General features: G+C 39.6%; 6 protein-coding genes across 6 annotated transcripts; 2 read left to right on the top strand and 4 right to left on the bottom strand.

Moving 5' to 3' along the window:
- Positions 1 to 8,115: 8,115 nt before the first annotated feature.
- Positions 8,116 to 9,063, top strand: LOC112848578 (olfactory receptor 1N2-like). Its single transcript, XM_025912332.2, has one exon. The coding sequence runs from the start codon at positions 8,116 to 8,118 to the stop codon at positions 9,061 to 9,063; it is 948 nt and encodes a 315-aa protein (XP_025768117.2).
- A 5,170-nt stretch (positions 9,064 to 14,233) lies between these two features.
- LOC147575042 (olfactory receptor 1G1-like) lies at positions 14,234 to 15,178 on the bottom strand. The gene has a single exon (XM_086684710.1). It carries the CDS (start codon positions 15,176 to 15,178, stop codon positions 14,234 to 14,236), a length of 945 nt encoding a protein of 314 aa, XP_086540836.1.
- A 14,247-nt stretch (positions 15,179 to 29,425) lies between these two features.
- On the bottom strand, positions 29,426 to 30,392 carry LOC112850646 (olfactory receptor 1N2-like). Its single transcript, XM_025914195.1, is given in 2 exon segments — positions 29,426 to 29,534; positions 29,536 to 30,392. Coding segments are annotated over 2 exon segments (966 nt in total).
- A 21,671-nt stretch (positions 30,393 to 52,063) lies between these two features.
- LOC112851110 (olfactory receptor 1N1) lies at positions 52,064 to 53,027 on the top strand. The gene is given in 4 exon segments (XM_025914651.2): positions 52,064 to 52,391; positions 52,394 to 52,560; positions 52,562 to 52,912; positions 52,914 to 53,027. Coding segments are annotated over 4 exon segments (933 nt in total). The 5' UTR covers positions 52,064 to 52,090.
- A 6,910-nt stretch (positions 53,028 to 59,937) lies between these two features.
- Positions 59,938 to 60,879, bottom strand: LOC112870254 (olfactory receptor 1J4). The gene has a single exon (XM_025933416.2). The coding sequence runs from the start codon at positions 60,877 to 60,879 to the stop codon at positions 59,938 to 59,940; it is 942 nt and encodes a 313-aa protein (XP_025789201.2).
- A 5,567-nt stretch (positions 60,880 to 66,446) lies between these two features.
- On the bottom strand, positions 66,447 to 67,388 carry LOC147575041 (olfactory receptor 1J2). The gene has a single exon (XM_086684709.1). It carries the CDS (start codon positions 67,386 to 67,388, stop codon positions 66,447 to 66,449), a length of 942 nt encoding a protein of 313 aa, XP_086540835.1.
- Positions 67,389 to 72,089: the final 4,701 nt, after the last annotated feature.

The raw sequence follows: 72,089 nt of genomic DNA, 5'->3' as shown, positions 1-72,089 counted from the left end.
TAGAAGCTTAGACTGAGAATTTGGCATGGGCAATGAGGAACTACTAAATTTACAGTAAGCATTTTAATCAAGACATAATATGGGGCTATTCTGGATAGTTGGCGTTAGTATTTTAAAGGAAAGACCAGGAGAAAAACAAGGTTTAGGTTCAGAGATGTGGACCATCAGATATATAGGAGCTGGGTTGTGTTATTGTGAAGGTTTCTTTAAGATCATTTTGATAGGCTACAACATGGCCAGGCAGTTGAGAGGGTGCCTTATGGCATACCCAACAATTCATATCCTTTAAAATATGGCTATTTGCTCAGTAAGGTTTACATAGCAATTATTTTATAACGCATCCTTCAGTGCTGGTTGTATATCAGAGATGGGGGCTAGAAGTGCAGACATCTGGGAAGGAGCAGAAAATGCAAGGATGGAAGGGGAAGGGAGTAGCGTGTGATGGTTGGGGTTGAACTGGGAAAGAAAGGATATGAAAAGCAGGAGAGTGTTTTGAGGGTGAAGGGAACATTGGATAGGAGATTTACAAGGGACATGAGAACTGGATGAGTCCAGTGGGGAGATCAAGGTCACCATCACAGGTAAGCCCAGCTGTATGTCTGATGCCATCATCAGGAATGAGTCCAGTTGTGGGTCTGATGTCACCCGATGGTCCTTCAGGCTGTCATGGTGTTGGTTGAGGGTGAGGTCATGGATATCACTGGGTTTACAATAATCTTGGGCTGACGTTAGAACTTCAAGGCATAAAACCTTGTTGGTTGGGGATTCACAGAAATGTATAAATATAGTTGAAAGATGATCCAGAATGATCAATGATCAATGATCCAGAAAAGATGCTACTGTATTGGCATGATTTGGAGATAAAATAATTCCAGAGAGACTTGTTGCATGCATTCTTACATTAGGCGTCCATTGCCCTTTCAATAATGGCCTGGCATGTATTTTGAGAAACGAGATATGGGCATAGTTTAGAAGCCTTCGGGACCACTTTTTGTAATTATTTGTGCCACAGGACATGTTGTTGCCACCGAGGCATGGAAAGCAGCAGTGGCAGTGGTATATAAGGATCTGGTGAGATATCCTGACTGTTCTTGGGAATGCAGACCTCATACACCATACAATGGCTGTTGTTTGTTTCTCTCTCTCTCTCTCTCTCTCTCTCCCTGTCTTTAAAAATGATGGCTCATTCATGAGCAACCACCCAATGGGCTTGTATCTAGAATTACCTGAGTTATTTCATCTTCCCTTTCTGTCTGATCACGTCATTTGAAATGTTAGATTAATTGTTTTATTTTCACTCCGCTTTGCTTTGTTCATTCCTGCTTATTTATTTGAGAAATTGAAAGATAACACAGTAAAAACTATACAAATAGGTGTGCTCATCTTCTCAACTTTCCCACCTCATTCCCACCCACCCATTGTAGCTAACCAAACTCATTAGTTTGTTATTTTTAGTAAACATTTTATTGTGGAATAATCTTAGATACTAGAAAAGTTACAGAAGTAGTACAGAGACTTCCTATGTGCTTTTCCCAGCTTCTCCTGTTGTTAATATCTAACACATCCATGGTACATCAGCACAACTAAGACATTAACATTGATAAATTTCCCAGTTTTTCCATTAATGCCCTTTTTTTTGTTCTAGGATCCAATTCAGGATAGCACGTTGAATTTAGATGCATCATCTTTTTTTTGAAATTTATTTATTGTTTAATTTACATCCAAGTTAGTTAGATATGGTACAACAATGATTTCAGGAGTAGATTCCTTAATGCCCCTTGTAGACCATCCCCCTCCCACAATCCCTCCAGAAACGCTGTTTTTTCTCTATATTTAAGAGTCTTTTATGTCTTGTCCCCCCCCCGTTTTTATATTATTTTTGCTTCCCTTCCCTTATGTTCATCTGTTTTGTATCTTGAATTCCTCATATAAGTGAAGTCATATGATATTTGTCATATTCATGTATCAGTTCTAACAGTTTTTTGGTGGAATCTTTTGGGTTTTCCGTATAGAGTATCATGTCATCTGTGAAGAGTGAAAGTTTGACTTCCTCCTGGCTGATTTGGATGCCTTTTATTTCTTTGTGTTGTCTGATTGCTGAGGACTTCCGATACTATGTTGAGTAACAGTGGTGAGAGTGGACATCCCTGTCATGTTCCTGACCTTAGGGGGAAAGCTCTCAGTTTTTCCCCATTGAGAATGATATTAGCAGTGGGTCTTTCATATATGCTTTTATGATCTTGAGATCTGATCCTTCTATCCCTACCTTCTTGAGGGTTCTATCAAGAAAGATGCTGTATTTTGTCAAATGCTTTCTCTGCGTCTATTGAGAGGATCATGTGGTTCTTGTCCTTTCTTTTAACTGATGTGACGAAATCACATGGATTGTTTTGTGGATATTGAACCAGCCCTGCATCCCAAATATAAATCCCACTTGGTCGTGGTGAATAATTTTTTTTAATGTATTGTTGGATCCGGTTGGCTAGTATCTTGTTGAGGATTTTTGCATCCATGTTCATCAGGGAAATTGGTTTATAGTTCTCCTTTTAAGTGGGGTCTTTGTCTGGTTTTGGAATCAAGATAACATTGGCTTCATAGAAAGAGTTTGGAAGTTTTCCTTCCATATCTATATTTTGGAACAGCTTCAAAAGAATAGGTGTTAACTCTTCCTTTAAATGTGTAGTAGAATTCCCCTGTAAAGTTATCTGCCCCTGGACTTTTGTTTTTTTGGGAGATTTTTGATTACTAATTTGATTTCTTTACTGGTTATGGGTCTGTTCAAATTTTCTATTTCTTCCTGTTTCAGTTTTGGTAGTGTATATGTTTCTAGGAATTTGTGCATTTCTTCCAGATTGCCCATTTTATTGGCATATAACTGCTCATAATATTCTCTTCTTATTGTTTGTATTTCTGCAGTGTTGGTTGTGATCTCTCCTCTTTCATTCTTGATTTTATTTATTTGGGTCCTTTCCTTTTTCTTGTTGATCAAACTGGGTAGGTGTTTATCAATTTTATTAATTTTTTCAGAGAACCAGCTCCTAGTTTCGTTGACCTATTCTGTTTTTTTGTTTGGTTTGGTTTGGTTTTGATAGCATTGATTTATGCTCTAATTGTTATTATTTTCTGTCTTCTGCTGGTTTGGGATTTTATTTGCTGTTCTTTTTCCAGCTCTTTGAGGTATAATGTTATGTTGTGTATCTGAGACCTTTCTTCCTTCTTTAGGAAGGCCTGGATTGCTATATGCTTCCCTCTTATGACTGCCTTTGCTGTGTCCCAGAGGTTTAGACCCATCATCTTTTTTTTTTTTTCAATGTTTATTTATTTTTGGGACAGAGAGAGACAGAGCATGAACGGGGGAGGGGCAGAGAGAGAGGGAGACACAGAATCGGAAACAGGCTCCAGGCTCTGAGCCATCAGCCCAGAGCCCGACGCGGGGCTCGAACTCCCGGACCGCGAGATCGTGACCTGGCTGAAGTCGGACGCTTAACCGACTGCGCCACCCAGGCGCCCCGTAGACCCATCATCTTTTAAATACTTTCTATATTTGAAGAAATGCCCACATCTGCTAGAATCAGCTTCTCTGATTTGTAACTAAAAGCCTGATGGACAAGGAAAGAGTAGGAAGGTTAGGAGAGGTTCCTCAGTCATCATTGAGTCAAGAGATTAGGGAACCTACTGAAAAGAATGGGGTGGGGAGTCAATTTCAAACTCATTTATTTCTGATTTATTATTCTTGTAGTTCTTTATGTTCAAATGAGCAGATATGTATGTACATTTTATTATTTCCTCTTCGTTTTATTTTAATTATAGCTGAAATATACACATAAAATGGTTACCATTTTTATTATTTTAAAGTATACCATTTAGTGATGTTATGTACATTCATTATGTTATGCAGCCATCATGACTGTCTGGTTCCAGAACTTTTTCATCCCCCCAAACAGAAACCATGTGCTCATTAAGAAGTCATTCCCCATTCCCTCCTCTCCACAGTCTATGACAACCATTAATCTTCTTCCATCACCATAGATTTGCTTATTCAGGATATTTAATATAAGCAGAATCATACGATATGTGGCCTTCTGTGTCTGCCTTATTTCACCAGGCATGATATTTTCAAGGTTCATCTATGTTGTATAGCATGAATCAGTACTTCATTCCCTTATGTGGCCATATAATATGCCACTGTACATATATACTACATTTTGTTTATCCATTTATCTGTTGGTGGACATTGAGATTATTTCCACAGTATGACCACTGTGAATGGAGTTGCTACATTTTTGTACAAATATTTGTTCTATTATCTGTTTTAAATTATTTTGGATATATACCTAGAAGTGGAACTGATAGATCATATGGTAATTCTCTGTTTAAGTCATTGAGGAAGAACCAAACTATTTTCCGCAGTGACCACTCCAGTTGCATCCCACCAGCAATATACGAGGGTCCCAGTTTCTCCACGTCCCTTTCAACACTTGTCACCTTCCATTAAAAAAAATTGTGGCCATCCTAGTGGTTATGAAATGATGATTTTGATTTGTATTTTCATAGTGGTTTCTGATCTGCGTTTTTCTAAACACTAATGATGTTGAGCATCTTTTCATGTGTTAATTGGCCAGTTGAATGTCTTCTTTGCAAAATATCTATTCAAGTCTTTTGGCCATTTTTTAATTGGGGTAGTTTGTCTTGTAGTTCTGTCAAATTTTGCTTGGCTACTGTTTGTATGGAATATCTATTTCCATTCTTTTATTTTCCCTTGTGTCATTGGATTTAAAGTTAGTTTCATAGACAGTATACAGATGGATCATGCTTTATTTTAAGTCTAAATTGCCAGCCTCTACCTTTTAATTCAAGATTGTAGTCCATTTACACTTATAATAGTTACTGGTAAGGAAGAACTCACTTCTACCATTTTACAGTTTGGTTTGTATATGCTTTATATATTTTTTTATTCCTAAAATTTCCATTACTGCCTTTCTTTGTGTTTAATTTTTTTAGTGTTATCTTTTTTATTTTCCTTTAATTTCTTTTTTCTGTATATAGCATTCATTTTCTTAGTAGTTACCTTGAAGATTACAATTATCATCTTAAACTCAATCTAGTTTGAATTGGTATCAATAGCATACAAAAATTCTGGTCTTATATATCTTTATCCTCCCCCTTTATATTGTTATCTTCACAAATGACATCTTTATACATCATGTGCCCATTGACATAGATTTATAGTTATTGTTGTATGAATCTGTTTTTTAGTCATATAGAAAACTAAAAGAAGAGTTGCAAAAAAGTTCAAGAATACTTGCTTTTATATTTACCTATGTAGTTGCGTTTACCAGTGGCCTTTATGTCTTTATATGGTGGTGAGTTACCATCTAGGATCTTTCTTTCTTTTTTCCTTTCTTCTTCCCCCTTCCTCCCTTTCTCCTCTCCTTCCTTCCTTCTGATCTGCCTTTTCCTAATGACTAATGAGCATTTTTTCCTGTGTTAATTGGCCATTTGGATGTTATCTTTGGAAAATATCTCTTCTTTTCTTCTTTCCTTCCTTCCTTCCTCTTTCTTTCTCTTTCTTTCTTTCTTTCTTTCTTTCTTTCTTTCTTTCTTTCTTTCTCTCATTCATTTGTTCATCCATTCATTCTATCTTTCTATCTTTGTTTTCTAAATACTCTTTATTTTGGGGGGATTATTTTATTTTATTTTTTGAGTCATTTAAAATTTTATTTTCATTTTGTTTTTATTTAAATTCCAAATAGTAAACATATAATGTAATATTAGCTTCAGTTGTACAGTTTAGTGATTCAACACTTCCATACAAAACCCAGTACTTGTCACCTATTTAAACCATCCCTTCCCCACCTTTCCCCCCATGATCATTTGTTTTGTGTCTTAAGTTCCACATATGAGTGAAATCATATGATGTTTTTCTTGATCATTTTATTTCAGCCTGGAGGACTCCTTTTAGCATTTCTTATAGGGAAGATCTATCTGAACAAATTCCCTATTTTTTTTATTTGAAAATATTTAAATTTCTCCTCCACTTTTTTTTTTTTTTTGCCAGATATAGAAGTCTTGGTTGATAATTTTTTTTCTTTCAGCACTTTAGATATATTATTTCAGTGCTTTCTGGTCTCCATAATTTCTATGAGAAATCAACTGTTAATTTTATCAAGGATTGATTTTACATACTGGTTAGCTTCTCTCTTTCCACTTTTAAGATTTTCTCTTTGTCTTTGTATTTCAACAGTTTGATTATAATGTGTCTCAATGTGGCTTTCTCTGAGTTTATCCAACTGAAGATTATTGAACTTCTTAGATGTGTAGATTTATGACTTTTATCATATCTGGGATGTTTTTGAACTTTATTTCTTGAAATATTCTTTATTCCTTTTTCTCTGTCTTCTGTACTTGAACTCCCAATATTCATATGTCAGCATGCTTGCTGGTGTCTTATAGGTCTTTTAGGGTCTGCTTATTTATTTTTCACTCTTTCTCTTTCTGATCCTCAGACTGGATGATTTCATGTGATCTATCTTCAAGTTTGCTGATTCTTTCTTCTGCTTGCTTTACTCTGATCTTGAACCCCTCTCATAAATTGATCACTTTGATTCCTGTGCTTTCCAGCTTTATCATTTCTGTTTGGTTTCTTTTTAAACTCTCATCATTCTTTAGACATTCTCTATTTGTTGAGCTATTGCTTCCCGCATCCCTTTAGCTCTTTGAGTATATTGCTTTAAAGGCAGTTCATTTAAAATCTTTGTCTAGAAACTCCAAAGTCTGCACTTAACTGAGGGACAGTTTCTGTTCATTTCTTTCTTCCCTTGAATCAGCAATACATCTTTGTTTCTTTGCATTCCTGAACCTTTTTGCTAAAAACCGGATATTTTGAATATTGTGGTATTGTAACTCTGGAAATTAAAATTTCCTCTTTCTCTGGGATTTGTTATTGTTATTTTCTGTGGGTATATGTGCATGAAGAATAGGGATCCACACATATCCCTGGGGACAAAGCTTATCACATGCAAAACCATCTATGTGCTGTGCATTCCCTCTGCCCACACTCCTTGGTGAGTGTTGGCCTAGGGAGATGAAGCATGAAGGTAGAGCAATTACTTCATATTTGTCCCTGGGGATCAGCCTGGAAAATCCTACTCCTGGGACCCATAACCTAGAAATACTTCTGTGACAGCATGCACAAGGCTCATCCCACCTCCACTGCTGTAGTCTAGGTTGCTGCTCTCTGGCTGGCCCAACATACCCAACAGCCCTGGGGCCTCTGATTTATCATTTGCTATGGCTAAGAAGAGCCTGCATGCCTAAATCAAGGTCCTGTGACACCAAAAGGGAGAACACAGGTGCAGGGAGTTTTATCTCTGATGGTGAATTCTGTCTGAGCTAGATAAATGAGGTGAATGCTCCAAAAAAAAAAAGGCAGTTATGTTTTTCCCTCTGAGATCCACAAAAGATCCCAGGTGGAGCCCCTGCCTCCTGTTTCTGCCAGTCCTGAGATGGGCAGTAGAAACTACTCCCTTAGAGAGAGTCCCCTATGTCTGCCTCCTGCAGAGGAAGAGTTTAAGTAAAGGTAGCCTTGATTCAGGGTGTTTAAGGGCACCAGAAATGGCTTCAGGCCCCCCATGCTGTATTTACTACCTTCTTTGTGATATTATGCAAGTGACTTAATTTCACTGAATTTCAAAAACTCATTTGTGAAGTATATGTAATAAAATATATGGGTTTTCAATTAGATGCCACATTGTGTAGTGCTTACAGTTCAAAGTGTCAGCTCTTACTGCTTGCAAATTAGATGGGCTTAGGACATGGAAGCCAGGGTATTTGGATCTTAGTGAACATGTAGCATTGATGGAAGTATCCTGAAACTCATCTTTCCACCTTTCTTTTGCATTTTAATCTCTCTGCCTGCTTGCCCTCCTTTCTTGGGTGGATTGAGGAGTAAGGAATGATGTGCAGACCTTGGAGGGAAGGCCCAGGAACTTGGAGTAAAGACATATGTGAATTGGGTGAGGGTCTTTCTTTTAGAGAAGGATAGAAGCACCAACTTTTTTTTTTTTTTAACACTTTTTGACTTATCTCTTCTCTTCCTCCAGGAAGAGTAGTGGCATGGACAGAATCAACCAGTCCAGTGTCACTGAGTTTCTTCTGTTGGGTCTTTCCGAGAGGCCAGAGCAGCAGCCTCTCCTATTTGGCATCTTCATGGGCATGTACCTGGTCACTGTCATGGGAAACCTGCTCATCATCCTGGCCATTGGCTTTGACTCACACCTCCACACCCCCATGTATTTCTTCCTGGCCAACCTCTCTTTTGCTGATGCCTGCTTTTCTTCCACTACAGTCCCCAAGATGTTGGTGAACATCCAGACACATAGTCACACCATACCGTATGAAGGGTGTTTGGCCCAGATGCATTTCTTCATGATGTTTGGAGCACTGGATGACTTCCTCTTGGGGGTGATGGCCTATGACCGCTATGTGGCCATCTGCAGGCCTCTTCACTACTCCAAGCTCATGAGTCCTCTTGTCTGTGTGGTCCTTCTGGCAGCATGCTGGGTCCTCACCAACCTTGCTGCCCTCCTACATACCTTGCTTATGGCTAGACTTTCTTTCTGTGCAGGCAACAGCATCCATCACTTCTTCTGTGATGTGGTCCCTCTGCTGCAGCTGTCATGCTCAGACACCAGCATGAACCAGGTAGCCCTGTTCACTGTGGGCTCCATGATACTCACTGGTCCTCTCTCCTTGATCATTTTGTCATATGCATACATCATGTCCACCATCCTTGGAGTCTCATCTGCCCCTGGCAGGCAGAAGGCCTTCTCCACTTGTGGCTCCCATCTCACCATTGTCTTCTTGTTTTATGGCACAGCTATTGGTGTCTATCTGTTTCCCCCTTCATCACACTCTGGAGTTAAGGAAAGGATTGCAGCTGTATTTTACACTGTCGTGACTCCTATGTTGAACCCCTTCATATACAGCCTCAGGAACAATGATATGAAGACTGCACTCAGTAAGATTTTTGGAATTCATACATTCTCTTCTCAGGGAATTTGATCCTATATCCATATTTTGAAGTTATGCCCTGGAGAACCCATGTGTTTATGAAGCAATATCATCCCTTATCATATTTGCTTAGGTTTTAAAAAAATGACCCAGAATCATTCTCTTAAGCTTTAGATCTAACAATGTATGTGGTTAGTGTATTTCATAAAGAACTTGTCCTGTCCTATAAATGTGAATATTTCCCTGGTGTTTGTGTAGGGTGATGCTAAGCCACACAGGGGCAAGGTCAACTAGAACTTCTTTTGTTTGCTGTAATTCTAAGGTGTGAATCTTTTTTTAACCTACAATTCAACCAAATTCATTAATCTCCCATTTGCCAGATACTCTGTGAGGGAGAGGAGGTACTGATTCCATGCCTTTATGGAATTCATCTTAAAGAATTCCATATGGTATGTAGTTGCACATATATGCGATTAACTGTAACACAGGTCCAGTCATCATGATTTCTCCATAAAGCTTAATATCTATTTTATTCCATGTTCTTAACTCTCTAAATGTATTATGCCATTTAGTTCTCCAATTGTAATGATCTTGGGTTAAATACTATAATTATCACCTTTTACAGATTGAGACTATAGCTAGTAAGTGGGGAAAGAAGGATTGAAATTCATTTCTAGTCTGACTCTGGAGTCCAAACTGTTTCATGCTTTCGTATCCTGATTTCAATGCTAATGGTTGTGGCAAGAAACATGGTCACATTAAGCTAGAATGTGTATGTTGATACCTACCATATGCCAGGTACTGTGCTATGCACTATTGGTAAAATGTAAAAATAAATAAGATATTGTCCATATTGTCTATACATGGTAGAGTCATGTGTTCAAGTTAGTGTTAATCAAATCAGATGGTGATAGCTGCCATGACAAATGTTGGACCACAGAAGGAAGAAAAATAATCTGCACAACGGTGGTCAGGTAGTTTTACCCATCATATGACATTTTATTGAGCCTTAATGTGTGAGCTCACTTGAACTGGTGGAGAAAGAAAAGTGAAGATTCTACAGGGACAGGCTATTTAGAATAGAGGTCACGCAAGTTGTGGGAACCAAGCCAGCCCAACCTTGGTAATGTTTCGTAGTGGTATCTCTAAATATGGGTCTTGACTTTTCTTTCCCAGTTCTGTTTCCATAACATCTCTTGCTCACTTCTACTCTTTGTAGCTTTCTGTCATTGTCAGTGCTTTTGAATTCTAGCTGCAAATTAGTATTTCCTGGAGCCTTAGAACTCTCTAGAGAAGGGACCCTCATATTTTTTATAAAAACAAAACAACATGACACAAAACAAAACAAAACAGTTGATCCTAGTGCAACCGAATTTGCGAATACCATTGTGGAACATCCTTCATGGCAGCAAAAGGACAGATAAAATAAGGCATAAAAATACTTAGTTCATTATTTACCCTATCAAGGTAAAAATCATTGAGGTATCGAGCATATTGACAGCAGCAAGAAGTTCCTGAATACTTATCCCTGGTTGAATCCTTGTATACCTTATTCATTTTTTTTATTCTTTGCTGTAATTTGCTACCTTTCCATAAAAGTCCTTCTGGACCTGCTACATACTATGTATAGTTCTATCTCTGAATAATGTTTAGTTTACTTTGACACATGATTTTCAATTATACTAACAATATTATCAGAGTAAGGGATTCATCACTTCCAAAGAGGCTGTTTATATTCTTATCTTTGGCTTCTACTCTTGTGCAAAAATGATAAGCAAGTGGATGCTGTGCCCACTGGATTTTTCCTTGCCTCCCTTCCTTAGAGTCACTCCTGGGTGGGGTTGTCTATGACAGTGTACATTCCAGGCAGTATACATCCATCCATTTTCAGCTCATTACAATGTATTATGATTTTGTCCATGAACCAGGTTCAAGTGTTTTCCACCCCAGTGACTAATGATGTGTGTGGAGTGAAAAGAAACTGAAAAAAAGGTGGAGAACATGGGGATCTGTGCTGACCATCTCTTGTGCTTTCTGTGCTTGTGCTTTCTGGACCTGCTTGCCCCTAATCCCAAATAGAGCATTTCCCATGTATGATGGCTTGCTGCTGGACCCTTGCACCCTGTCTTAAGTCTTAAAACTGGGTGAGGGACTATGATTCTTTATTGTGAAAGCTACCATCAGTGTCTACATAGTTTTATTTATTTATTTATTTATTTATTTATTTATTTATTTATAATTTAAACAATACCCTCTTTGGCTTCCCCTCTACTTCAGCCCTAAAAACAGAGCCATTTATTAGCTACTTCAACAAATCCCTATAGGAGATCTGGCCTTGCCATGGATTTTGATATTTGGTATTTTCATTCATGTTACTTCTTATGGTTAAGTGCTGCCACCTGGACCTGTTGATACCAGGGAGCCAAGCTCCATGTTAGCATTTTCTATTCATTCTGTCCCAAGAGAAAGAGCCCCCAATCAACTTCTTAGTGATTCTGTTGTCCTCCTCACTAGTGTGTTCTTTCTTGCTTTAGTGAAAGGAGTATCTCCTGTCCTGTCTTGGGCACATAGTTGCCTGGTGTGTTCTCTGGTCTTATAAATACGTTCTAACATGGCCATATCTTTGAGATTCGGACCTCTCCCTCAGTACTTTAACAAGGTGTACTAGCATCTACATTCCATTTGCTGTAAGTGCCATCATGTCCAAGCCTATCAATGATCCCAACAGCCTGTGAGAACTTGTTCCAGGTGTTCCTGTCTCCTGGGTCATAAGAGAGTCCTCATGCATTGTGCACTTTGACCCCACCCAGGAAAATGTTTCATAACGTTCTTGTCCAGCCATTTGTATTCCTCCACTTATGAGTGGTATGTGTTGCTAAATCCTACTCCCCTTTTGATGAATCAAGTAAATGCTCCTGTAACTGGGACTGTTATTTCATGTTGGGGCTGTGCTGAAATCTGTTCCAAGTTATTAGTCTAGAGAAAATGAGAGAGGCAGACATTCTAAAGAAAGCAACTTCCATCTTGTATATCATCTTCTTCAAGCAGAGCTTTATCAATTACCAAGTGCTGCGTAACAAAGTCTCCCCAGACTTAGTGTTTAGAGCAACAACCATTTACTTTGTTTACATTTCTTTGGGTTAACACTTCAGATTTGGCTCAGCTGGGTAATACTTTTAGTGGTTTTGGGTAGGCTCACTAATGTGTCTGCAGTCAGCAGCCCATCAACTGGGCGAGGCAACTTCAGGAGATTGGCAGCTAGTCATAGTGAGTGAATTTCCGGTACAGGAAAAATAGCCTCCAGCTTTAAAAAGATATTGGAGATATGTCTCAGTAATAAGGCTATCTCATGGCTCTGGACCACCTTCTCCTTAAATGAGGTATGCTCCTGCAATTCTCTGCTACTACCCATGCATTCTAGTGATGCCAACTAGGGTTACAATACCAGCAGCAAATCCCTGACTTTTCCTGCTACCTGAAGTCTAGCCAGATATTGATATCACCATCCTTCTTGCCTTCTAGTGTTTGAAGATCAGTTGAATCATAAGCATACACTGACCAATGAACTAATGGCCAGAGACCATTTTAGGTGGCAGTACCCAGTCTGCATACATTGTAAAGTTGACTACATCAGGAAATGATTGGACATCCCAAGATTGGGAACATTACATCCCCATCTCAACTCGCCTACAGAGCTATAGCTTCTCATTTTCCTTTCTTTACATAAATTTATACCTTTCTGTATTCTGTTCCTCCTGCCTTGAAAAACTTCTCTTTTCTGTTTTGCAATGACATACCCGTACTTTAAGACCCATCACAAATGTTACATCCTCAGTGAAGTCCTCTAGATTCACCTATCCAGAGGGAGAAGAGAAAATTGCATTTGAGCTGTGTTTTAAGCAGAACTTGAAGATTGTAGCATATGTGTCAAGCACTGTGCTAAGCAGTTTACATGTGTTATCTTTTTAATTTCTCACAACAGCCTTAGATGATAGTTACTATAGTTACTATTACTACTCACTTGTTTATGTTTGGAAACTGAGACAGAGGGGCGTTGGTAACCATCTAGAAGACATACAAGCAGTGAATAGTGGAACTGATACATAAACCAGGTATTTCTGATTCTAGTGTAAGTCTTATTTTCACTTAAAAATTATTTTAAAAATCTGAATTTGTCAGTGGGATCTCAGAGTTCCAATTATGCATGGAAGAAATGGATGGAGTGCATTGAAGTTTCCAAAATTTCTCCTGTGGATTATTGAAAAATCTTTATCCCCTTGTGAGGATAAATCCTTAGCAGCATCCCTAAGGGAGATACAATAATAAAACTGATATATTTTAAAATAGATCTGAACATAGATTGTTGGCACTGTGCAGAAGAATAATGGCCCCATAAAAGAAACTCGGTGACAGCCCCACATAATGTGGTCCAAGTACCCTTCTCTCTGATCATGTGGCTTTATTCATAGATTATTTCAGAATATCTAACTAGAGACTTATGCTCCAGCAGGGGGTGTGCTCCCTTTGGCGAAGTGTCAGGATCTCTGAGAGTGTTCATTCTTCCATCCTAGTTTCTGATTTGCCTTGCCCCAACCTCAAGTCATTTGCTAGTATAGAGAGACGTTGTTGATTGGAACTGTGTATGTGAATGATGTGAGGGAAACAAGAAAAGAAAGCAAACTAGTAATTGAGAGAAATATGTGGATTTCATGTCCATTTAGGCATCATGTAACCATTAAGATATGCATTTTGGAATCAGATATCTGGGTTCAAATTCTGGCTCTGCCATATATTAGCTGTGTAACTTCAGATAAGTAATTTAACTTAACCCCCCCCCCCCCCCCACACACACACACTGTTTTTGAGCCTTTGTTTTCTTTTCTGTATAGTGCAAATATTTACCTCAAGGGAATATGTTGAATATTATTAAAAGTAATAAAAATCTAAGCATAAGACCCAGAATGAGAAAATTTACATATTTTTTCTCCTACTTCTTCCAGAAACACTGCATGATAGAGAATATATTTTAAAATATTTTTTATTTTAGTGTAGTTAACATGATAGAGAATATTTAATTACCTCCTTTTATGAGCAGGCAAACTGTGGCTCACTGAGGTTACTGAATTTGCCATAGGTTGAAAAATTAGCAAGAGGCTGATGCAGGATTTGGATAACTCTATAAGTTGATCTCCCCTGCATTCCCAGAATGACATCCTTGGCCTCACGGAGATCGCAGTGCCCTTCCGCTCAGGAGTCTCCCCAAGGCACTCTTCATGTCTTTGTTTCTCAGGCTATAGATGAATGGGTTCAGCATGGGGGTCACCACAGCATACATCACTGCTGCAACCCTGTCCTTGCTGGCTGAATCAGCAGAGGAGGGAATGAAGTACACCCCAATAGCAGACACATAGAACAAGCAAACCGCTGAGAGGTGAGAGCCACAGGTGGAGAAGGCCTTCCACTTCCCACTAGCTGATGGGACTCTCACAATAGCAGCCACAATGCGGATATAAGAGATGATAATTAGCAAGGGGATCAAGACGGTCAATGCCCCTCCCCAGTACATCAGCACACACTGGTTGGCGTAAGTATTGGAACAAGAGAGCTTCATCAGGGGGAGAAGTTCACAAAAGAAGTGGGGAATGATGTTGTCAGTGCAGAAGGATAACTGAGCCAGGAGACTGGTGTGGGTCAGAGAGTATGACTGAGTGAGGGTTAGGGACATGACCAACAGCCCAGTACAATATCTGGGAGTCATGACCAAGGTGTAGTGAAGGGGATGACAGATAGCCACAAGCCGGTCATATGCCATCACTGCCAGGAGGAAAACATCTAGACCGATGAACCATAGGAAGAAGTAGATCTGAGATAGGCATTCAGCATAGGTGATGGTATTCCTATGGGCCTGGATGTTCACCAGCATCCTGGGGACTGTGGTAGATGCTAAACACAGATCAGTGAGGGAGAAGTTGGCCAGGAAGAAGTACATGGGGGTGTGGAGGTGTGGATCAGAGACAATGGCCAACATGATGACAGTGTTCCCCAGCACAGTGAGCAGGTACATGCTCAGGAAAATGCCAAAGACGAGAGGCTGCTGTTCCTGCTGCTCACACAGGCCCAGGAGGAGGAATTCAGAAACACTCAATGTGTGATTTCCTGGTTTCATGTTGCTGGTGTAACTAAGGAGAAAATGGAGGATGACACTTCAGAAACTTTTCCTGCCCTGAGATTATCTAGGTGGAAACAAAGACATAAAGATGGAATCAGAATATTAATAGACATGCAGTACCTCACTGAAATCCAAAAGAGCTCTATGAGATAGTCATGGTTAGGCCCATTTTATTGATTAAGAAATTGAGTCACCTAGAAAAAGATGGAGGTTTAAAGTTTAAATCTGGTAATTCTGACTTTAGAGTCTGTGATCAAAGCAATCCTAAAATTTGTATGGAACCCAAAAGACCATAAGTAGACAAAACAATGTCAAAAAAGAAAACCAAAGCTGGAGGCATCACAATTCCAGACTTTAAGCTGTATTACAAAGCTGTAATCATCAAAGACAGTATGGTACTGACACACACACACACACACACACACACACACACACACACACACACACATAGATCAATGGAGAAGGACAGAGAACCCAGAATGGATCCATGAATATCTGGCCAACTAATATTTGACAAAGCAGGAAAGAGTATCCAATGGGAAAAAAGGCAGTCTTTTCAGCAGATGATGTTGGAAAAACTGGACAGTGACATGCAGAATAATGAAATTGGACCACTTATTTACACCATACACAAAAGTTAATTCAAAATGGATGAAAGACCTAAATATGAGAGAGGAAACCATCAAAATCCTATGGGAGAAAACAGATAGCAGCCTCTTTGATCTTGGCCACAGCAACTTCTTCCTTGACATGTCTCCAGAGGCAAGGGAAAAAAAGCAAAAATGAACTATCCTCATCAGGATAAAAAGCTTCTGCACAGTGAAGGAAAACAACAAAGCTAAAAGGCAACCAACAGAATGGGAGAAGATATTTGCAAATGACATATCCGATAAAGGGTCAATATCCAAAATCTATAAAGAACTAAGAGACTCTTAAATACAGAGAACAAATTGAGGGCAGATGGGTGAAGGAATGGGTCAAACAGGTGATGGATATTAAGGAGGGCACTTTTGGGAAGGTGCACTGGCTATCATATGTAAGAGATGAATCACTGGGTACTATTTCTGAAGCCAAGACTACACTGTATTTAACTAACTTGAATTTAAATTTAAAAATAATAAGAATAAAAATAAATAATAAAAATAAAAATATCATTGCTTCACTGGAAAAAAAAAGAACTTACCAAACTCAACACTCAAAAACCAAATAATCCACTTAAGAAATGGGCAGAAGACACGAATAGACCCTTTTCCAAAGAAGACATTCAGATGGCTAACAGACACGTGAAAAGATGCTCTACATTGCTCATCATCGGGGAAATGCAAATCAAAACCACAACGAGATACTACCTTGCACCTGTCAGAATGGCTAAAATTAACAACTCAGGAAAGGACAGATGTTGATGAGGATGTGGAGAAAGGGGAATCCTTTTGCACTGCTGGTGGGAATGCAAACTGGTGTGGCCACTCTAGAAAACAATATGGAGTTTCCTCAAAAAATTTAAAATAGAACTACACTACAACCCAGCAATTACACTGCCAGGAATGTATCCAAAGAATACAAAACTGCTGATTCAAAGGGGCACATGCACCCCAATGTTTGTAGCAGTGATATCAATAATAGCCAAATTATGGAAAGAGCCCAAAATGTCCATCGACTAATGAATGGATCCAGAAGATGTGGTATGTGTATATACAATGGAATACTACTAGACGATCAAAAAGAATGAAATCTTGCCATTTGCAACAACATGGATGGAACTATAGGGTATTATGCTTAGTAAAATAAGTCAGAGAAAGACAGATATCATATAATTTCACTCATATGTGGAATTTGAGGAACACAACAGATGAACATAGGTAAAGAGAAGGGAAAATAATGTAAAAACGGGGGGGGGGGCAAACCATAAGAGACTCAATACAGAGAGCAAACTGAGGGTTGCTGGAGGGGAGGTGGGTGATGGGCATTAAATGGGTGATGGGCATTAAGGAGAGCACTTTTCCAGATGAGCACTGAATGTCATATGTAAGAGATGAATCACTGAGTTCTGCTCCTAAAGCCAAGACAACACTGTACGTTAACTAACTTGAATTTAATTTATAAAAAAAAAAAAAAACACAAAAAAACCTCTTTACCAGTCTGCCTTTGATAAGGCACCCAGGACTGACTAATTTATTCATTCCACATTCAACAAGTACTTACTATGTGTCAGTCCCTGCTCTCAAGTACCAGAAAAACAATGGTAAGGAATCCAGCAGGGTTCCTGCCCTCTTGTAGTTAGTATTCTAGTCAGAGGAGCCATGTAACAAACACTTAAGTAAACAAGAAAATAGGTGTTGGGGCGCCTGGGTGGCTCAGTCGGTTTCAGCGTCATCTTCAGCTCAGGTCATGATCTCGCGGTTTGTGAGTGTGAGCCCCGCGTCAGGCTGTGTGCTGACAGCTCAGAACCTGGAGTCTGCTTAGGATTCTGTGTCTCCCGCTCTCTCTGTCCCTCCCCTGCTCATGCTCTGTCTCTCTCTGTCTCTCCATAATAAATAAATGTTAAAAATTAAAAAAAAAAAAAAGAAAATAGGTGTTAAAGTGAAAACAAAATGTAGCAATGACTAGCAGATCCCTTTAAATTTCATGGTCAACAAAAGACTCAAGGAGGAATGGATAAGAAAGGCCCGGCCAAGTGAAGAACTGGGGGAAGTGTACTTCCGATAAGAAACAATAAGTGCAAACGTGGGAGGAGCACATGTATTTGGGGAAGCAGGAGGAAGGCAAGTGGGGTCAAGTGTAGTGAGCAAAGGCGAGTGGCAGGAGAGGTGGGCACGATCAGGAATGACCAGAGAGTGCGGATTCTCAGAACCATCAGAGAGCCATGGGCATGGGGGGTGTTTAAGCAGCAGAAGCCATAATCTGACCTACAATATGGAAAAAGTATTCCACTGCTGTGGAGAAGATTGTAGGGGCCAGAATGCCAATGAGGAGGCCTGTAAGGAAACACATGAGGGACCCAGAAAAGTAGCTGGGGAAACAGAGTGAAGTGGACGGATTTGGGCTCCACTTTAGAAAGTTTAGGGGACTTTTCTCAAGGAACCACAAGTGATGGATCTGATGTGTAGCAAAAGGCTTTTCACTTCTCTGGCTGCACCTGTACCCTAGAAGTACAAATAGTAAAAGTATCTAAAATGAACAGAAAAGAATGAAGGTGATTTCTTTTACCCTCAGGAGCTATTTAAAAACTGTACAGCTAGAAGAATCAGAGAAATGATCTCTAAAATATTTCTTAAATTAGGCAGAATCCCTGTAATGTCCTGGAAACATCAGAAAACTAGGAGGGAGGTGCCAGAGATGTGGCTAACTCTGTTATTCCCAGAAGGGGAGAGAATGAAAAAGGCAAAGGCTTTCAGGGCCCGTTCAAAAATCATAGGTATAAAAGCTATTTATGATATGTTTACTGTGTGCCAATGACTTCTATCATTTAATCTATACCACCCATATACTAAAAAATATGTTTACCTTACATTTTCAGATCAGAGAGGCTAACTGACCAGCCTGAGATCATATAGCTAGTAAGAGGACAAGTCAATATTCAAACCAAGATCTCTTTTCTGCCAAACCTGGAAGTCAGTCCATTATACAACTCTGCTTCCTAAGATAGGAAGATCTTTACTTTCTCAAGGGCACTACAGATATTTGTCACCTTTGGGAGTACTTTGGGTTTTCCCACTACTTTGGGAGTGTAACCATGTGGAGTAGACTCATCCTTTAGAATGCCTCTACAGTGGGTCTAGGGAGCCGTGTTTGCAATATTACATCTTTTCAAATACCTACTGGTTGCCTACCTTATGCCAGAAATGCCTGTGGGCACTGGATATTTAAGGTTAATCAGAATAGGCACAGTCCCTGGCCTTGCAGGCTAATTGGAGAGACTGACAATAAATAATTAAACAAGTGAATATGTAGTTAGAAACTCTGATTAGTACTGAAAAGGAGAAGTGTGGTAATATCACTGAGAAAGTATAATTGGAGGACCTAATTTAGATAAGAGGTCAGGGAGAATTTCTTTAAGAAAGTTAAGTATAATTGGGGACCTGAACTAGTAATGAGCTCTATCAGGGGCAGAAGAAAGAACAGGAGGATAGTAAACCTCCTAGCACATGTGAAAGTCCAAAGGTGGTAAAGGGCCTGAGTGTGGGAGAACCCATGTGGCAGGAGAAGAGTGAGCAAGAAGAGTTACATAATACATGTCCCAGGCTCTCTGGCCACAGATGATGGAACCATGGAGTCCCCTGAATCAAGCGGAGTCAATCGAGTTGTCTTTTCAAAAACTTGGAGTTAGTGGTATAGAGTTTAGCCAGTTAGTTTGGGATCTGAAGACATAAATACACACAGAAATTGAAGTTCCTGTAGAATTAGGAAAAGAAGCAGCATCCTGGCCACCACACCGTAGGCAAACAAACCTTTGTTACAGTGGACCAGAAATGGAGATGGATCTGCAGAGGGAACATTGGAACAAACTTGGAGAAAAGAGCAGTCAGGAGGCATAGCATTTCAGAAAGACATAGAGTAGCTGCCTCCCGATTTTCTCGTGCAATTCATTCTCTAGAGTCTTTTTCCCCATAACAGGGGGCAGAATGACTCAGCGCTTAAGAGTATGGATCTGGGGGTAAAAAACTACCTGGGTCATCTCTTAGTTATGGGTAAATTACAAAACGTCTCAGTGATCACAATAGTATGAAGAATAAATGAGAATTGGCTTATCTGCGACACACTGTGCTAAAATGACTTTACTTACCTCACTGCGTTTTCACTATCTTATAAGATGAATTCTCTGTTTTTCAGATAAGGAAACTGAGGTGAAGGAATTTGTCCCAAATGAAGCAGCTGGTAAGTAGTAAAACCCAGACTTGAACTCTGGTCTGTCTGATTCATCAACTTACCCAAACGATCTCAACCAATCTCACACGTTATTGAACAGCGGGGTTCTGTGGCCAAAACACTTTCTCCTTGGACAATGCAAAGTCGCATCACAGCCCCATCTGGAGACTCAGCCTGTACCCCTTATGGAGTGGAAAGGAAATCTAGTGTGGTGGGTAACTGCAGGGTAGATTTGTGGAGTCTCAATTAATGGAACTGAGAGGGCCTGAGGGGGCCCATGGTGGGAATATTTATCAGATTTGGCGGCTCCAGCATTCTCATTAGTGGGAACAGAGGACTAATTATCTCTGAATCCCGAAGGGGAGAAGGTGCATCGCTGCTTTCAAGTGGGATTCCTGTTCTACCTGCACACCCTTAGAGAGTGTTCCCCCATCCATCTACTTGAGAGGCACTGCTCTGGGCTTGCTACTGTCACCCCAGTCACTGCAATCTGTAACACAGAAGGAAGCTTGGGTAAAAGGTGCAGGCATCTGTTTTTTCATCCCAACTTGAGATCGTCTTGGCCCAAGTATCATGGCCAGTATTCTGACCCTTCTGTGTCTTATTCTCCTCATAAAGTGCAACTAAGGTGTCTTTTGTAGAGCAGAAATTGATAAATTGAGAAATTGATAATGTAGACCAATTTTTCAGTTGCAATGATTTATTTCATTTACCATTTGTGAGCTACATCAACGTTTAGTGTGTATTTGGTTTATTCTGATTTTGTTGAGAATTCCACTATGTGATTATACTGCCATTTTTAATCAATTATAATGTAGATGGGCAATTAGGTTTTTTCTAGTTTGAGACTATTATGAATAGAGCTGCCATGGATATCTTGTAAATATCTTATAAATAAGCATATACATGCAGTTTGCTCGAGTATGTACATAGGAATGGAAATGCTGTGTCACGGGGCGTACATTTATAGGTAATACCTAATGGCACTCCAGGGGTTTATACTAATATAAACCTCCATTTCTAGCACAAGGTTTTAGTTGCTCTAGTAAGACCCAGATTGCTAGTCTTTTGAGTGTTAGCAGTGCTGATGGGTGTGTAATAGTACCTTATTGTGGTTTTAATTTGTATTTGATATTAACTTAATTTGAGCATCTTTTAACATTTTTTTAATGTTTATATTTGAGAGAGAGATACAGAGACAGAGAGTGAAGGGGGAGGGCAGAGAGAAGGAGACAAGAATCTGAAACAGTTCCAGGCTCTGAGCTGCCAGCACAGAGCCGAACGCAGGACTCAAACTCACAAACTGAGAAACCGTGACCTGAGCCAAAGTTGGACACTCAACCAACTGAGCCACCCAGGGGCCCCAAACACATTTTAATATGGGCATTTTTCATTTGTGTATCTTCTTGTGTGCAGTAGCTAGTTAAATCTTGTGCTTATTTTTATACTGCATTTTTTTCTTTTTTCTTATCATATTGAAGAACCTTTCATATATTCTGAATTTGACTTATCTGGTGAAGATAGATGGATATATGGATTGATAGATCGACTGATCGATCGATTGATCAATCGATAATCTCTGCGTTGCCTTTACATTATCCAAATGGTATAAATAATATATTTTGATGAATAACAAATCATAAATTTAATGTAGTTCAGTTAATCTATTTGTTCCTTTATGATGAGTACTTTTTGTGTTTTGTTGTAATCTGGCCAAATATATAGAGATACTCTCCATGTTATTTCCAAACAGCTTTATTTATTTTTTTTTTTACCTTTTATAGTTAGATCTATCATCCTTCCGGAAGTAATTTTTTTTATTACCATGAGTTATACTTCATCTTTCTTCTGTAGAGATATTCAGTTACTTTGGCACCATTTGTTGGATGGGCCATCCTTTCTTCACTGCATATCACTGTCACTCACTGCAGGATCACCTTTGCCCCATACATGTGTATACATGGATAGCCATGCATACAGATCCCTGTATGAAGTTTTCCTTTCTCTCAGGTAAGTACTTGCAAGTGGAATTGTTGGGTCAAGTGTATGTTTAAACTTTATGAGAAGCTGCCCAACCATTTCCCCACATGGCTCTGCACTCTGCATTACTACCAACAATGTATGAGAAAATTCTACTTTCTAACATCCTCAGTACCACGGGGTGTGGTGAGTCCTTTGAATTTTAGCCATTTTAGTGAGTTCATCGTAGTATCTTCTTGTGCCTTTCATTTCCTGTTATCTAAAGACTAACGATGTTGAGTTTCTTTACACAAGCTGATTTGCTATGTATCGCCTTTGGTGAAATATCTTTTCAAGTCTTTTGTGTGTGCTTTTTAAAAATAATTGGGTTGCTTGTCCTCTGTATGTATTCTGGATTCAAGTCGTTATTAGAAATATGTTCTGCAAATATTTTCTGCCAGTCTGAGGCTTGCGGGTTTTTAATTATATTTTGTAAAGAGTCTCTTTTAACGTTTATTTATTTTTGAGACAGAGAGAGACAGAGCATGAACGGGGGGGGGGGGGGGCAGAGAGAGAGGGAGACACAAAATCTGAAACAGGCTCCAGGCTCCGAGCTGTCAGCACAGAGCCCAACGCGGGGCTCGAACTCACAGACCGTGAGATCATGACCTGAGCCGAAGTCGGACACTTAACCGACCGAGCCACCCAGGCGCCCCTATAAAGAGTCTCTTTTAAAGAGCAAATACATTTTATTTTTAAGAAATCTACATTATAAATTTTTCTAGACTTCTGTGTCCCACCTAAGAAACTTTTGCCTACCCCATGTTTTGTTCAGTGTTTTCTTCTAAAGGTTTTATAGTTATAGTTCTTACACATTTGACCCATTTCAGGCTCCGTTTTGTATACGGTACAACATAAGAGTCTTTGTTCATTTAATATATATTGAAATACATATAAAGATAGGTAGGTAGGTAGATAAATACTGAATGATGCTGGCACAATTTGTGGAAACAATATCTTTTCTACATTGAGTTATGTTGGCACATTTGTAAAATATTAATTGATCATATACATATTGGTCTATTTCAGGATTATTCACTCTGTTCGTTGATCTATATTCCTATTTTCATGCAATTATTATTTTCATTGCTATGGATTTATAAAAAGTGTTGAAATTAGACAGAGTAAGTCTGCCAGGTTTCTCATTTTTAAATTGTTTTGGCTATTCTGATTTCTTTTTATTTCTATATAAAATTAAGCATTAGCTTCTAAAAGTAGTCTGCTTTAGTAGTCAATGTGCTTTAACCACATTGAATCCGTAGATCATTTTGGGAGGAAACCTGCCATCATAACAATACTGAGTCATTCAGTCCATGTGCATGGTACATCTCTATGTATTTGAGTCTGCTTTAATTCTACTCATGAACGTTTTGGAGTTTTTAATGTACTAGTATACACGTATTTTGTTAAGATCATCTGTATATATTTCTTAATTTTTGTACAGTTATAAACTGTGTTATTGTATCCCTAGCATTCAGTCCTTATTTCCCCTTTCTCCTAGCCCTTAGAAACCACCAACCTACCTTCTCTCTCTGGATTTTCCTATTCTGGACATTTCATATAAATGGACTGATATAATATGAAGCCCTTTTTGATTGGCTTGAATTTTGCTTAATATTTTCAAGATCTGTTCATTTTGCAGCATGAATTAGTACTTCATTCCTTTTTATTGCTGAATAATATTCCATTATATGGATCTACCACTTTTGTTTATCCACTCATCCGTTGATGGACATTTGAGTTGTTTGCACTTTTTGGCTGTTGTGAATAATGCTGCTATGAACACGAATGTACAAGTTTTTGTGTGGACATGTGTTTGGTTCTTTTGTATATATACTTCAGAGTGGGATTGCTGGATCATACAGCAAAGTTATGCTTAATTTCAGAGAAACTGAAAACTAGTTCCCAAAGTGCCTGTACAATTTCACCTTCCTACTGGCAGTTATCCCACCAGTTTATCCCACTAGTTTATCCCACCAGTTTATTCACATTCTCATCAACACTTGCTATTGTCTGTTATTGTTGTTGCTGTTGTTTTATTTTAGTCGTCTTAGTGGATGTAGAGTGAAATCTCTCTGTGGTTTTGAATTGTATTTCTCTAATGACTAATGATGTTGAGCATCTTTTCATATACTTTTATGACATACTTAAATCAGCACGCTCAGAGCATGGTCATTAGCTTGGCCATTGAAACATTTACCCCTTTTCTGAGAATTCCTTTTCCATAATTCTTGTGAGCGCTCTTGGCATTCTATGATCTTCAGCATTAATCTATATTCCCTGAAAGATCCAGACCATACTAAATATTTTAGTACTGTTGTTCCTCTGCCTTGACAATATGGGAACTTAAATTACTGTGAATCAGGCATATCAATTTAGGAAAAGAAAAAAGTTATCATTCAATGGTTTTATTAGTAAGTGTTTGAGAAATGATAAATTGGCACTCTCCATCCACTCTGACTTTGTTCTGCTGTACCTTCCTACACTTGAAAAGCTGGAAAGAAGAAAGGAATACTTTCCCCAGACTCCTTTGTGGGTCAGGTCCTGGATATGAATTAGGTTCTATTGAATAGATGTACTTTTGTGAAATTTGGAATAGTGAAATGAGATGAAGTGCATTTGGGGTTTTTGTTTTTGTTTATTTTTGCCTTTTCTACTGTCAGATGTATTAATGGAGCATTTTTTTCCGCAGTAGAATTTCGGCGTCCAATCAGCAGGTACATAGATGCTGACAGGCAGTTGCATTGAGAATAGCAGTTGGATTCCACTTTTCTGGGTCCAGTCATCAGTTTAGGGGGAATAAACATGTATTTTTTATGTTAATCCCTGATATCTGGGTTGTAGCTGCACGGATATGCTCCTGAATTCATAGTTCCAATGGCGACCTTCTGATTCCCCACCTTCCTGATGACATAAGAGGTAGAAGTACTCCATGTTGGTCTCATTATTCTTGTCCTCACATTTATTCCTAGTGACTCATTCTAGAGCCTCTGATTCTATGACACTGTAAATGACTTTGTAAGGACCCAATTCCTTGAATTAATTTTTGCTTAAAATACCAATGGTGGTTTCTTTTGTCTACCCGGAACGTTGATGAATAAAATAGATAAAGAAATGTAGACTTAACCCTAGGATAATTGTGATGTCAGGCCCCTGATGCTTATGTGGATAGACAGAAAACCCTTTCGTCTCAAATGAAAAATGACATCATAACTGATTTTTAAGACAGATGAACCTTTTCTTCTATTTTTTAAAATACTTAATTTTCTTTAAAAAAGCCTCTGTCTCTCTCCCTTGTAGCAGAATACAGATGGTTGTTGATTCAACTTAATGAATTTTCAACTGTATAATAGTGCAAAAGTGATATGCATTCAGTACAAACAGTACTTTGAATTTTGATCTTTTCCTGAGCTAGCAATATGTGGCACATATCTTGATGCTCTCTTGGGATGCCGGCAGCAACAGCAACAGCGTCCAGTCAGCCATGTGATCGGGGGGTAAACAAGCAATACACTTGCAACCATTCTGTCCCATACACCCATCTCCATTGTCACTTTCCATATGGTATTCAATAAAGTGCATGAGTTATCCAACAGTTATAAAATAGACTTTGTGTTAGATGATTTTGTGCACCTGTAGGCTAATGTAAGCATCCTGAGCACACGTAAGGTAGGCTGGGCTAAGCTGTGATGTTCAGTAGGTGAGGTGTATGAAATGCATTCTCACTTCAGGATATTGTCAACTTATGGTGGGTTCATCAGGACATATTCCACTGTGAGTCAAGGAAGATCTGTATATAATAACCTCATCTAGCATCTCTTTGTGGAAAACAGAGTTTTCTAGAAATTCTCTCTTAAACAAGAGAAATATTAATTTTATTTCCACAGCAAACTCCAGACAACCAGAGTATACATATTGGCCAAAAAGAATTGATATAAAATTTTAAAGATATTTCTATTTATGTTTATCGAAGTAAGATTTTACTATGGAAAATACAAGTGGAAAGTGGATATGGAAGAGAGACAAGAACAATCATACATAATTCCATCACCCTGGGATAGTACCTTTTAATATTTTGGTATATTCAAGTTTTTTTAGACAAGTATTATGAATAATGAATTCATAATGAGTTCAGTATAGTGATGTGTTATCAAATATTGGAAAGCTCACACACTACTCCATCATATCAACATAGCATAATTAGCCACAATGACTAAAATTTGAGAGCTTTCTGTTTCTCTTATGAGTAATATCTTTATATCAAAGTTATTACTGACGAATGGATAAAGAAGATGTGGTTTATATATACAATGGAGTACTACTTGGCAATGGGAAAGAATGAAATCTGGCCATTTGCAGCAATGTGGATGGAACTGGAAGGTATTATGCTAAGTGAAATAGTCAGAGAAAGACAGATACCATATGTTTTCACTCATATGTGGGTCTTCAGAAACTTAACAGAAGACCACAGGGGAGGGGAAGGGGGAAAAAAAGTTACAGAGAGGGAGGGAGGCAAACCATAAGAGACTCTTGGATACTGAGAGCAAAGTTATAAATAATATTGTTTTACTATTTCCTTGATCAAACTCCTGGAAGTGAAAGAGTAGGTCATAAGGTACACAATTTTTTTAAATGTTTTATTTATTTTTGAGACAGAGAGAGACAGAGCATGAGCAGGGGAGGGGCAGAGAGAGAGGGAGGCACAGAATCCAAAGCAGGCTCCAGGCTCTGAGCTGTTAGCACAGAGCCTGACACGGGGCTTGAACTCACAGACTGTGAGATCATGACCTGAACTGAAGTCAGATGCTTAACTTACTGAGCCACCCAGGTGCCCTGGTACAAATATTTTTTATGCTCTAAATATATATTATCAACTTATTTCCTGAAAGTCTATACCAATTTGTATTCCAATTACCAGTAGCATTTCAGAATATCTCCTTCACCTGCTTTTATATAGCATCAATTATTGTCATTAAAACAACACAATTATAATATCTAACAGTATTTTACAATATAAATTTGGGATGACGTTATTTCTAAAGTTTTTACATTGTGATTCTGTACTATGTAAAGGACTATTTCCATTCTCAGAATTTTATTAGTTGTAATTAGCTATCTATATCCCACAGAATATATAGTGGGATTCTTAGATATGACATAAAGTCTCTAAATTTTTGTATACAAAAGAAATACTTTACCTAATTAAAATATATTAAAGTTTGAATATAGGTTTTAAAATGACAAATAAAGCAAATATACCTTCTGAAAAAAAAGTAAAGCACCAGTGACTTTGTAATTTATGGAGTCTTTATTTACAATACTTATGCTGTCCTTTACCAAGTCATTACCCCTGCCTAAACAATATTCTGGTTATTTTCTGAGTCTTATAAGGGGCAAATATAGTTGAGAACATGAGACTAGGAGAAACAGATAAGTTATAACCATATATATTCATCTATATACCTGCACCTAAAATTTCTGGACTCAGAAATATCTCCAGAAATATCCTATCCATTTGAGTCCATTTGGTTTAAGAAGATCACCTTCAAAAGTGTAAATGGTCCTGTGGAAGAGTGAACCTTACTCGCCAATTGAGTACATGTCTTTTAAGAGATATAATGATATTTGGTTTAACCCTCCAGGAATGGGAGTTTGATTGCTAGGATAGCCTATTAATACAGGGCAGAGAACAGACTGAATAGATAGTAAACAGTATGGTGTATTTGGGTGCCTGGAGGGCAGAGGTGGTGATATTACAGGTAAGAAATTGGCTCAGAAAAAAAGGGATATTACCAACAAACACAAAGGTTGATTAAAAAAAAATTTTTTTTTTAATGTTTATTCACTCTTGAGAGAGACAGAGACAGAATGTGAGTGTGTCAGGGGCAGAGAGAGAGAGGGAGACACAGAATCAGAAGCAGGCCCCAGGCTCCAAGCTGTCAGCACAGAGCCTGACGCGGGGCTGGAACTCACCAGCTGTGAGATCATGACCTGAGCCGAAGTTGGACACTCAACCGACTGAGCCACCCAGGTGCCCCAAAGGTTGATTTTTTAAACCTCTGCTTTCCTACTAGAAATTGCAGTAGTAGATTGCTGTGGTCAGGGCACGTAACCTACTTCAAGGCCAGGATGGTCTGGTCTGGTTTCCCTGGTTGTCATGTTATTTCCACCTCTTCTATCTAAGAAGAAGGGATGGAGAGAAGGGAGGATGGTCAAAGGGAAACGCACACAGGTGCAATCTTCTTCTTGTATAATTATCTTCCTTTCAAAGCAAGATCTGTTGTAGAAGACATCAAAAAGTCACACCCTCCTTTTTAAAAAACTTGATCAAGGATGAACTGGACTTTGAGTCTTTGGAGAGCCCTGTTTTTAGGTGCTTCTTTATCTCTCTGGGGTGACTTTCTAATCATTGTAATATTTTTTTTGCCAACTCTCAAATTTCATTCCTAGTTCTAAAAATACCCTCATTTGAAACATGTGGATATAAAAAAAAACTAGTAACCTGTAACCCCACTGCAAAAATATAACCTCTGTTAAGCTTGTGACTTCTCAGAACACCCATTTCCACCAGACTACCTTTCCTCAAATTATTGCTCTAAAATTTCCAGCACACGTGATTTATAGTTTTGTGTTTGCATTTTGGATATTTTATTAAAGAACCCAGAAAATAAACTGGATACTTTAGTACAAAGTTGGCACACAGTAGGAATACATAAATATTGACTCTGTTTCACCAGCCATTACAATAACAGGAAGGAGTGTTCTTGAGTTAAAGAAATGAAATATTAAGGAAATACCATAAAATATATATTAATTTAATTCTTCACCTCCTATGACAATCCTTCAATATTTATCATGATGTCCACAATGTGGTATAGTAGAAAGAGGATGAGTATTAGAATCAAACTTACCTGGTTTGGGGAAGTTATTCACATTCTGAGTCATACTTTTCACAACCCTGCCTCAAAGAACTGATGTGAAGAACAATGAGGAACCTTGTAAATACTCAATACATGTTTGTATTCTCATACCTTCACCCTGTGCCATAGTACCCAAGAGTAGGGGTACTTGAATCCAGAGTGTATGTCATATACTTTAGTTCACTCTGGCTAATACTCTGGTTTTAGAGATGAGAAGGGAGAATGGTGTCTTGCCTTCCCTTAGCACTGAGATCCAGAGAAAGCCTGAGACAGAACATCTCATTCTAAAGCCAAATAAATGAGTGAGAATCTCCTTTTTGTTGTGCCCCTAACCCGGAGTTACCTGATAACCTTCCCTTAAAAATCAGTCTGAGAGTGGTGAAATTACCAAAATGATGGAGGGCAGGGTTGCTCAGGATACCAGGACCAGGCATCACCGTCATGGTGAGAGGAATGTTTTTCAATTGCCAAATAGTTTACGCAAGGCCTCCTTCATATCTCTGTTCCTCAAGCTATAGATGAATGGATTTAGCATGGGGATAATCACCATAGAGAATGGCATCCCTGCTTTGACTTTCTGCAGAGTGAGTTGATGGAGGAAATAAATAAACACCCATAAGAGATCCATAGAACAGCAGAACCACTGTGAGGTGAGAACCACAGGTAGAGAAGGCTTTCTAGCACCCTCCAGGAGATGAGACGCCAAACATAGCCCAGGAAATGTGGACATAGGAGAGGACAATCAGCATGAGGGGAACCGTGAGGAACATCAGGCCCATGGTGATGATCATCAGCTCATTAATGCGGGTATCTGAGCAGGCAAGCTTCAGTAGAGCACTAGGATCACAGTAGAAGTGAGGGATGGCTTTGTGGGCACAGAAGGCCACACGGGTCAGAGGCAGTGTGTTCACCAGGGCAGGGCAGTTGGTTAGCACCCAGCACATGGGCAGTTGGTTAGCACCCAGCATTAGTGCACAAAGTTGGGGACTCATAGCTGTGCTGTAATGGAGTAGCTGACAGTAGACCACATAGTGGTCATATGCCATCACAGCCAGAAGGCAGTTGTCGAGGCCACCAAACACAAGGAGGAGATACAGCTGTGCAAGGCAACCAGAATGGGAGATGGTCCAACTCTGGGTATGAATGTTGGCCAGCATTTTGGGTATTGAAGCAGAGGTGAAACAGACATCAGTTAATGATAAGTTTGCCAGGAAGAAGTACATGGGAGTATGAAGGTGTGGGTCAGAGTTGATGACCAGGATGATGAGCAGGTTCCCTGTCATGGTGAACAGGTACACGCCCAGAAAAACGCCAAATAGGAGAGGTTGCTCCCCTGGCTGCTCAGAGAGTCCTAGAAGGAAGAAGTCTGAAATAGCAGTTTGGTTCACTCTGCTTGGTTTTCCCATCCCTGTAGTTCTTGTTATCTGTTCAGATATTCCCTCTGTTAGTATTTAATTATTAGATCAACCACAGATGTATCTGTGTAGCCAGAACTATATTGGGGGAAAAAGGAGAATAAATGGACCTTGACAATGAGAATCTTGGATCTCATTGGACATGTAAGAAAATACCCACAGGACATAGAAACAGGCAAGATAATATCCATACAAGTGCAGATTGTGCTTTTGGTTTAAATGGGGTCCAGGGAAGATATCAGTTTGACTAGAGAAATCAGTGTAAGCTATTGGAGGAGCTAAGAATTGAGCATATCCTTGAAGGCATGATTGGAAAAGTCATTAATGTTTAGTGATTGATAATTTCCTTTGATGCCTCTCCCCCAACACACACACACACACACACACACACACACACACACACACACACTCACTCACCAATTAGACAAAATAGCCTCCTCTCTACTAGCTTCCCCAATCCCTAGAACTTGACCGCACCATTTAGCTCCCCTCCCTATGCCCTTCCCTAACTGGGGCCACAGGGTATGTGGGCTAAGGGCAGTGAGTATCTGTGATGTCCCATCTACCGCATCTCCTCCTCTCCACAAACAGGAAGGGGGCCACACCCACCCCATGATCACTGTCTCTTCTTTGTCACTGTCCTCTTCCTCTTCTGCTTCTTTGTACTTGTATTCACTCTAGGAACTGATATTTCAGTTCTCCTGGCCTCTCATCATGATCAGCTCCTATTTGTAGAGACTGGTTAAATACCAGACATCTTCATGGCATTCTTTTATTCTTCATAAGGCCATGACATAGGTGCTACTATCCTTGTAAATGATGACACTGAGCTTCAGAGATATTTGATGTATTCAAGATCAGATAGCTAGTAAATGGCATTCAAATGCAGGTGTGCCTGACTCCAGAGCCTGTGCCTTTACCCCTACAATTGTACCATATTTCTCCAATATTTACTTTTCATCAGAGGAAGGAAGATGGAAGGAATCAGGCTCTGGTTCTCTGGGCTTGAAAGTAGCCACTCTGTTCTGCTCCCCTGGGATTTAGAGAGAGCTGGTGTGAGAGCTCATTCCATATTGGCCTTGTAAAAACTACGGCCTTAGACGTTTCTGTGAATAGTTAATCCTCTATTTGTTCTTTGGTTCGTAGAGTGACTTCTGATCTTAGGTGGAGAGTCAGCTCATCTACCCAGGAAACTTCTGCCTAGTTGTTGTGTTGGGAAGTGTGTGTGTGTGTGTGTGTGTGTGTGTGTGTGTGTGTGTGTGTCCTGCCCCTTGTAGATTCTCACCTGTGAGAGCATGGATCAGTGTCCGGCATCTTCAGATTTTCCATTTCTTTCTCCTGGATGGATAATTCACAATGAGGAAGTTTCTGGGATCTTTAAGACTCAGTCAGCAGAGTTTGTGTCTATTGAGTCCAGAGTTCACTAGGAACATGGAGTGTATGATTCCTTTGCAGCTTCCCTAAGCCTGAGAAGACAAGAGACTTTCTTAGGGTTTTAAAGACTTCTTGAAAACATCTCCCAAAGTGCTCATTAGAGCCAACCTCAGTGTCATTGTGCAGCCTTTCCTGCAGCCAACCCTGGCTGGATGCTGGGAGAACTGAGGGCAAATATTTCCCAGAGTTAAGCTCAGATGTCGGTCTCAGGAGTGTGATTCTGAGGCCTCTTGCTGGGATACAGTGCACTTCAGCCTGACCAGCAGGTCCCTAGGAAATTGTACATATGCACTGGACAGTTGAATTTCTGTCCCATACTCTAAGCAAAATTGCATTGAGGAAAGTGTCAGATATATAAATTATAATGATTTCTGTTGGTGATTTTCCTAAACAAAGTAATCCTAATGTAGAGCAACCTCCTCAAGTCCTAAACTCTCAACTAAATGAGGCAGCCTATATAGAGCACACCAACCATAATGTCTGATACCTAGAAGCTGCTAAAAATGTTTTATGTCCTGTATTTTTATTAATACTATTGAATTGATACTATTATTAATATTATTGAACACTTTCATTACACAATCTCAAGTAATACAGGAAGCTTAGATACAGGAACTATTATTATTCCCATTTTACAGATGATGAAACAGAGGTCCAGGGAAGATAACGACTTGACCAAGGTCATACAACTACTAAATGAAGGTGGTAGAATTCCAACCTAAGTCTGCATGACCCTAGAATCCATGTTCTTAACCACACTTTGTCCTAGTATCATTACTGGTTTTAATCGTCAACAATTCCACAGATAGAAAATAATCTCATTTTTCTAACTCACATGTCTCTGGTTACTAGTGAGATTGACGATTTGTTTCATCTGCTTTTTAACGATGGTTAATTATTCCCCAAATTATCCTATTAATATGTTTCTCCTTTATCTACTGGGATATTTGTGGGGTTTTAAAATGGATGTTAGAGGCAATAAAACAAATGAAAATATTTTATGGGTGTTGTTTTCTGTCCTTGCCATTCCAAGACGTCTACAACTTTTTTAAAATGTTTTTTATAGTCAAAATTGACAGATATGTGGCTTTGTGATTTTTTCCATTACTTTTATACTGAAAAGTCTTTCCATCTTACATAACAGGAAAATGTCATTTAGTTATTTCTTCTAAATTTTAAACAGTACATTTAAAATTTTTTCTCCTTTTTTCTTGCAATATTTTATTTAACTTCAAGTTACTTAACATACAGTGTAGCATTCCTTTCAGGAGTAGAATTTAGTGATTCATCCCTTAAATATAATACCCAGTGTTAATCATAACAAGTGCCCTCCTTAATGCCCATCAACCCAAATTTTAATTTACTTGCAATTTATGTTGTGGTATAGTGAAAGAAAAAGATCTACTTTTACTTTTAATTACTCACAATAGCTAGTTTTATCAGGACTATTTTTTAATAACTCATGCATTTTCCAGTGCACAGGTCTGTGCACCTGTGCCTGGCCTTTCCAAATCATGTGGGCTGCTCACAGCACTGGCAGCAGCGTTCTGAAAGTGGGCCTCTTGACAGCAAACATTTTAAGAGATCAAGGTGAAAACTGCATGATTTTCATAAAACCTAGCTTTGGAAATCCTAGAATCTCATTTTCACTACCTTCTATAGATCAAAGAAGTCACGAGGGCCAAGCCAGTGACTAAGGTAAAGAAATTAAGCTCCATCTGTCCATAAAAAGAATAGCAAATAACTTTTGGCTTTCTGTAATTTACCAACACCTGAAATTATTTAAATTCTTCTCACATTCAAAATCGATTCACTCCTTCCCTCAAAGCTCAGAATTTCATTGCATTGGAACATCAGGTCAGTGTCCAAGATCTTGTGTCGAAACGAGGTCCTGGTGAAAATGTGTTTCCTTAGATTCACTTCCCTGTTCATTGTCCTTCTCAATCTGGAGACCTGGGACATGAGAGACAAGTTATCTCTCTCCTCCCTCCTCACGCATACCCACCATGATGCTGATATGGGCATGGGATAACTACAATAGACACTCCAAATCCTCAGGGGCAAGGATAGGACAGAGAGAGGAGCAGGAGGCAGAGAGTGATGTTGTTGCTTATACTCTACTGATGGATATACCACACTTCATCTGTTCTACTGTTGATAGCCATTTAGATGATGATAAAAATATTCTTATACAGCCTCTTAGAGAACATACATACACATTTTGGTTGAATATATATTTAGTAGTAGAATTTGGGGGTTCTAGGTTTTGCATGGTTTCAACTTTAGTTTTTCAGAATGATTTTCATGTATACATGACAAATATCTCCTCTGGGTGTTGACTTTTCACTTTCTTATTGGTGTCTTTTGAGAAATAGAAGTTATTAATTTTAATATAGTCCAATTTATATTTTTCTTTATGATTATGTTGTTTGTGTCCTAAGAGATATTTGCATACTTCTTCATTATGAAGATATTCTCCCGTGTTTCCATCTAAAGTCTCCATTATTTTTTATTTCTATATGAATCTCTTTGGACTTGATTTTTATATGCAGCATGAGGTCAGAGTCAAATTATATTTTCTCCCATTTGGGTATCCGATTATCTCAGATGATTTATTGAAAAGGTCATCATCTTGGAAAGTTTATTCAGCTATGTTGAAGAGTCACATTCATAATTCAGGTGAACATTTATCTATGAATCTGTTTATAGACTCTTCTGTTTCATCAGTTTTTCTGTCCTTGGTAAATACCACAGTTTTAATTATTATAGTTTTATAATATCTTGATATATGGTTGTATAAGTCTTCTAAATTTGTTTCCTTGGCTATCCTTGGTACTTGTATTTTTATGTGAACTTTAGAATTAGCTTTTCACACACAGACACATACACAACCTGCTAGAACTATGAATGTGATTTCATTGATAGGCTAATTTGGGAAGAGTGTATACCATAGTAATGCTGAATTTTTCAATCTATGAATATAGTATATCTCTTCATTTTTGCCTACTTTATTTCAATAGCGTTTTAATAATATTTTGTAAATTTTAGTAAAGAGGTCTTGCACATTACCTTAAATGTATTCCTGGGTATCTGTGCTTTTATAGTCTAAAGTAAATAACATGTTTAGAATGTTTGTTTCTGTTTGTTCATGGCTAGGGTGCAGAAATGCAGTTGGTTTTGTATGTTAACTTTTGTATTGAGTGACCTTGCTATATCATTTTATTAGTCATTTTATTAGTCATAAATTTGGAGTGAATTTTTAGGTGTATAATCAGATTGTCTGATAATTATCTGATAATAATACCAGTATTTCCAATTCCTATTTTTCAATATTTTACTTAAATTCTAGTTAGTTAACATATTGTGTAACATTGGCTTCAGGAGCACAACTTATCACTATATATAACACCCAGTGGTCACCACAAGTGCCTTCCTTAGTACCCATCACCCATTTAGCCCATCCCCCTGCCCACCTACCCTCCATCAACCCTCAGTTTATTCTGTATAGTTAAGAGTCTCTTATGGTTTGCCTCCCTATCTCTTGTTTTCCCCCTTTGCCCTATGTTTATCTGTTTTGGTTATTAAATTCCATGTATGAGTGAGATCATGTAGTATTTGTCTTTCTCTGGCTGACTTGTTTCACTTAGCATAATACATTCTAGCTCCATCCATATCATTGTAAATGGCAAGATTTCATTACTTAATAGCTGAGTAATACACACACATGCATACATACATACATACATACATACATACATACATACTACATCTTCTCCATCCATTCATCAATCAATGGGCATTTGGGCTGTTTCCACAATTTGACTATTGTTGATAATGCTGCTATAAACATTATCCCTTCAAATCAGTACTTTGTATCCTTTGGATAAATACCTAGTAGTGCAATTGCTGAATCATAGGGTAGTTCTGTTTTTAACTCTCTGAGGAACCTCCTTACTATCTTCCACAGTGCCTGCACCAGTTTGCATTCCCAACAACAATGTAAGAGGATTCCCCTTTCTCTGCATCCTTGGTATCATATCTTGTTTCCTGCATTGTTAATTTTAGCCATTCTGACTGTTATAAGGTGGTATCTCATTGTAGTTTTGATATGTATTTCCCTGATGATGAGTGATATTGAGCATCTTTTCATGTGTCTATTAGCCATCTGTATGTCTTCTTTGGAGCAAATGTCTCTTCATGTCTTTTGCCCATTTTTAATTGGGTTATTTGTTTTTTGGGTGTTGATTTTTATAAGTTCTTTGTATATTTTGGATACTAACCCTTTATCAGATATGTCATTTGCAAGTATCATCTCCCATTCCAAAGGTTGCCTTTTAGTTTTGTTGATAATTTCCTCCTCTGTGCAGAAGCTTTTTATTTTGGTGTAGTTTCAATGGGGTTTTTTTTGCTTTTGTTTCCCCTGCCTCTGGAAATAAGAAGTTGCTATGACTGGTGTCAAAGAGGTAACTGCCTGTGTTCTCCTCCAGGACATTGATGGTTTCCTGTCTCACATTTAGTTCTTTCATCCATTTTGAATTTATTTTTTTATATGGTGTAAGAAAGTGGTCCAGTTTCATTCTTTTGCGTGTTGCTCTCCAGTTTTCACAGTACCATTTGTTGAAGAGACTGTCTTCTTTTCCATCAATAGTGTTTCCTTCTTTCTTAAAGATTAGTTAACCATAGAGCTGTGGGCCCATTTCTGGGTTTTCTATTCTGTTGCATGGATCTATGTGTCTGTTTTTGTGCCACTACCATACTGTCTTGATGGCTACAGCTTCATAATATAAGTTGAATTCTGGAATGATAATATGCCTCCAGCTTTGCTCTTCTTTTTCAAGATAGCTTTGGCTATTCCAGGTCTTTTCTGGCTGCATGCAAATTTTAGGATTATTCATTGTAGTCCTGTGAAAAATGCTGTTGGTATTTTAATATAGATTGCATTAAATGTGTGCATTCTTTGGGGTAGTATAGACAGTTTAACATATTTGTTCTGTAATGAAATGGCACTAAATTCCTATCTGTCAGTAATTACTCCAACTGTAAATGAGCTACATACTCCAATCAAAACACACAGAGTATCAGAATAGATTTAAAAAAAACAAGACCCTCTCTCCCCAGTATTTCACCGCTGCGTCAGTGCAGGCATCAGCAAATTAATGAGAGGAGAGAGGAGGCCCCTGCTCTTGGGCACCCACAGGAACTTACTCCAGCTCCAGACACACCGTAAACACTTTCATCTAATGGAAGATAAGCTGTGAAATCGGATTTCTGAACCACAAGACACTTGTGTAAAAACTGCATTCCATGCCAGGCCTGAAATGTTCCAAAGCTCAGTTCCCTATCAGCATCCCAGGTGGTGCAATTAATAAAGAGCTAGCGTGGGGCCACTGGCACAAACAAGGCAGCTCCTTAGAACATGAACTTCCTATTTGTTCCATTCCTTGGGTAGATAATGCCTGTTAATTACTCTGGAGGGGAGTCAGGAATAAATTCAAAACAGATATATATCTGCCCATGTGCCTGGTGGACATTTCCAGTCAACCTGAAGCCTTCTGGTTGCTCTATGTTCCCTGGTAAAAGATGCCTCAACTTCCATCATTCTCCTTATCTGGGACAGAAGTTTCAGAGTAATATCTGAGTTTTCTCTTTCCCGTGCACACCACATCCGCGACTGTCATCAGTTTTGTTAGAACATTCTATCTGGTCTCGCTGGATCAAGCTCTCCTCTCCAGATCGCCCTATATGGGGAACTGAAAATAATCCTCATTTCAATGACATTATTTTGGCGAGGAGAGAGGGAAGATGGCGGCGTAGGAGGACGCTGGGCTCACCGCGCGTCCTGCTGATCACTTAGATTCCACCTACACCTGCCTAAATAACCCAGACCCGCCAGAGGATTAGCAGAACGGAGTCTCCGGAGCCAAGCGCAGATGAGAGGCCCACGGAAGAGGGTAGGAAGGACGGTGAGGTGGTGCGTGCTCCACGGACTGGCGGGAGGGAGCCGGGGCGGAGGGGCGGCTCGCTGGCCAAGCAGAGCCCCCGAGTCTGCCTGGCAAAAGCGGAGGGGCCTGACAGACTGTGTTCCGACAGCAAGCGCGACTTAGCGTCTGGGAGGTCATAAGTTAACAGCTCTGCTAAGAAAACGGGAAGGCTGGAGGACAAAGGGAAGGAGAGCTGCTGAGCCCCCTGACGACAGAGCTCAGTTTGGTGGGGAACAAAGACGCTCGCCAGTGCCATCTCCCCTGCCCATCCCCCAGCCAAAATCCCAAAGGGAATCAGTTCTTGCCAGGGAACTTGCTCGCTCTGCGCAAACACCCAACTCTGTGCTTCTGCAGAGCCAAACCTCCGGCAGCGGATCTGACTCCCTCCCGCTGCCACAGGGCCCCTCCTGAAGTGGATCACCTAAGGAGAAGCGAGCTAAGCCTGCCCCTCCTGCCCCGGTGCACCTTGCCTACCCACCCCAGCTAAGACGCCAGATCCCCAGCATCACAAGCCTGGCAGTGTGCAAGTAGCCCAGATGGGCCATGCCACCCCACAGTGAATCCCGCCCCTAGGAGAGGGGAAGAGAAGGCACGCACCAGTCTGACTGTGGACACAGCGGTGGGCTGGGGGCAGACATCAGGTCTGACTGCGACTCCGCCCACCAACTCCAGTTATGCACCACAGCACAGGGGAAGTGCCCTGCAGGTCCTCACCACGCCAGGGACTATCCAAAATGACCAAGCGGAAGAATTCCCCTCAGAAGAATCTCCAGGAAATAACAACAGCTAATGAGCTGATCAAAAAGGATTTAAATAATATAACAGAAAGTGAATTTAGAATAATAGTCATAAAATTAATCGCTGGACTTGAAAACAGTATAGCTGACAGCAGAGAATCTCTTGCTACAGAGATCGGGGACTAAGGAACAGTCACGAGGAGCTGAAAAACGCTTTAAACGAAATGCATAACAAAATGGAAACCAACACGGCTCGGATTGAAGAGGCAGAGGAGAGAATAGGTGAACTAGAAGATAAAGTTATGGAAAAAGAGGAAGCTGAGAAAAAGAGAGATAAAAAAATCCAGGAGTATGAGGGGAAAATTAGAGAACTAAGTGATACACTAAAAAGAAATAATATACGCATAATTGGTATCCCAGAGGAGGAAGAGAGAGGGAAAGGTGCTGAAGGGGTACTTGAAGAAATTATAGCTGAGAACTTCCCTGAACTGGGGAAGGAAAAAGGCATTGAAATCCAAGAGGAACAGAGAACTCCCTTCAGACGTAACTTGAATCGATCTTCTGCACGACATATCATAGTGAAACTGGCAAAATACAAGGATAAAGAGAAAATTCTGAAAGCAGCAAGGGATAAACGTGCCCTCACATATAAAGGGAGACCTATAAGACTCGTGACTGATCTCTCTTTTGAAACTTGGCAGGCCAGAAAGAATTGGCACGAGATTTTCAGTGTGCTAGACAGAAAAAATATGCAGCCGAGAATCCTTTATCCAGCAAGTCTGTCATTTAGGATAGAAGGAGAGATAAAGGTCTTCCCAAACAAACAAAAACTGAAGGAATTTGTCACCACTAAACCAGCCCTACAAGAGATCCTAAGGGGGACCCTGTGAGACAAAGTACCAGAGACATCACTACAAGCATAAAACATACAGACATCACAATGACTCTAAACCCATATCTTTCTATAATAACACTGAATGTAAATGGATTAAATGCACCAACCAAAAGACATAGGGTATCAGAATGGATAAAAAAACAAGACCCATCTATTCGCTGTCTACAAGAGACTCATTTTAGACCTGAGGACACCTTTAGATTGAGAGTGACGGGATGGAGAACTATTTATCATGCTACGGGAAGCCAAAAGAAAGCTGGAGTAGCCATACTTATATCAGACAAACTAGACTTTAAATTAAAGGCTGTAACAAGAGATGAAGAAGGACGTTATATAATAGTGACAGGGTCTATCCATCAGGAAGAGCTAACAATTATAAATGTGTATGCGCCGAATACTGGAGCCCCCAAATATATAAAACAATTACTCATAAACATAAGCAACCTTATTGATAAGAATGTGGTAATTGCAGGGGACTTTAACACCCCACTTACAGAAATGGATAGATCATCTAGACACACGGTCAATAAAGAAACAAGGGCCCTGAATGAGACATTGGATCAGATGGACTTGACAGATATATTTAGAACTCTGCATCCCAAAGCAACAGAATATACTTTCTTCTCGAGTGCATATGGAACATTCTCCAAGATAGATCATATACTGGGTCACAAAACAGCCCTTCATAAGTTTACAAGAATTGAAATCATACCATGCATACTTTCAGACCACAATGCTGTGAAGCTTGAAATCAACCACAGAAAAAAGTCTGGAAAACCTCCAAAAACATGGAGGTTAAAGAACACCCTACTAACGAATGAGTGGGTCAACCAGGCAATTAGAGAAGAAATTAAAAAATATATGGAAACAAACGAAAATGAAAATACAACAATCCAAGCGCTTTGGGACGCAGCGAAGGCAGTCCTGAGAGGAAAATACATTGCAATCCAGGCCTATCTCAAGAAACAAGAAAAATCCCAAATACAAAATCTAACAGCACACCTAAAGGAAATAGAAGCAGAACAGCAAAGGCAGCCTAAACCCAGCAGAAGAAGAGAAATAATAAAGATCAGAGCAGAAATAAACAATATAGAATCTAAAAAAACTGGAGAGCAGATAAGCGAAACCAAGAGTTGGTTTTTTGAAAAAATAAACAAAATTAACAAACCCCTAGCCAGGCTTCTCAAAAGGAAAAGGGAGATGACCCAAATAGATAAAATCATGAATGAAAATGGAATTATTACAACCAATCCCTCAGAGATACAAACAATTATCAGGGAATACTATGAAAAATCATATGCCAACAAATTGGACAACCTGGAAGAAATGGACAAATTCCTGAACACCCACACTCTTCCAAAACTCAATCAGGAGGAAATAGAAAGCTTGAACAGACCCATAACCAGCAAAGAAATTGAATCGGTTATCAAAAATCTCCCAAAAAATAAGAGTCCAGGACCAGATGGCTTCCCAGGGGAGTTCTACCAGACGTTTAAAGCAGAGATAATACCTATCCTTCTCAAGCTATTCCAAGAAATAGAAGGGGAATGAAAACTTCCAGACTCATTCTATGAAGCCAGTATTACTTTGATTCCTAAACCAGACAGAGACCCAGTAAAAAAAAGAGAACTACAGGTCAATATCCCTGATGAATATGGATGCAAAAATTCTCAATAAGATACTAGCAAATCGAATTCAATGGCATATAAAAAGAATTATTCACCATGATCAAGTGGGATTCATTCCTGGGATGCAGGTCTGGTTCAACATTCGCAAATCAATCAACGTGATACATCACATTAGCAAAAAAAAGAGAACCATATGATCCTGTCAATCGATGCAGAAAAGGCCTTTGACAAAATCCAGCACCCTTTCTTAATAAAAACCCTTGAGAAAGTCGGGATAGAAGGAACATACTTAAAGATCATAAAAGCCATTTATGAAAAGCCCACAGCTAACATCATCCTCAATGGGGAAAAACTGAGAGCTTTTCCCTGAGATCGGGAACACGACAGGGATGCCCACTCTCACCGCTGTTGTTTAACATAGTGCTGGAAGTTCTAGCATCAGCAATCAGACAACAAAAGGAAATCAAAGGCATCCAAATTGGCAAAGATGAAGTCAAGCTTTCGCTTTTTGCAGATGACATGATATTATACATGGAAAATCCGATAGACTCCACCAAAAGTCTGCTAGAACTGATACATGAATTCAGCAAAGTTGCAGGATACAAAATCAATGTACAGAAATCAGTTGCATTCTTATACACTAACAATGAAGCAACAGAAAGACAAATAAAGAAACTGATCCCATTCACAATTGCACCAAGAAGCATAAAATACCTAGGAATAAATCTAACCAAAGATGTAAAGGATCTGTATGCTGAAAACTATAGAAAGCTTATGAAGGTAATTGAAGAAGATTTAAAGAAATGGAAAGACATTCCCTGCTCATGGATTGGAAGAATAAATATTATCAAAATGTCAATACTACCCAAAGCTATCTACACATTCAATGCAATCTCAATCAAAACTGCACCAGCATTCTTCTCGAAACTAGAACAAGCAATCCTAAAATTCATATGGAAGCACAAAAGGCCCCGAATAGCCCAAGTAATTTTGAAGAAGACCAAAGCAGGAGGCATCACAATCCCAGAATTTAGCCTCTACTACAAAGCTGTCGTCATGAAGACAGCATGGTATTGGCACAAAAACAGACACTTAGACCAATGGAATAGAATAGAAACCCCAGAACTAGACCCACAAACGTATGGCCAACTCATCTTTGACAAAGCAAGAAAGAACATCCAATGGAAAAAAGACAGTCTCTTTAACAAATGGTGCTGGGAGAACTGGACAGCAACATGTAGAAGGTTGAAAATAGACCACTTTCTCACACCATTCACAAAAATAAACTCAAAATGGATAAAGGACCCGAATGTGAGACAGGAAACCATCAAAACCTTAGAGGAGAAAGCAGGAAAAGACCTCTCTGACCTCAGCCGTAGCAATCTCTTCCTCGACACATCCCCAAAGGCAAGGGAATTAAAAGCAAAAGTGAATTACTGGGACCTTATGAAGATAAAAAGCTTCTGCACAGCAAAGGAAACAACCAACAAAACTAAAAGGCAACCAACGGAATGGGAAAAGATATTTGCAAATGACATATCGGACAAAGGGCTAGTATCCAAAATCTATAAAGAGCTCACCAAACTCCACACCCGAAAAACAAATAACCCAGTGAAGAAATGGGCAGAAAACATGAATAGACACTTCTCTAAAGAAGACATCCGGATGGCCAACAGGCACATGAAAAGATGTTCAGCGTCGCTCCTCATCAGGGAAATACAAATCAAAACCACACTCAGATATCACCTCATGCCAGTCAGAGTGGCCAAAATGAACAAATCAGGAGACTATAGATGCTGGAGAGGATGTGGAGAAACGGGAACCCTCTTGCACTGTTGGTGGGAATGCAAATTGGTGCAGCCACTCTGGAAAGCAGTGTGGAGTTTCCTCATAAAATTAAAAATAGACCTACCCTATGACCCAGCAATAGCACTGCTAGGAATTTATCCAAGGGATACAGGAGTACTGATGCATAGGCGCACTTGTACCCCAATGTTTCTAGCAGCACTCTCAACAATAGCCAAATTATGGAAAGAGCCTAAATGTCCATCAACTGATGAATGGATAAAGAAATTGTGGTTTATATACACAATGGAATACTACGTGGCAATGAGAAAAAACGAAATATGGCCTTTTGTAGCAACGTGGATGGAACTGGAGAGTGTGATGCTAAGTGAAATAAGCCATACAGAGAAAGACAGATACCATATGGTTTCACTCTTATGTGGATCCTGAGAAACTTAACAGAAACCCATGGGGGAGGGGAAGGAAAAAAAAAAAAAAAGAGGTTAGAGTGGGAGAGAGCCAAAGCATAAGAGACTCTTAAAAGCTGAGAACAAACTGAGGGTTGATGGGGGGTGGGAGGGAGGGGAGGTTGGGTGATGGGTATTGAGGAGGGCACCTTTTGGGATGAGCACTGGGTGTTGTATGGAAACCAATTTGACAGTAAATTTCATATATTAAAAAAAAAAAAAACAAGACCCATCTATTTGCTGCCAGCAAGAGACTCATTTTAGACTGAAAGACACCTGTAGATTGAAAGTGAGGAGATAAAGAAATATTTACCATGCAAATGGATATCAGAAGAAAGCCAGAGTAGCAATACTTATATCAGGCAAACTAGATTTTAAACTAAAAGCTGTAACAAGAGATGAAGAAGGGCATTCATTACATCATACTAAGGGGGTCTATCCAACAAGAACATCTAATAATTGTACATATTTATGCTCCTAACTCAGAACACCCAAATATATAAAACAATAACAAACAGAAAGGAAATCATTGATAATAATACGATAATAGTAGGGGACTTTAACACCTCACTTATAGCAAAGGACAGATTATGTAAGCAGAAAATCAACAAGGAAACAATGGCTTTGAATGACACACTATACCAGATGGACTTAACAGGTATATTTGCAACATTTCATCCAAAAGCAGCAGAATATGCATTTTCTTTCAAATGCACATGGAACATTCTCAGATTAGATCACATACTGGGTCAGAAATCAGCCCTCAACAAGTACAAAAAAATTGAAGTCATACCGTGCAAATTTTCTGATCACAACACTATGAAATTTGAAGTCAATCAGAAGAAGAAATTCGGAAAGATCACAAATTCATGGAGGCTAAAGAACATCCTACTAAAGAATTAATGGTCAACCAGGAAATTAAAGAAGAAATTAACAAGTACCTGGAAACAAATGAAAATGAAAACATGACCATCCAAATCCTTGGGATGCAGCAAAAGTGGTCATAAGAGGGAAGTTTATAGCAATACAGGTCTACATCAAGAATCCAGAAAAGTGTCAAATATACAACCTAACCTTACACCTAAAGGAGCTAGAAAAAGAAAACAAATGAAGTATAAAGCCAGCAGAAGAAGGGAAATATTCCTAGTTTCCTATAGGTTTTATTGCAAATGGGTGTTGAAGTTTATCAAATACTTTTGTTTCATCTATTGAAATTTTGAAATGATTATTCTCCTTTATGTGTTAGTGGAATGGTTTTCATTGGTTGGTTTTCAAATGTTAAACTAACCTATCATCACGAATAAATCCTTTGGCTCAGTGTAGTATGTTTTCTGTGTAACTCTGATTTTAATTTTGTAATTTTTCATTTAGAGTTTTGAAACATCAAAGATCATTCTTTGATTTTCCTTTCTTTTTATTTACCTCTCAAATTTTAGTATTAGTGCCACGCTTGCCTCACAAAAAGAGTCACAGACTTTTTCTTCTACTATTCTGGTGAAGACTTCAGTGATGAGTTCATGTAAGACTGATTATTTCTTCCTTAAATGTTTGGAAGAACCCAACAGTGAAATCACTGGGGACTTGATATTTTTATTATGGGAACTTTTGATAATGCATTCCATTTCTCTAGTAGATAGGAAACTATTCAGATTTTCTTTTCTTTTGTCGGCTTTCATGTATTTTATCTTTGAAGTATTTGTCCATTTTACTCAAATTGGCATTCATCAGCTTAAAGTTGCTCATAATAGCCTTACATTAAAAAAATTGTCCTTACATTAAAAAAAGTACAGGGAGTAAAAAACACAAATAATACCTGTAAAAATTAATGAATGTTTATATATGTATATATCCATGTAGCCACTATAGATGGAGCTAGAGAGTATTATGCTAAGCGAAGTAAGTCAGAGAAATCAAATACCATATGATTTCACTATGTGGAATTTAAGAAACAAAACACAGAGAAAAAAGAGTGAGAGAGGCAAACCAAGAAACTGACTCTTAACTATAGAGAACAAACTGATGGTTAGCAGAGGGGAGGTGGCTGGGATGATGGGTTAAACAGGTGATAGGGATTAAGGGGTGCACTTGTGATGAGCACCAGGTGTTCCATGGAAGTGTTGAATCACCGTATTGTACACCTGAAAATAATATTACACTGTATGTTAACTGGAATTTAAATAAATACTTAAAATATATACATTTTAAAAATGTATTATGACATTTTAAAATGTATTAACGACATTTTCATCTCCCCAGTTTTCCTCAACATTACCCCAGAGATAAAAAGACTGACACTGATAATTTTTTGAGACTATTTAGCAACTAGAACTCTCAATTATTTTGTATGGGAATGTAAATTTGTATAAGCATTTGGAACATAGTTTGCCTACATATACTAAAGTTAAATATTGCTTACCCTAAGACTCAGACATATCACCTCTGCATATACACCTGAGAGAAATAAGTACATATGGCCCACAAAAGACATACTTAAGGATGTTCCTGTCACCTTTACTCATAATAGTAAAAAGTTGGAAATGACCATATATGTTCATCAACAGAAAAAATGAATAAAGTATTATTTGTGTAATGAAATATTATATAGCAATACAATACAAATCATGTCACAACATGATTGAATGTGACAGATGTCATGTTGAGCTAAAGAAGCCAGATGTAAGAGTTATACCATGTGATTCCTTTTACTTGAACTTTAATCATAGACAAAACTAATCTTCTGGTAATATGTATCACAAGAGTAGTTACCTCCAAGAGGATAATGGCTCAGAAGGGAAAAGAGGGAGCCTTCTAACTTGGAGGAGATATTATATATCTTGATTAGTGGGGTGTTACACAGGTGTAAACATGAAAAATTCATTGAGTTGTGCACTTCAGATTTATGTGCTGCGTTGACTTATGCCATAACCCAGTACATTTTTGGAAACTGGCTGGTAGCTCTATGCTTATAGATGGAGCTGTCGACTTTGAGTTCCACTGAAGCGTGATCTGGCTTGGAAATGCGTTTTGAGGAGGGGTCTCCAATGCCAGTAGGAGAAGAAAATTATTCTAATATTCTATATCCAGATAGAGGTCTAGAAGAAAAATCTGGATAAAGGGCTGTGGGTCTCAGCATTCAACATTTGGTGTGCATGTATAGTCATATATTTTCCTTGCTTTTCACATGATTCACTAATAATATAATTCTAGCTATTTGTGGCAACCCCCATTCCCAAGCTTCTCCAGAAAGTAAACCTCCCAGTTTCTAGCTGGGATAAGACAGGGATAGCATTCCCACAGGGTGGAGTGTAAAGAGTAATCTAAGGGACCTAGGTTTTCCTGAAATAACTGTCACCTCTTAGACTACCCTTTCACTCCTGGGTCCCATGGTACCAAGGGCTTCCAGTTTGTGGGCCTTTTTGAGGATTCTTTGGTGTGACAAGATTGATTCTTATATTTCACCTACTTCCAGTTTAAAATTCCACTTTTCCATATCTGTTCACTCATTTAATGCCACATGGAGATAAAGAAAAATTGCAGCATATGGAGCTAAACATGCAAAGAAGACCTTATTCAATACTATTGGCAGGTGAAGATATGGAGAAAAGAGAACTCTTGTTCACAGTTGGAGGAATTCTAAGTCGGTGCAGGCATTATAGGAAACAGTATGGAGGTACCTCAAAAAATTAAAAATAGAACTACCATACAGTCCAACAATTCCACATCTGGTAATATACTTGAAGTAAATAAAACACTATGTCCAAGAGATATCCGCACTCCGTGTTTATTGCAGCATTATTGGCCACAGCCAAGACACGGAAACAATGGAAGTGTCCATCGGGAGATGAGTGATATAGAAGCTGTGAGACACACACACATACAGACACACACACAATGGAATACTCTTCAGCAATAAAAAAAAAGAATGGAATCCTTCCGTTTGCAAGAATACGAATGGACCTTAAGGATATTATGCTAAGTGAAGTAAGTCAGATGGAGAAAGACAAATACTGTATATGTGGCTCTCACTTACATGTGGAATTAAAAAAATACCAAAAAACCAAAAATCCCATACTTATAGACAAAGGAATCAGATTTATGGTTTCCAGAGGTAGGGGTTAGGAGTTCGGGGAGTTTGAATAAGGTGGTTAAAAGGTAGAAACTTTCAGTTATAAGATAAATAAGTACTGGGGATATAATATACAACATTATGCCCATAGTTAACACTACTGTGCAGTATATTTGAAAGCCGTTAAAAGAGTAGATCCTAAGAGTTCTCATCACAAGAAGAAAAGGCAATTTTTTCCTTTTTTTTTTTTTTTTTTTTTTTTGGTATCTATATGAGATGATGGATAAGTAAACTTACTGTGGTAATCATTTTACAATATATGCAAGTCAAGTCACTATGCGGTACACCTTAAACTTATACAGTGTTGCATGTAAATTATATTTCAGTAAAACTGGGGGAAGAGATGATTACAGGAGGGGAAAAATACTGAACTCAATTCCACTGGAAAAATAAAAAAGGCAGGAGGACTTTTTTTTTAAAGTAAGCTCTACACCAAATGTGGGGCTTGGACTCATGACCCTGAGATCAAAGGTCACATGTCCTACTGACTGAGCCAGCAGGAGGATTTTTAACTGCTGGGGTGAGCTAGTGGAAAAGCACTGGAGGCTGTTATAAGGTTGGTTACTGTGATTAGACTGTGTTTGCTGACTGGCATCCACTAAAGTAGGGCTCCTACCCTTCCACAGAGACTGGGAGATAAGTATGTTCTTTCTTCACGATTGCATTTTAAAGAGATGGCTCCCAGGCCCTTAAGAAAGACATTCCCCGGTTGTACAACTGTCAAGAACATGAGAGAAGACTTATATCTCAAAGGGGCAGAGAAAAAAATTAACTCTGTAAGTCTTCTAAAGTAAAGCTCTAAGAAAGTGGAGGTCAGGGGCCCACAGCCAGGAGAAACTGCCTACAGCTTTGTCAAGTTGAGGGCAATGTTAAGACCATCTTGAGGGCGCCTGGGTGGCTCAGTCGGTTAAGCGTCCGACTTCGGCTCAGGTCATGATCTCACGGTCCGTGGGTTCGAGCCCCACATCGGGCTCTGTGCTGACGGCTCAGAGCCTGGAGCCTGCTTCCGATTCTGTGTCTCCCTTTCTCTCTGCCCCTCCCCCGTTCATGCTCTGTCTCTCTCTGTCTCAAAAATAAATAAACATTAAAAAAAAAAAAAAAAAGACCATCTTGATCACCACTCTCTCACTTCTCCCCTCACCACTCCCTTTCTACTTTTATCTGTCCTTGTGGGGTTTATGCCTTTTTAAAAAAATCACTTTACTTTTAGCAGAATTTTAGGAGAGTGTAAAATTAGATACATGACTTTAAAAACATTTTTAACGTTTACTCATTTCTGAGAGACAGAGGCAGAGCACAATTGGGGGTGGGGCAGACAGAGACAGGGAGACACAGAATCTGAAGCAGGGTCCAGGCTCTGAGCTGTCAGCACAGAGCCTGATGTGGGGCTAGAACTGTGAGATCATGACCTGAGCCTAAGTTGGACACTTAACCGACTGAGCCACCCTGGCGCCCCAGGATACATGACTTTAATGTAACATCTTTAATCCCAAGAATTCTTTCAGAAATATATATCATATGCCTCTAAACTCTTTGCAGCAGCTTCCAGATTTCTTTATAGGAAGAAATTAGGAACAGGAATTTTGTTGCAAGTGAGAAAGCTAGGATATTTATTTACAGAGAAAGTGCATTTTTGCATGGACTGTTTACAAATCAATACAAACAGCACAACTCCTTAATGCTACCACTTAACAGAGAAAAAGTAACAGCTTCCAAAATTTTTTAATGAAGCCAGTACTATACTAACTTGGTCTATTATGAGAGATTCAGACAGTAAATTGGGTAATTATGAATGTTAGCTCTAACAAGGCTCTAGGGAACTCTGTCCCATGGCTCCCTGTCTGCAGGTGCCCAAAGTGGAACCCTCTTCAGCTTTCTCCTGTTATTAGCCTGATGAGCCAGCTCCCTGTTTCTGAGTTTCTCAGTTCAGGTTTCAAAAGACAAACATAAAATACCTCAAAACTCCTGAATACCTGTGTTGAAGGGGATCAGGGTACCACATGTCCCAGAGCATCTTAAAAATCCAGTACAGAACTTCTTTGTTCCAGCTGATGAATGTAACTAAGATAACTCTGGCCTTCCCTTCAGATTTATCCTTGGCTTGGTTTTGCAATCCTTTGTTGATCTCTTAGGCTTCTTGTCTAGAATCCTTCTCTCTCTTGCTCTCTCACTCTTGCTCTTGCTCTCATTCTCCCTTTTCCCCTCTAAACTTATTTTTAACCTCAGCTTAGCAAGCTCTTTTTTGCTTCTGTATTTATTATTCTTGATCCTAAATTCTGATTCCAGTAAATCCCATTACAAACGTTGTCAAGAAGAATCTGAGCTCTTTCTACCTTCCTCCCAAATGAAGGACATCTGCAATGCCTTCTTCTTAGCAACCAGAGTAGCAGTAAGAAGAGAAACTTGAGACAAACTACAGGCTAGTAGTTATTGCCTTTGTAATATCCTCTCCATCATGTCGAAGCCAGCTCTTACTTGTTGGCAGACACAGTAGATGAGGAAGCAGTGGAGGTAAGTAAAGGGATCTTACTACCCTGTGATGACAGAGACACAGGTTGCCCTAAGGTTCAGGAAGCACCTCATTGTTGTCTCTAGGATCTACAAAGTTTTCTGAGACTTTAAACAGGATTAAGGATGAGAAACCCTTTTAGGGAAAGGAAGAACCAAAAGGTAGAACAAGAGATATTAGCACAAGGCCCTTGAGTACAGCTTTGGACACTTTTAGAGGATTTCTGATGTTAACTGGTTGGTAGTATAGACTGAGGGACCTCTATAGGAATAGTCTGATCAAGGGATTGTATGCCAACAGAGATAATTAAAGAGATACAGGTCTTTCCTAAAATAAATTGCAATCTCTTTGAGGTCTCCAATGGAAATGAATGGACTCATTCACTAAAGGTAGGATCTGGATGCCAGGAACAGCATGTCTGCTGGTCTGCATCACCTTCCTCTTGAGAAGATACACATCAGTTGGGTCTTAAGAGAGTCTCCTGCCTCCAGGACATGGTTATTAGAATGTGCCCAGTTACAGAGCCTAACCTTTGTGAGGCATTACATTTGCCATTGAGAGATAGAGCAGAGGAGAAAATAGCTTGTGGCACCTGGTCTCTCAGGGTAAGTAATATAGCTCTGAGATGTGTTCCCCAATTAGTGTAGGGTTCGGCAGTAGATAAATATGTGATGGTTCTCAGTTATTGCTCTTGCTAATGTTTGAAATATTAACTTCAAAATAGAAAAAATCCTTCAATATATCTTGTATTGGTTTGGAGGTGGTTTTTTCTTTAGGTGTGGACTCTGAATAGAGATTGGGAGTAGGGATGTATTTAGATCTGTAAGATATTGATAAGAAAAATCATGAAAAATGGAAAGGTAGCTGACTGAACAGAAACAGTTCTAGTCTGAGAGCCTGGATACTCTGATTCTTATACTATCTCCCTCTAAGAAGCAGTGTTAACTTTTACAGTCACTTCACTTTTCCAAAACTTTGCTTAATCATCTATGAAGCATATGGAGCAGTTGAACTAAATGAAGTTTTCTTAATCCTTATTGAGCATCAAAATACCTGAGGAGGGTTTAGTTTTAGTTTTAGTTTTTTAAATACAGGTACCCAGACTATCTCATAGATAACTTAACTCAGTAGGTCTGAGGATTCTGTACTTTTAGAAATCATCTCACAGACCAGTGTTTGAGGACCTCTGGACCAGATGATTCTGTAGGGTCTATCTCATTCGTAAACTTCATTGTTTTTCTATAAAAGACTAGTATCCAAGATAGAAAGGGCAAGCGAGGCTAAAGCTATGAAAGTAGAAATTTTGAGAGACTAAATGTTTGAAGGTATCTAGGTATTTTATCTATATTGACTGATGATGCTGTCTCTGGTGTCCAATGCTATGGGTTGAAATTCTGTCCCTAATATTTATAAGCTATGAGTCCCTCTGTATGTTAGTCAATTCTCTTCCCTATACAATTGTAGGAATAATAATATCTGCTTCCTAGTGCTATTTAAGGAGTAAAGGAGATGATCTGTATGAAGTGCTTAGTACAGTGGCTGATAAGTGTAGTAAGTGGCTGGTAAATGTCAGCTATGCGATGATGATGATGCCAATGACAAAAACCTCAAATACAAGAGGGAAAAAATACAGAACTCCTTATTTCCTATTTAAGAAGAAATGATACAGAAATAAAGGAACATGAGTTTATATGCCCTTCCCTGTAAAATGAGATATTGTGGTAGTTTAAAAAAATTGTATGAATTTTGGGGCTACCAAGAGAATGTAAAATTCAACTCATCTCAGTCTACTCATGTACTGGGCAAAGCAACGGTGAAGCTGATATGGGATGGTAGACCTCGTTCAAGGCTTGGTAATGCCAGGACTGAAAAGTACCCAGAGCCTCCTTAGAAGAGTATAAAATATTGACCAGAGGGAAAGAGAAAAGAAAGGAAGAATCTATGAGATTCCTAAAAAAGAGGAAAAAGAAGGAAATAGAGTCAGATTAGAAGTGAAGTCAGATTAGGGAAGATAATGAATATAAAGAGAGATTTGGAAGTTAGAAGATTTGAGAGTCATCACATGTAGAGTTCTAGAAGAAATCTAGCATCTAACTCTCCTCCCTAGCTTCCAGATGCTGCAGAGTCATGGAAAACCAATCCAGCATCTCTGAGTTTTTCCTCCAAGGAATATCCAAGTTACCAGAGCAAAAGCAGTTCCTCTTTGGAATTTTCCTGCATATGTATCTTGTCACTTTAACTGGGAACATGCTCATCTTCCTGGCCATCAGATCAGACCCACACCCCCACACCTCCACGTACTTCTTTCTGACCAACCTGTCTTTTGTTGACATAGGTTTAACATCTTCCACAGTTACCAAGATGCTGGTAAATGTGCAGACTCAACATCACACCATTTCCTATGCTGGTTGCCTCATACAAATGTATTTCTGATGTTTGGCGATCTGGAGAGCTTCTTCCTGGCTGTAATGGTGTATGACCATTATGTGGCCATTTGCCGCCCTCTCCACTACTCGACAGTCATGAGCCCCCAAGTCTGTGCCCTGCTGCTTGCATTGTGCTGGGTCCTCACCCACACTGTTGCCCTGACTCACTGTTGCCCTCCTCATAGCTTGGCTGTCCTTCTCTGTTGCTGGGGAAATAGCTCACTTTTTCTGTGACATAACTCCTATCCTGAAGCTGTCATGTTCCGACACTCACATCAGCATGTTGATGGTTTTTGCCATAGGAGGCACAGTACTCATTGTCCCCTTTATCTGCATTGAAATCTCCTACATCCACATTATATTGGCCTTCCTAAGGGTCCAAACTCCTGGTGCAGAAGGCAAGGCCTTTTCCACCTGTAGTTCCCATCTCTGTGTCATCTGTGTGTTCTATGGGATGCTCTTCAGTGCCTACTTGTGCCCTGCCTCTGTTGCCTCTGAAGAGAAGGACATGGCAGCAGCTGCAAGTGTACACTGTGGTGACCCCCATGTTGAGCCCCTTCATCTATAGACTGAGGAAAAAGGACGTGAAGGGTGCCCTTAAGAGGCTCCTCAGTCACAGGAGAATTTTATCCTCTTAGATGCAGTGATGGTGGCTTTTCATTAAAGCCACAAACTTGGCTTCAGTTTTGGGTCTGCCACATACTAGCCATAAGATTGTAGTCCCATTACCTATCCACTCTGAGCCTTAGTCTTCTCATCTATAAAATGGAGATAGTTACCTCTATCCTCCAGTAAGGTGACTGGAGGACTAGATGAACTGAGATAAACTCTGAAGTGCATTTTGTATAGTGACAAATAATAGTAGGTTTTCAATAAGTGAAAGCTATTTTTATTACTGCTGTAAGTTTTCATCCTTGCCCCCACTCAAAAAGTCAAAACAATCCTTTCTCTGAGATTCACTCATTCAACAAATATCTACCAGACCCCTGCTAGGTGCTGGGAGCTAAGTGCTAAGAGCTAAGGAACTTAAGTTCCTTAAGTACATGGGATAAGACCAAGTCCCTGCTTTCATAACACTTCCATTTCCAGATTATTAATTTGCCAATCATAAAAAAAATTGGGGGCTGTCTTGGTGGTAGCATTAAATGGAGGTAAAGATGAAATAAATAAAGGACAGAGGTTACTTTCCAGGAGATGCAGACTAGATAAAGGGTTCCACATCAGAAGACTGAAGTTCAGAGTTGAGATTTCTGTACTGGTTGCCCCACTTCACACAGTTTGCCAAGATTTTACCAGAAAGGATGAATTCTTTGTGCTGTCTCTTCCCTTTGATGGTCAGAAATGCTCAATGACAGCACCCTTTAATGACTTAAAAGGTGTGAACACTGTAACCATCTTTGTTTGCTTCCAGGTTTGCCTTTAGATCTAAAAAAGAGGCATCCGCCACATAACTTAGTTGCAGAGTTGGAAAAAGTTTATAAGCAAATAAGTTTTCTTCTGCCTCTAAGAATCCTAGAAATATTTGAAATATGATTTTTTTTAGAGAGAGAGTGCAAGCAGTGAAGGGGCAGAGGGAGAGCGAGAGAGAGAAAGAGAGAAAGAGAGAGAATCCCAAGTGGCCCCATGCCCAGTGCAGAGCCTGACCTGGGGCTTGATCTCATGACCATGAGATGACCTGAGCCAAAATCAAGAGTTGTATGCTTAACCAACCCAGGCACCCCTAAAATATTATTATTTAAAAATAAGAGCCATACAAATATCATATGACTTCACTCATATGAGGACTTTAAGAGACAAAACAGATGAACATAAGGGAAGGGAAACAAAAATAATATAAAAACAGGGAAGGGAACAAAACATAAGAGACTCATAAATATGGAGAACAAACAGAGGGTTACTGGAGGGGGTGTGGGAGGGGGGATGGGCTAAATGGGTAAGGGGCATTAAGGAATCTACTCCTGAAATCACTGTTGCACTATATGCTAATTTGGATGTAAATTAAAAAAAATTAAATTAAATTAAAAAAAATAAGAGCCACATAATTTAAATTCCTTACATTTCTCTGGTATGACGAAGTATCTACTAGCTACCCAAATCCCATTCCCCATTGCACTTTTTTTCTCAGATTCAACCTATCTTAAAATGTTCCATGATTCCTCTATTTATTTAAACAAATAATTTTTGAGCATTGCCCACACAATCAAACTGTTCCAGACTTCCACAGTTGGTGAGCACAAATGCAAATTGTGTCAAGCCACATGCCACATCTTAGTACTTGAGTTTTCCATTTGTTTGATAACCTGAATCAGGACTTGACTTGTTTCTCTAGATCTCCTTTCCAGATAATTCTCTGTAGGAGTCCTTGGTAGGGCCAGGGGGAGGGGGCATTCTTATAGTCAGGGCTGGAGCTGGTGGCCACCCAGGAGTCCTTCTCTTTTGATTTCCTTAGTTTGCACCTCTTCTTTCATTCTATTGACATCTAATGTTCTAGATTGTGGGCCACAGAAGGCCTAGCTTTATTCTGCCCTTTGAACTGGCAAGAAAAATACCTTCTACTTCTCATGATCAGTTATTTCAGGAGAGGGTCCCTTGGAAGAGTTCTAAGGCCTGATGACATAACCCCTGGATACGAGGAAGGCTGAGGTGTCAGATTACTGGATACAGCTCCACACTATCCCTGCTATCAGTGTCCCCTTGATGTCCTGAACCTGCTGCTCAAACTGGCCCAATTATCCCTACCTTCTGGTTTCTCTAGATGGTGGTTTCTCTAGATGGTCTTCTAGTTTCTTTCTCCATTCTGAGCCTCACGGAATCTTAATCCAGTGGCAGTGCAGACATGTTGTAACCCTGTTTGGGGCTTTCCCACAGGCCCCAAGCAGACTAAGAGATGAGACTACATGTCTGTTTTGGTTTCCCCAATATCATTGTGTCAGTTAGCAATTAAGTCAGCATAGAGTGTACAAAGATCCACCTGGGGACTCTATTACCTGTCACTGTTGAGTAGTCTAACATTCTTAGGTCCTACACAGTCAAAATAGTTACCAGTGTATTCAAAGTTCCAAATTTATTCTTCTTTTGATACATCCTAGTATACCCACCCCAATCCCTATGTTCACACTTCTGTTCCTTTAAGGTCACCCGTTTTAAGTAGAGTTAATATGATGTTGACAATAAAATAATTCACCCTGAATTATTTGTAAATACAAATTATTTATAAGTCTTTTCATGTAGGTAGTGTCATGTGAGTAGGATGTGCTTTCAATCGGGATTGAGTTGGGGGTGATAATGAAGAGCTTTCAAATTTGCCTATTTATGGTATTTGCCTGCCTTTTGCTTGGAATCTTAAATTTTTTTTAAATGTTTATTCATTTTTTGAGAGAGAGAGAGAGAGAGAGAGAGCATGAGTGGGGAGGGGTAGAGAGAAGGAGACACAGAATCTGAAGCAGGCTCTAGGCTCTGAGCTGTCAGCACAGAGCCCAACACAGGGCTCAAACTCATGAACTTCTAGATCATGACCTGAGTCAAAGTTAGATGCTTAACTGACTGAGCCACCCAGGAGCCCCTGGAACCTTTTTTTTAAAAAGCAGGTGGTGGGGTACCTGGTGGCTCAGTTGGTTAAGTGTTCAGCTTTGGCTCAGATTATGATCTCACGATTCACGGGTTCGAACCCTGCATCGGGCTGTCGGGCTCTGTGCTGACAGTTCAGAGCCTGGAGCCTGCCTCAGATTCTATGTCTCCCTCTCTCTCTGTCCCTCCCCTGCTCACACTCTGTCTCTGTCTCTCAAAAAATAAACATTTAAAAAAAATTTTTAAATAAATAAAAAATTAAAAAAACAGGTGGTTAGAAACTTGTTTCCTCCAATCAACAAAACTAAAAGGTAACCAACGGAATGGGAAAAAATATTTGCAAATAACATATTGAATGAAGGGTTAGTATCCAAAATCTATAAAGAATTTGTGAAATTCACCTAAAAAAACAAATAATCCAGTGAAGAAATGGGCAGAAGACATGAATAGACACTTTTCCAAAGAAGACATCCAGATGGCCAACAGACACATGAAAAGATGCTCAACGTCACTCATCATCAGGGAAATACAAATCAAAACCACAGTGAGATACCACCTCACACCAGTCAGAGTGACTAAAATCAACATCTCAGGAAACGACAGATGCTGGCGAGGATGTGGAGAAACGGGAACCATTCTGCACTGTTGGTGAGAATGCAAATTGGTGGAGATGCTCTGGAAAACAGTGTTGAGATTCCCCAAAAAATTAAAAATAGAACTACACTAAAACCCAGCAATAGCACTACTAGGGAATTTATCCAAAGGATACAGGAGTAGTGATTCATAGGGGCACATGTATCCCAATGTTTATAGCAGCGCTTTCAACAATAGCCAAATTATAGAAAGTGCCCAAACGCCCATCAAGTGATGAATAGATAAAGAAAATGTGGTTTATGTATACAATGGAATACTACTTGGCAATGAGAAAGAATGAAATCCTCTTCATTTGCAGCAAATTGGATGGAACCGGAGGATATTGTGCTAAGTGAAAGAAGTCAGTCAGAGAAAGACAGATATCATATGTTTTCACTCATATGTGGAACTTGAGAAACTTAACAGAAGACCTGGAGGAAGGGAAGGGGAAAAAAGTAGTTACAAACCGAGAGCGAGGGAGGCAAACCATAAGACACTCTTAGATACAGAGAACAAACTAAGGGTTGATGGGGCAGGGAGGGGAAAATGTGGGATGCGCATTGAGGAGGGCACTTGTTGGGATTAGCATTGGGTATTGTATATAAGCGATGAACCACAGGAATCTACCCCCAACACCAAGAACACACTGTATGTTAGCCAATTTGACAATAAATATATTTAATAAAAATCTTGTTTCCTCACTTCTAAAAGACTTTTTAAATGTTTACTTATTTATTTTGAGAGAGAGAGTCAGAAGCGAGTGGGAGAGGGGCAGAGAAAAAGTGAGAGAATTCCAAGCAGGCTCTGTGCACTGTCAGCGCAGAGCCCGATGTGGGGCTCAATCTCATGGACTGCAAGATCAGGACCTGAGCTGAAATCAAGAGTTGGACGCTCAACTGACTTTTAAAAGATTTTAAAGCCTGATCAAAATTATTCAAAGTGCCTAGCCTTCATTATGTTCTTAAATATCAGTTTACAGAAACAGAAATCCAGAACAATCCTATTCTACAACCTACTTCCCATTAATTACCAAGACCACTCTAGTCTACCTTCTAAGATATTCTTTTGTCTGTCCCCATGCCATTGTCTTCATTCAGGCCTTCATCATCTGTGACCTGGATGCACAATAACCTTCTGATTGAGCTCTCTGTCTCTAGGCTCTCCAATTCATTGCCAACCCATGTGGTACATTTGTTACCTGAATAGTCTTCTAGGATACAAATGTAACCTTCCCCAGGTTTAATCCCTACTGCACCCCATCCCCAGCAAATGGTGCCCAGTCACTTGAAAGGCAATGTCTTAAGTCCCCAACAGAACATCCTAACCCCTTCACCATATAGTCCTTATCTGACTGTCTAGACTCATCTCTTGCCCCCCTCAACTCATACACACATATGCTTTAGCAACACCCACTTTTTACATTTTCCTGAACTATGCTATTTCAGTGCCCTCATTCACTCTGTTCTCTCTGCCAAGACTGCCATTTCTCTCATTAGGCATCATCATCCTGAACATCTTTCAAAACCCAGCTACAGGACTACCTCCTCTGTAAAGCTTTTGGTGATATCCAGGCAGCGTTAACTATATCCTCCCTATGCTACTGCCATTTATTATATTTAGGCCATTGTCTCTAAGTTCATTATCCTCAACTGAAAAATGCAGATAATAATGTACATGCTTCATAGGATTATTATGAGCACTAAAAAAGATAATAACAGATAAAGCTTTTAATTGCATGCCCAACACAGTAACATGCTCAATAAGCACAATTATTATCAATAGTATTATATTAAAGCACTTTTTAATATTCCTGTATATTTTTAGCTCACCTGTCTCTACACCACTAGACTGTTCCCTTCTTTTGCATGGAGGTTGTATCTTTATCCAGCTGTGTACGACAAGGTCTAGACACACTGACGTAGAGTAGGTAACTTGCAAAATAGCTAATGAGTGACAGAATCTATATGATAGGCAAACTATAAAAGACTCTTAAAAACTGAGAATAAACTGAGGGTTGATGAGGGGTAGGAGGGACAGGAGGGTGGGTGATGGGCATTGAGGAGGGCACCTGTTGGGGATGAGCACTGGATGTTGTATGGAAACCAATTTGACAATAAATTTCATATTAAAAAATAAAAAAATAAAAGGTTTAGGAGATACCTACTTTAAAAGTATTTACAGTTCTATATCATGAAGGAAAAGCATATAAAATGTCCCTGATAACTTCTAACCACTGATTTTTTTTAAATACAGGTTTTGGTTCATAGAAAAAAAAAAAAAGACAGTCTCACTATTTTTCTGGTATTTACTCTATCCTAAATGAAAATAAATTAAAATGTATTGAGTCCCTCCTGATTTCATTTATAGCTTCTTTCTCAAAGAATAACTTTCCAATATCACCCAATTTCTCCTTCCCCCTAGCTCCCAGCAATCACCATTCTATATCTGCTTCTCTAAATAGGACTATTTTAGATTCCACATAAAAGTGAGATCATGCAGGATTTGTCTTTCTGTGTCTGACTTATTTCACCTAGTATATTGTACAAAGTTCAGTTATGCATGATGAAAAAGTTTTTGAGAACTAATGTACAGCAAGATGACCACAGATATCAATACTGTATTGTATATTTGACATTTGCTAGGTGAATGTATCTTTTTTTTTTTTTTAATTTTTTTTTTCAACGTTTATTTATTTTTGGGACAGATAGAGACAGAGCATGAACGGGGGAGGGGCAGAGAGAGAGGGAGACACAGAATCGGAAACAGGCTCCAGGCTCTGAGCCATCAGCCCAGAGCCCGACGCGGGGCTCAAACTCACGGACCGTGAGATCGTGACCTGGCTGAAGTCAGACGCTTAACCGACTGCGCCACCCAGGCACCCCTAGGTGAGTGTATCTTAAATTCCCTCACCACACACACAAAAATAAAACAAAATGTTAACTATGTAGGTATATCAATTAGCTTGAAATGGCAATCATTTCACAACATATACATATCAAAACATAAAGGTGTACACTTTAAATACATATAACATTTATATGTCAATTATACCTCAATAAACTATTTTTTGAAAAGAACTAATAAATTCCCAGGAAATAAGGGGAGAAACATACATTGTATTAGCTACATGATATCACAATCTAATAGACAAGAGTAGTAATCAATGATATCAACTAAGAATTCACAGCCTCTACTAAAGAGTTGGTAGGAAAAGAGTGAATAACTGTAACAATGTAATTGAAGTTGTCAAATATATACTGAGCACCTATTCCATGCTAGGCTTAAGATTAGCGGTCTAGCATCTGGGGATATGTGATTACCTATGTCTGTTATAAAGATGAGCAGATGTCACTGACATAAGACTATTGGCCTGTTGAGGAGTTTCTCCAGGGACCCTTTCATGTCTCTGTTCCTTAGGCTATAAATGAAAGGGTTAAGCAATGGAGTGACCACTGTGTACATCACAGAGGCAATAATGTTCTTGTCACTGGAACTGCTGGATGAAGGGAAAAAATACAGCCCAATGATTGTTCCGTAATACAAAGATACCACAGAGAGGTGGGAGCCACACGTGGACAAGGCTTTGCAGATCCCCCTGGTAGAGGGAACCTTCAAGATGGTGGCCCCAATGTGGCCATAAGAGATCAAGATGCAAATTAGTGGGATAGTAATGACTGCCACACCTGCTGTGAAAATGACCAGCTCATTAAGGGAGGTGTCTGAGCAGGAGAGCTTGAGCAGGACACCAAGGTCACAGAAGAAATGGGGGATGGCATTGTCAGCACAAAAGGACAGCTGGGCCAAGAGGAGGGTGTGAGACAGGGCACTGGCACAGGACAGGATCCAAGATACAGCTACTAGTAAGATACACACCCCCTCTCTCATGATGGTGGTATAGTGGAGTGGGTGACAGATAGCCACATACCGATCATATGCCATTGATGTGAGAAGAAAATTGTCCAGATCAGTAAAAAATATGAAAAAATACATCTGTGTTACACAGCCTGTGTAGGGGATGGATTGATCCTGAAAGTGCATGTTTATCAGCATCTTGGGGACGGTGACAGATGAGAAGGAGACATCAGTGAGGGCCAAGTGGCTGAGGAAGAAGTACATAGGGGTGTGGAGGCGAGAGTCCAGCCTGATGAGCAGGATGATGAGCAGGTTCCCCAGCACCGTGGTCAGGTACATGCCCAGGAATAGGGTGAAGAATATGGCCTGCTGCTCTGGCCGGATGGGGAGCCCCAGGAGGAGGAACTCAGATGTGCTGCTCTGGTTCTCAGGCCTCATGTTCACCTTCTGCTCTTGGTAAAAGGACAGTGAAAAAGCAGAAATCAACAGATGTTAATTTAACCTCAGGCAGATAAAAATGAGATCCTTTTTACTGGTGAATATGCCAGTGTCTGTCCGCGTCGCCATGTCTCAACAAATTTTTAAAAACTGGATGGTGTTTATCATGTAAAATGAGAGAATTTGCCAACAGAGAAGACAGTTTGCTATAGAAGAAAAAGTGGCTCAACTGGCATTTTTCACCATCCAGGGGACAGGCAGCCCAGACCACAATGTATTTTCATAGCTATGTCTAGTCAGTAAAGAGAAAGCCTTGCACTGTCTTAGCAGGAACTATTAAGCTAAAATCTCCCTAATTTCTCTTCCATTTCTGTATGTTTAAAGACAATTGTCAGGTTAGGCTTAACTTTCAAGTTGTAAGGTTTTGAAATCTGACTCCAAATCCATTAATAAGTAAAATATAAGGAGAAGGTTTCAACAAATTGGGATTCCATCTTCCCAAAGGTAAGTGGATCAAAAGTAAATATCCAAAATTTCCATAATGTATAAAGGTCAAAGAAAACATATCTGTCGATTGAACTCAGAAATTGTCAGAGCTCCGTCTTGCAAGAGCACTGTTTAAAAATGCAAAAATATTGCTGACAGTTATATATTTATTGCTAGGAATTACATTTATCAGGACTTCTTTAGATCATTTTCCAATTTCTTCATGATTCAATGAGCTTGCGTGACACGATGAAAATACACAATTCATAATAGAAACAGCTGTTCTTGGGCACCTGGGTGGCTCAGTGAGTTGAGCGTCTGACTTCAGCTCAGGTCATTACCTCGCAGTTCATGAGTTAGAGCCCCACATAGGGCTCACTGCTGTCAGCCTGTCAGCGCAGAGCCTGCTTTGGATCCTCTGTCCCCCTCTCTTTGCCCCTCCCCCACTTGCACTCTCCCCCCGAATAAATAAATAAATATTTAAAAAAAAAAAGAGAAAGAGCTGTTATCAAGAGAGGTCAAAGAGGCGCCATGATATGCCCCCTGCTCCTTTTTTTAGCTTCCTCATTTGGGCTCTTGGCATCTTGAACTACAGCTCTGGATAATCAGCCCTGTAAAAATTCTACACATGTCCAGGAGGTTTTGTTTCTTACAAAATCTATTTGTGTTCTCCCTCAACCACTGCTATTTACCCATTAAAATAGTCTAAAGCCTAAATTACCAAATCCTGCAAAGTAAGTAGGAAAAGATATTTATGATCTCACTGTGTCTTAATTAAAAGTTCCTTTAAGACAAAAATCAATGTCAAATGCCTATATCTGCCTACATACAGTATGTAAATGCAGGATGTTAGGATTGCATTATAGTAGTTGTTAACTGAAAGAAAAATTCAGAAGAGCTTTATACAGGTGGGTTTAAAATCCCTTGCTTCTTTAGGCTGATGAATTGAGCATACTACTACTCCATCTGGGTATACTATCTTCTTTTTTAAACTTACTGAAAAGCTGCCAACACAAGAGAGTTCTAGGTGGGCCAGTAGAGAGGAGTGCCTGGCCCAGGCTCCTAATCTGTGTCTGCTCACTCCAGCATTTTGGACTGTTGGCTATGATGTTAAAGATAGAGCCCCATGTCTGAGTGCAGTGTGGTGTATCAGACAAGCAATGCAATTAGAAATAGATTCACATTCTGGCAACACTATTTCATGTTTGTGAGTTCTGGGCAAGTGACCCATTTTGAGTCTCAATTTTCTTATCTCTAAATTGGAGATATGATGGGGCGCCTGGGTGGCTCAGTTGGTTAAGCGTCCAGCTTTCAGTTCAGGTCATGATCTCACAGTCTGTGAGTTTAAGGTCCACATAGGGTGGGCTCTGTTTTGACAGGTCAGAGCCTGAAGCCTACTTTGGATTCTGTGTCTCCCTCTCTCTCTGCCCTTCCCCTGCTCGTGCTCTCTCTCTCTCTCTCTCTCTCTCTCTCTCTGTCTCTCAAAAATAAATAAACATTAAAAAAATTTTTTAATTGGAGATATGACTATGAGCCTCAGTCATGAGAAAATTGTGAATATTAATAAGATAATATTGGTGAAACACCATGCAGATTGTTGGCACAAATCAATGTTAGTTTCCTGCCCTCCATGTCATGAGACCCCTTTATTTCTCCCTCCTGATGCTCCCTCCCCTCAATAGGCAGATATTGAGCAGAGTTCAGGTGCCACAAAGCCACTTCATTGTGGGATTATGACCTGATGCAGGCAAAGGCCATAGACGCAATGATGAAGTTGGGAATACAGGCAAGGGGCCAACTACATCTGCCTGGTAGAAAATGAAACCTCCACTATCCCACACTTCTGGACTTCTTCCACCTTCCCTCCATTCTCTCTGCTTTCCCTCATGCTTTATAAATAGGGCTACTCCTTTCTGAACTAGTAAATTTATCTAGTCTATGAGATTTGGTATTTTAATAAAAATTCCTTGGATACAATTTGATAATATCTCTTTTTTTTCTGCATAAACCTTTTATAAAGATCATATATGGACTCTTACTCCACCGCACTCAGCCTTCTGGTCAATAAATACCTCAACCACCACTTACTGAGAACTGATATTTCTTTGACAGTGAGGCTGTGTGCTGTCGAAGGCAAAGCATGGGCTTTGGAACCAGACAGAGTGGATTAAACTCACCTTTCCACCATTTGTCAGATATATGTCTTTGGACAAGGCATTGTACCTGTTGGAGTCTCAGGTTTTCCTTCCTAAAATTGGGATACTAGTCCCTGAGTCAAAAAGAATTAAACAAGGGGTCCTACATGTGGCTATGTTGTTCCTGTTCCATATAAAATGCAAAGAATCTAGTGAAGAAACTCAGGGTCTTATCTTCAGTGGAACACAGTAAATGTAATTGAGGTAGAAAATCTTTCCTGGGCCCAAGGTTTGACACATTCAATGAATGTATGAGACTATACTAGGGATTTCAGGGAGGAAATCATCAACTTCTAACGAAGAGCTGTAATACAGGTGCTGTGTGAATGAAAAGAGGAACCAAAGCTCTCTAGGCAAAAGTTGCCTTTCAAATATACTTCTAAGTGGAAACAGCAGTGCTGTCTAAAGGGGAGGTGGTGATCAGGGACTTTGGAGAGAAGCATTGGGAAGGGCTGGTTGACACTGCATGCACTAAGAACAACTATGAACTAAGCACCATTAACACTAAGCAAATAAGAACTAAGATTCTGACAGCTAGAACTTGAATGATGAGATGGGGCCCCCAGCTTGAATCTGGGGATGTGCCCACTAATCTTACACAGCCAGCTGATTCTGTTCCTCATTTCCCCAAGGTTCAGGGTTAAAGGTCCAAGAGTCAGTGGCCAGTGGTGATTGTGGTATCCCTCTCTTTAGGAACTAGTAATAAAAAGTGGGTTCAGTGAGAGCACTGAGAAGTGATGAGCACCTGTGTCTATGTGCATGCATGCACGCACACACACACACACACCAAAACACACACACACACACACACACACACACACACACACACACACACACACACCTGCCCCTGATGACAGATACCCAGTTCTGCTCTGAACTTTATGCTCAAGTCCTCTGGCTCCTGGGAGTGTGGACTTGGTTTCTCAGCTTCTCTGCAGGACACCCAGAGACCAGATTTAGCCTACAACTTCTGTGATCCTAACCCTCTCACTGACACAAAGCAAAATCATAAGCCTGGAGCTTACTCTGCTCAATTCACCAGCTTCAGAAGTGGAGATGTGAAGACTCCACTGTACTCACCAGGCAAAGAGCCCAAGGGGACAGGGCACAAAGCTCTTGATTAGAGACATGCGTTAAAAATGTATTAATTGCTCAGTACTCTTCTTACTCCCTCCAGGACAGAAGCCCTAGTCAGTGTCCCTAAACTTTGATGTTCAGCAGAATCACCTGGGAGTTTTTAAAGAGGCAGATCCCAGCTCCATCCCCAGAGATGCTCATCCATGAGATCTGGGGCCAGGTTATTCTAACACAGATGGTTCTAAGGGCAGACTTTGAAGAAACACTGTCCTTAGGAAAAATATCAGGATGTAAGCCCAAAAGGAGATGTGGAGAGACCTCTTCACTGACCCTTGCCTGCCAGATTTGTTTCCCCTAGTTAGGTCATAGCTTGGGATGTTGTAGACTACCACAACTTTCATGATTTAAGTCTTTACAGCACTTGTCTTCAAATTGTAGTTCACAGATCTGCAGCATCCGCGTCATATGGAAACTTATGAGAAATGAAAACTTGGCGGTCCCATCCCAGAACTACTGAATTGGAACTCATGGTGGTAGATTCCAGGAACCTGTGTTTTAACAACCCTTCAGGATTTTTTTTTTAATTTGAGTACAGTTGACACACAATGTCACATTAATTTCAGGTATACAAAAGTGATTCAACTTCCCTATACATCATGCTGTGCTTACCACAAGTGTAGATACCCCCTATTGGCGTACAACACTCTTACAGTACCATTGACTGTATTCCTTATGCTGTACCTTTTATTCCTGTGACAGGAATGCATGCTCAAGTTTGACAAGCTTTACTTTTATTCTTCACCTGGGAAGGTAGAATGTCCATGGATAGTCAGTGCTAAATCTGGAGTGGCATTTGTAGGAAAGCAATAACACTTTCAGAGTCTATGCACTATAATTTGGTTATATTTACGCAGGAGGCCAGCATGAAGCATGCTTTCATTAATGATTGTATATGGGGGCTAAGCAGCAACTATCACACAGTACTGGCAAAGGGGAGCTGGCAAGTCTTGGTTTACAACAGGGCCCTCCATCTGCAGAGTGGTTACTGTAACATTTTATACCATGGACAGAGAGTAATACACTTCCTCTTATTCAAGTGACAAGCAGTTTGGATACTTTGATTTCAATAGATCCATAAAGATGGAAATGAAAGCTGTTTAGGATACATAAGAGAGTATAGTGAAATGATATATCTAATTCTTTAGATTCTAGGGTGTGTTAAAGCCTGAGATTATAGGCCCAAAATATAAGGCTTCCAAAATCTCCTAAATAAGGGATAGTGCAACCATATGTCATTGTATTATGAATCCCCCCAAGTTGCAGAAATAAGTAGTAAAACTAACCTAGTATTTGCTGATCAAAAGTTATTTATAAAGGAGAGCATTGTTAATAAGGGAATGAAATTCTGGTCAGTAAATATTTACCAAGTATATCAACATGTTACCGTTTGTCTTAGGGTTTGAAACATTCAAGTTTTGAGAAATATTCTAATGGAAAATCAAATACACAAGATCAACCAAAAGGAGGTTCCGATTTAAATAAATGTCACACTGGGGCGCCTGGGTGACTCAATTGGTTGGGCGTCTGACTTCGGCTCAGGTCACGACCTCGCTGTTTGTGGGTTTGAGCCCTGAGTCGGGCTCTGTGCTGACAACTCAGAGCCTGGATCCCGCTTTGGATTCTGTGTTTCCTTCTCTCTCTGCCCCTCCCCTGCTCATGCTCTCTCTCTCCCTCTCTGTCTCTCAGTAATAAATAGATGTTAAAAATTTTTTTAATAAATAAATAAATAAATAAATAAATGTCGCAAAATCACCGTGATAAAGATGTTGCCCTACTGAAGAGTTTCCCCAGGGCTTCTTTCATGTCCCTGTTCCTAAGGCTGTAGATAAAGGGGTTCAACATGGGTGTGACCACTGTGTACATGAGAGCCACAATGATGTCCTTGTCAATGAAATTGCTTAATTTGGGGAAAAGATACTGCCCAAATATTGCCCCATAATACAGAGACACTATAGAAAGGTGGGAGCCACACGTGGACAGTGCTTTGCAGATCCCCTTGGTGGAAGGACCTTTCATGATGGTGGCCCCAATGTAACCGTAAGATACCAGAATACATATGAATGGCAGGGTAATGACCACCACCCCTACTGTGAACATGACCAACTCATTGAGGAAGATGCCTGAACAGGATATCTTAAGCAGAGCACCAAGGTCACAGAAGAAATGGGGGATGGCATTGTCAGCACAGAAGGATAACTGGGTGAGGAGAAGGGTGTGGGAAAGAGAGCTGGCACAGGACAGGATCCAAGATATAGCCAGTAGTAAGGCACACAGCTCTTCCCTCATGATGGTGGTATAATGAAGAGGGTGACATATAGCCGCATAGCGATCATATGCCATTGATGTAATAAGGAAGCTGTCCAGGTCAGTAAAAAATATAAAAAAATACATTTGTGAAATACACCCTTCATAGGGGATGGATTTGTACTTAGCATGCATGTCCATCAACATTTTGGGGACAGTGACAGATGAGAAGGAGACATCAGTGAAGGCCAAGTGGCTGAGGAAGAAGTACATAGGGGTGTGGAGGCGAGAGTCCAGCCTGATGAGCAGGATGACGAGCAGGTTCCCCAGCACTGTGGTCAGGTACATGCCCAGGAACAGGGCGAAGAACATGGCCCGCTGCTCTGGCCGGATGGGGAGCCCCAGGAGGAGGAACTCGGACATGCTGCTCTGGTTCTCCCTCCTCATGATACTCTTTCCTCTGCTGGGAATGAAGCATGGTTGAAAATATTAAGGACTCTGAAATAATCATTTTTAGTAGTCATATGAAAAATATGTGTGTTTTGGAAAGTGGGAAACTTAACCTGTTTCTGACATATTTTCTTTTATGTTGGCACATAAAGGAATTAGTAAAATTGTTGAAGAACTGTTATTGGGAGCCAGTTTTTCTTGGTTCACCTACAAACCAGAATTCTTGCATCTGTGACACTGAGGACCAGACCATGGAGTATGATGTGTCAGCCATGTTATTGCCCCAAGAATGCTCTGTGCTGAGTATTCCAAATCCTCAACCACAGCACAGCAAACTTCAGAAGATTTGACTTCACCACCCGTTGTTAAATTTCAGATGGGAGGTGAACTTTTCATATAAATGGACACAAAGATTAGCATTGTTTTAATTAAAGGACATTCATCAGTATACATATATTTTGTTTATATCAATTCAGTAGAGGGTTCTTAAGAGACTCTGAATTATGTTGATGCATTTCCCTTCTGCACTGAAGAGAAATTTTTTTCTTAAAAACCTGTAGTTCTTCTTTAAAACTTAAATGACTTCTTCCCCTGTTTAAAAATTTGAAGTGTAACAACTTTAATATGGCTTAAAGATCCTGAAAAATCTGTGTCTCTCCCACATTTCCAACTTCTCCTTTACTCCCACCTCTCTCACTTTTGCTGACTTCTCTGTTCCAACTTCCTTGGAAAGACACATTTTCAGGGTCACTTGCATGGCTCAGTTGGTTGAGTGTCTGACTTCAGCTCAGGTTATGATCTCATAGTTCGGTTCATGAGTTTGAGATCACATCAGGCTCTCGGCTGTCAGCGCAGAGCCCACTTTGGACGCTCTGTGTCCCTCTCTCTCTCTCTCTGCCCCTTTTCTCTGCCTCTCTCTCTGTCAAAAATAAATAAACATTTAAAAAAAATACACATTTTCATTTACATCACTTAGGCTTCTTCTCCTTGGTGATTGTGGGTTTCCTGGGATTTCATGTCATGTTGAGAAAGCAAAGATCAGGCTGACTCCCAGCAAGTATTTCATGCAAATTTATTTATAGTTTATTTTCTGCTGTCAACACATAGAGGGTTTTGTTGATGCAACAGCATTTTAAATTATATACACAGTATATATTTTTGAATATGCTTCCTTTCCTCCCTATGCAACATAATAACATCCTGTAATGAAAAATTAGGACTATTGTCAAAAGATGCCAAAAAAGTAAGTTTTTAGCTCATATCCCAAGTATTTATATCCCTCTTGGTTGTTCCTGTCATCTTACAAGCCCTGCTAGTCAGTTGTGGTAAGCAGAAATAATAACCCCCAGAGATGTCCACATCCTAATGCCTAGAACTTGGGGACATGGTATGGTACATGATAAGGGAGAATTAGGTGTGCATGGAATTAAGGTTTCTAATCAGCTAACTCTGAAATGAGATTATCCTGGGTTATATGAGTGGGCCCAATGTAATCACATATCCTTAAACGTAGAAGAGGGAAGCAGAAGAATCAGTCAGGGAGTGATTTTATAATGTTATGCCACTGGCATAGAAAATGGGGAATGGGGTCATGAGCCAAGGAATGAAAATGGCCTCTAAAAACTGGACAAAAATACATAAACACATAAATAAATAAACAAAACACGCAAACTGGACAAGGCAAGGAAACAAATTCTCCCCTAGAGCCTCACTAAGGAATGCCAGCATTTCAGACTTCTGACCTCCAGAACTGTAGGATAATAAATGTGTGGGTTTTTGAAGCCACTGCATTTGTGGTAATCTGTTAGAGCAGTAATAGGAAACTGATACACCAATATTGCAGTAATATCCAAATACTCTGGTTATCTGGGTACCGGTATGTAACAAAATTCATGTGTCCTTCCCAGCTTCCACCTGGTATTCAACAAAATGAAGCAATAGCTTCACAAAGCTAATGCCTACCTAACATGTAAGGATATGAGGTTATTATCTCATTAGAGGCATTTGTCATTAATCACAAAGATGACTCTAAAACACCCTCTCCCACATTCATCACCTGGACTATGTCAGGATCTAAAGCAAGTGGAAATTCCTCCAAAGACTTCTTCCCCATATCTCTTTATCTCTCGGTTCATTTTTGGCTTTTTTATTTTCTTTCTCTTTCTGTATGACCCTTCACTTTATCTTTCTCTGTCATTTTCTCCTTCCTTCTCTGTCACTTCTCATTCTCTTTGTTTCTGTCTCTCTGTTCTTCTGTCACTCCATGTCTCCCCACCCTCTCTCATTTTCTCTTTTTTATTCTCTCTTCTCCATGCCAGAATCAGCTTCCTGATTCTTCCTCTTACACACACACATATAAACTCATATATGCTGAGAAAACATACCCATTGTATCCCCAGTACTGACCTTGCCTGCAGTTATGATCCAGAGTTTGGTAAGTAAATGTTCCCTGAGATTCTCTCTTTAGGGTACCTAAATATCAGCTTCCAAGGTCCTAGAAATTTATTGGGCATCAAAAAGAAAAGCTACATGCTCAGACTGTCACTCCCATCTACCAGCCCTGAATCTATGAATTTAGTAGTATAACTAGCCAAGGAGAGAACCTGAGGGGATAGGAAGAAGATGTTATAATTTCCAGTTCAAAACATCCATCAGACTTGCTTAACTGCCCAATTTTTCCCTTGATTCCCATAGGAAAGATGTCCTGTAGCAGGGATGTTAGTGCTGGGAAACTTGGAGAATGAGCCCCCAGGGAAAGGCTCTCAAGGCACCTTCAGTCCCCCTTCTGTTACATCCTCTGCTTTAATCACATTTTGACATAAGGTAAACACCAGAGAGGTTCAAAAAAGAGAGAGAGAAATTACTAGATCCAACCAGGTCCAGACAGAAAGCCAAATAACACGATGGCCTCTGAGAATTTAGGTAGAACTATCTCCTACACAAAGAGATCTTGGGCTATGCCTACCAAGTAACCCAAAGAAAATGTCTGTGTGTTTCTTCTTTCTGGTGATTACTATGAAATACAAAGTGGGGAGAGACAGCAATAATCACTTTTTTTTTGTGGAGATTTTAGTACTTCCTTGAAAACTTAGGGTTGGTTACATCAAATAGAAATAGTTTTCAAGGAAGAAAGAAAAGAAAGGAAGGAGAGAGGAAGGGAGGGAGGGAGGGAGGAAGGGAGGAAATATAACCCACAAAGGAAATGAACTTGCAAACAGGAAAAAATGTTGACACACACACAACCCAGAAAAATTGACTCGACGTTTAAAAGTTTCAGGTTCTTTGAAACTGACCTTTGAAGATAATAATCATTTATTGTGGCATTAGTGATTCTTGGGAATAAGGTAAATGACACACAAATAGTATTTATACCTTGAGATAATAATCTTTGAGGGTTTATTTTGGCCTTTTTGATATCTGGGTTTAGGACATGGTAGATACAGCAGAGCTTTTATCTGGGCAAGTTTCTTTCTAGCTCTGATGATCTTATATTACTGCTGCATATGGTATGGTACATGATAAGGGAGAATTAGGTGTGCATGGAATTAAGGTTGCTAATCAGCTGACTTTAAAATGAGATTATCCTGGATTATCTGGATGGGCCCAATGTAATCACTCTGATGATCTTATATTACTGCCACAACTTCGTGTACCCTGGAGCAGAGGGACTCAGGAGAATGTTAACTCAGAATTGTTGAAGACCAACAGCATTCTAGGCAAAATTCAGAGAAAAAAAGTGACCAGAATATTGGCAGTAGCAGCTTAGCAAACTCAAAGTGGACCATAAGATAGATTGGCTATAGGCACTGGACTCCCTGGGAGGGACACAGCAGACACCTGGTGCACTGGAGAGGGAAAATCTATGGTGGGGCAAGTTGGTAGATCCAACAGACAACAGTACTTGGGTACAGGATTTAGGGAGCTCAGGTACTGGAACAGGAAGCTATGTAAGCATCGGTACCAACAAGAGTGATGGCAAGACACAGACAAAGCTATGTGAGGTGGTTTGGGACAAATTGAAATATGGTGAGCAGAATGAAGATACCTTAGATTGATGTCCAATGTGCTATAGACAGAAAGACCTGTGGCAGGTAGCATAGCATAGAAGACAATAGAATAGCTTACACATGGGTGGATGAAAGACAAAAATAACTGAAAAGCAAAGGACAAGTTATTGTACTTCTCTCAGGACATTGTAGAGCTCTTCAGATTTTGGGGACAACACATACCATACCTGGAATACTTCTTTGACTGATTTGTCAAATGACTTGTTAGACTGCCAATTTCAAGTGGGATCTAAAGCAATAGAAGGCTCTGAAGCTGATTCAGGCTGTGGTACAGGGACTCTACTAATTGGATCATCTAAGTTGGCAGAACCCATGGTGCTGGAGGTATCCATGGTAGATAATGGCACCACATGGAGCCTCTGGCAAGCGCCACTAGAAGAATTGCAATGCAATGTTTCTAGAGCCAGGAGCTGCTGGGCAAGCTGCTGGGCTTGCATAGAGACTGAGTGTTTAACCATAGGCCATGATATGACTAGAGCTAAGTATTGCCAGGCACAAAAAGTCATGATGTCGGATAGATACAACAGCAAATTTGGCATTAGAAAACAAAAATAAATTTCAGAAACAGATGGCCCAGATCCTCATATCATCTGTTTTATTGATGTCTCTCCCTCAGTTCACGCCTATGGCC

This window comes from Puma concolor, chromosome D4 (assembly GCF_028749965.1).
Source record: "Puma concolor isolate L17-30 chromosome D4, mPumCon1.1.hap2, whole genome shotgun sequence".
NCBI lineage: Eukaryota > Metazoa > Chordata > Mammalia > Carnivora > Felidae > Puma > Puma concolor.
Note: the sequence above shows the minus strand (reverse complement) of the source record. Positions and strands in the feature narration are given on the sequence as shown.

What these genes read in the sequence shown, in the direction of transcription:
- LOC112848578 (XM_025912332.2), top strand. Translation starts at nt 8,116, where the DNA reads ATGGACAGAATCAACCAGTCCAGTGTCACTGAGTTTCTTCTGTTGGGT.
- LOC147575042 (XM_086684710.1), bottom strand. Translation starts at nt 15,178, where the DNA reads ATGAAACCAGGAAATCACACATTGAGTGTTTCTGAATTCCTCCTCCTG.
- LOC112870254 (XM_025933416.2), bottom strand. Translation starts at nt 60,879, where the DNA reads ATGAGGCCTGAGAACCAGAGCAGCACATCTGAGTTCCTCCTCCTGGGG.
- LOC147575041 (XM_086684709.1), bottom strand. Translation starts at nt 67,388, where the DNA reads ATGAGGAGGGAGAACCAGAGCAGCATGTCCGAGTTCCTCCTCCTGGGG.